Here is a 69,173-nt window from a genome sequence, read left to right as displayed (position 1 = left end):
CCCTGAACATCAGCGTTTACCTCCATGTGCTGTTGTAAACTTACCTGGTGGCCGTTGGAGGATCGTTTTCATGCTCGCCCTGAAGAGACTTTGTGAGCATCTCAAAAATGGATGAGATGTGAGCCCAAAGATAGTGATGTTTGTGTGTTTACAGAGATTTCTGTCTGTGATTTGTGCCTGGTGGGAGAGTTAAACATCTGTTCTAGCAAGAGCTGTGATCAGCAAGCGCTTCGGTGCTTAAGAGCCCGTTTGTGGCTGTTTATGATGATGTGATAATGTATAACAGAGGCTGATAATCATTTATCTGGTGGAAAGAATTAGGCAGCAGCCCTCTGTGTATTTATAACCTGTGAATTTCCCGCTGCTCAGACGGTAAAGCGATCACGAGCGCGTTCGTTTTGTAGCAGGACGTCTGTTCTCGGCCAGTGGCAGCCGGGGGCCGGGGGTTTTACGCCTGTGAGTTGTCCGTCCATCCCATTCCTCTTAACGGGATCGTGGCGAATGTCTTCAAATTTGGCACAAGCGTCCACTGGGAGCCTGTCGGTGGTCAGGGTCGCTGTGACAGGGTGACATCATGGAGAGATAAAACCACAATGGTGCATTTCCAGTTCTGGACGTATGAAAGGCTTGAAAAAAGAATGTTTTTGAGAAAAACATTTTTGCTGTAACAGCCAATACCTCTGAAAAATGAGAGCATGTTTCGTTGAGGTCAGGTATTTTACATGGAGAGATCAGGATTAAAGTCTTCGAGATGTATGGATCCTGGTCTGGAACGGTGAGCTGGAAATGCGAACATTGGTGGGTGGGATGAAAACTTATGATTCAGTTTTGATGATAAGATATTACTGCTCCCTACCCTCAGAGCCTCCTTGGTGGAGGTGTGAGCTCTCCAAGGGCCTTCCAGTTATTGGTGTGTTCGGAAGAGTGAGGATGGATGGATGGATGGATGGATGGATGGAAGGCTTGTCATCATGTTCCTCCCCTTTCATTTATTTTTCCTCTGTTGGCTCTATCGCACCCTCAACTCACTGTGGAACTTCAATGGACATTTAAGCAAAATTTTTCCAACAAAGAGAACAAATCCTGCCAAGTGCAGACTCATCAACACCTACACACCTGGCCTACCTGGACTCATGCGTGCACAAGCCACACACACACACACACACACACACACACGCACACGCACACGCACTGGGTCAAATGGTGCTTTGCAGTAAAGCTGGTGAGCCAAGTGGTGAGAATGCTCTGCACTCAGCAGCACTGCATTTTACTGACTGCCAGTCAACAGCTCAGCACTTCTCTCTCTCTCTCTCTCTCTCGTGTGTGTGTGTTCATTTCATTGAACATCTGTCATGGTAAACATTATATACGATATGAGTGAGCTGACAGCTCAACATCTGTGTGCATGTATTATTCATTATGCCACATGTGCAGTTTTATGGCACACGTGAGAAGCTGCATGAAGTTTGTACCTATCGTTCATTTCCTCAACAGTTTGGAGGTGATAGGCCAGCTCTGGCAGACCGTTCCCTCCTCTGTTGCTGTCCTCTTTCACTTCCGCACCCTCCACCTTCAGTCACATCCGGGCCAACGGTCTGGTGAGATAAAAAGAACACTTACAAGTTCAAAGCCTTTGTTTTTTGGTCACCGCACGACTGCCATCTCCTGGATGCTATCCTGTTAGCGACCTGCCTAGCGAGGAGCTGATTGTCGTGTACACATGCTGGTGTTCACTGACCCCAAGCCTCCTGGAGGTCATCCAGCTTTCCAGGCTGATAACATGATGTTTTCCTTTCTACCCTTACGACCTGTAGGTCGCCTATCGATCGCCAATTAGAGTATTTTGATGGCAGCTACCTTGAACATGGGATCATCGACAGGAGCTTCCTCACGCAGCTTTAAAGTTGATTCTCATGCTGACGCGGGCCGGCCCGTCTCTCGTCTCCGCTCAACGCTGTCGCTCAAAGGCAAATCTGTCACCTTGATCCAAAAAACGACTCCAGAATAGAGATGGAATCCTTTCTGAAATGAGATTCACACCACTTCTCTCCCTCTCTCACTTGTTTTCAAGAACTCAAATAAACTAAACTTTTGCAGCCTGCCCCCCCCCCCCCCCCCCAAGCTCACAGTTCTTCTAATCTACTCTAACCTTTTACTCTCTTTCTGCCAGCTTCCTCGCTCTCGCCGGTCTCTCGCTTCTATAAATGAGCTGACAAAGAGCCAGAAGGGATGGGACTGAGCTCCAAGCACCAATCTGGTCTCAGCTCAAATGTCAGCCATTGGAACACTCACGCAAACACGCTGTCCTCTTGTCCTCCATTCTTCTACTTTTCCCATCATATTCTTCTACTTTCCTCCATTGTTTTCTCGTGATTCCATCATCACGCTTCTGATTTTAACAGTCTGCATTTGTAGGCAAGGCAAGGCAAGGCAATTTTATTTGTAGAGCCCGTTTTCACCACCAGTTTGTCTCAAAGGGCTTCACATGGCATCATAACAACATCCTCTGCCCTTAGACCCTCACATCGACTGAGGAAAAACTCCATAGAAAACCTTTAACAGGGAAAAATCTGAGAAACCTCAGGGTGAGGAGGGGAGGAGGATCCCTCACCAGGAGGGACAGACGTGCAGGAGATGTTGTTACAGACAAGAAAACAGTTTATAACACAGAATGGAGGAAACATGGAAATGTTAATAACAGCTGAAGAAGGAAGCTTCTGGAAGGGGAGGCAGGGAGAGCAAGCCAGCTTGATGGGGGACTGGATGGCAGACTGGTTCATGGAAGGGGAGCGCAGGCCGGTGTGACAGTAGGGAATAAGAGGGGGGGGCGGCGATGCAGGCGGCGGTTGGGGCTCTGGTGGATCTGTGGAAACACAGAGAGACTGCGAGACACCAAGGCCAAACTACAAAGTGCAACAAGTAGTGGTAGTGACAGTTCCAAAAATGTGCAGGGAGGAGAGGAGGAGAGAGGGGGAGAGGAGAGGAGAGGAGGAGAGAGGGGGAGAGGAGAGGAGAGGAGGGAAGGGCTCCATGTAACCTGATGTGTCCCCCAGCAGTCTAAGCCTGTAGCAGCATAGCTATCAATGGTTCAGAGCTACCTGAACCAGTCCTAACTGAAGGCTCTGTCATAAAGGAAGGTCTTCAGCCTGGACTTAAACGTAGTTAAAGTGTCTGCCTCGCTGACCCATGGAGAGATGCTGGTTCCACAGTAGAGGAGCCCGGTAACTAAAGGCTCTACCTCCCAGTCTGTTTTTATTGATACTGGGAGTCACTAACAGACCTGCATTCTGGGAGCGGAGTGCTCTGGTCGGACAGTAGGGACTAATGAGCTCTTTCAAATAGGATGGGGCTTTATCATTGAGAGCCTTATAAGTCAGCAGAAGGACTTTGAAGTCGATTCTAGATCCTACAGGAAGCCAGTGGAGAGAAGCTAAAGTGGGAGAGATGTGTTCTCTCTTCTTAACTCCCATCAAAACCCTGGCTGCAGAGTTCTGGACCAGCTGGAGACTCTTTAGGGAGTATTTAGGACATCCTGACAAGAGAGAGTTGCAGTAGTCCAGCCGAGAAGTGATAAATGCATGCACCAGTTTCTCAGCATCACTCTGGGAAAGGATATTCCTAATCTTAGCGATACTTCGCAGGTGGAAGAAGGCGGTCCTGGTCACATGGTTTATGTGGGAGCTGAAGGAAAGGTCCTGGTCAAAAATGACCCCAAGGTTCCTTGCAGTTGTACTCGAAGTTAGGGTGATGCCATCTAGAGTAGAGATCCGATTCAAGAGTGTGTCCCTGAGGTGTTTAGGTCCAAAAATGATTACCTCAGTTTTATCTGAATTGAGCATTAAGAAGTTAGAAGACATCCAGGATTTAATGTCTTTCAGGCAGTCTTGCAGATGAGTAAACTGGCTTGTGTCGTCTGGCTCCATCGACAAGTAAAGTTGTGTGTCGTCCTCATAACAGTGGAAGTTGATCGAGTGCTTCCGGATTATGTCACCTAATGGGAGCATGTAAAGAGTGAAGAGAATCGGTCCTAAAACTGAACCCTGTGGTCCACCATATGTAACTCTGCTATACTCAGAATGGTCATTATTAACATGAACAAACTGAAACCTGTCAGATAAGTAGGACTTAAACCATTTTAGGGCAGTTCCTTTAATCCCAGTTTCATGGTCTAGTCTCTGTAGCAGGATGCTGTGGTCGATGGTGTCAAATGCAGCACTGAGGTCCAAAAGGACAAGCACAGAGACAAGACCTCTGTCTGAAGCTATAAGGAGATCATTAGAGACTCTGACCAGTGCTGGTTCAGTGCTATGGTGTTCCCTGAATCCAGACTGGAAGGCTTCAAAGAGCTCGTTGCTGTGCAGATGTTCATGTAGCTGCTCCAGGACAACCTTCTCAAGGATCTTGGAGATGTAGGGGAGGTTGGATATCGGCCTATAGTTGGCTAATACATCTGGGTCAAGAGAAGGTTTTTAAGTAAAGGGTTGATGACAGCCACCTTAAAGGCCTGTGGCACACAACCTGTGACTAAGGAAAGATTAATTTGATTTAATATAGAAGTGTTGACTAGAGGGAAGGCATCCTTAAGTAGTCTTCCAGATCCAGCAGACAAGTGGCTGACTTGGAGGAACCGACTGCAGAAGTTAATTCTGACAGGTCGATGGGGGAGAAGCTGTCCAAGTATTCACCAAGTCTGGGAGGTGCTTCTGTGGGGACTGTAGTCTGTCCTCCATTACTGGCAATCTTTGTTCTGATGTTCACAATCTTTTCAGTAAAGAAAGAAAGGAAGTCGTTACTGCTGAGAGTTGGGGGATGCATGGCTCAACAGCACTATGGTTCTTGGTGAGCCTGCCCACGGTGCTGAAGAGGAACCTGGGGTTGTTCTTACTCTTTTCTATCAGGGACGAGTAGTAAGCGCTTCTGGCATTACGGAGTTCTTTTTATATATTAATAAACTCTCCTTCCAGGCTTGGCGGACTTCCTCGTGCTGGCTGGAATGTGTCTTCCTTTCCAGTTGTCTGGTCTTCTGTTTTAAGGCACGCAGCTCTGGGCTGTACCAGGGAACTATTCTTTTCTGGTTGATAACCTTCTTCTTCAGGGGAGCTACGGCATCAAGTGTCCCAAGGAGTGCTGCTGCAGTGCTGTCCACAAGATAGTCTACCTGGGTGGGGGTGGAATCAGCATAACTGCCCATTATATCACTACAAGGTGTGGCAGCAAGTTCTGCTGGAATAAGCTCCTAAATCTAGAAACAGCAGTGTCAGATAGACATCTACTGAAGCGGGACTTTTCCCAGGTAGGATATAATTTGTTAAAGTAAATTCAAATGTAATTAAGGAGTGATCAGACAAGACAGGGTTCTGAGGAAGAACTATGATGCGGTCAGCTTCTATTCCATAAGTGAGCACTAAATCAAGGATGTGATTAAAAGAGTGAGTGGGTTTGTTTACCCTCTGACAGAAGCCAACAGAATCAAGAAGCGACTTAAACGCAGTGGCCAGAGAATCATCATTGACGTCCACATGGATGTTAAAGTCACCCACTAGAATGACTTTGTCTGAGTTCAATGCCAAGTTAGACAGAAAGTCAGGGAGTTCTTCTAAGAACTCAGAATAAGGTGCAGGAGGACGGTACACCCCAGCAAGTAAGAGTGGTTTCTCTGCTTTCCAGTCTGGGAGGGAGAAGCTGACAGTCAGGCTCTCAAATGAGTTAAATGAACTGTTAGGTCGAGGGTTCAGCACCAAATTTGACTGATAGATTGCAGCTCCTCCTCCTCTGCCAGTGGTACGAGGTACATGGTAGCGAATGTAACCAGGAAGGGAAGATTCATTTAAACTAACATACTCATCTTGCTGCACCCAGGTTTCAGTGAGTGCTAATACACCAATCTGATAATTAGTAATTAAATCGTTCACTAGGAGAGACTTGGATGCAAGAGATCCAGTATTAAGCAAACCACATTTAATAGTTTTACTGGGTTGATTTGCTGGAGCAGTGGTTTTAATTTGAACTAAGTTGCTATAAATTACTCCTCCAGATTTGGGTGCAGGCTTATACAGCCTCGGGGCAGACACAGTTTCTATAGGCTGGGTGGGTGACAACACCAAGGAACCAGCAGAGGGCGTGCTAACCTGCAGCTCTGCCTGCTGGTCTGAACTCTGGGTGCTTGTCAGGGATTAGTATTGCTAATAAACTGGCCTCTGTTCCTAGATTAGAGAGATGCACCATCCAAAGTAGGATGGACGCCATCTCTCCCAATCAGACCAGGCTTTCCCCAGAAGGAGCTCCAATTGTCTATGTAAGCCACGTTGTTATCTAAGCACCACCTGGACATCCAGCGATGGAATGAACGCATGCGGCTAAACATGTCGTCACTCGCTAAATTGGGCCAGAGAAAACTACGGAGTCCGACATTGTTTTTGCGTGGCTGCACACCGAAGCCATGTTAACTTTAGTTAATTCCGACTGGCGAAGCCGGGTGTCATTAGCGCCGACATGTATCACAATCTTACTGTATTTAACCTCACGTTTTGCCAGCAGCTTTAGATTTGCCTCAACGTCGCCCGCTCTGGCCCCTGGGCTGCACTTCATGCTCGCTGGAGTCTCCACCTTCACGTTGCGAAGAACAGAACTGCCAATAACTAATGTCGGCTTCACAGCGGGGCTGCGAGCAACAGAGCCGACATGAAGAGTTTCACTCTCAGCGGGTGTGTCGCTGAGTGGGGAAACGGTTGGAAACATGAAGGGGTTGATGGGCAAACACGGGCTTACTGCGTCTAGGTTTCCCTCGTGATGTCACCCAGCGGGACTGGCTAGTTCCCGGCTGCTCGGGAGCTGCGGGGGAGCTGCTAGCGGTGGCTAGGCTAGGTGGCTCCGCACCCGCTCAGGTGGACTGAGCAGCTCCTGAAGGTAGAGGACTAGCGCTAGCTTCCATGGTGCGGAGCCGAGTCTCCAACTCACTAAGCCTCGCCTCCAGGACTACTAACAAACTACACTTATTACACGTACCATTATCACTAAAGGAGGCAGAGGAGTAACTAAACATCTGGCACAGGGAGCAGGAGAGGGAGGGAGAGGTGGGGGGAGAGGCGGAAAGAGAGAGGGCGGCCATAGCGAGTATGCTAAGGTGAGCTAGCGGACCTGTGGCAAATAGAACGAGGAATTTCAGAGCAAAGTCCTGCTAAAGACTTAAGTGACAGAAACCTCTGTATGACACCAAAACGTCGTATACAGTGGTGCTGAAAGCGATTAAGTTAGCAGTACACCTGAGGGAGGATTGAGAGAGTCGAACAACACAGCGACAGGATTACAGGCAGGAAATGACGTAACACGCTCACCGGTATCGGGTCAGCAGGTCTACAAAGCTGATACTTATGTGTAGCTTCAGTAATTTCTCGTCATCTGCAACAATTCCAGCGATGCAAAGGACGAGAGTCAGAGAGACAGATGGAGGTCGAGGCCGGTGACATTGACATTTGCTGGCGTCTTCACAGCTGCTGCGGCGGTCGTAAATGCACAGAATCACTTGATGGAGCTCAGCAGTTCCTGTGCAAGAGCACTTTGAAAGAGATGCCACGCCACCTCTGCACGTGCAGGGCGAAGCGCTGGGATGACCCGTCGGGAAAATATTAAATGGCTGTTTAAGTGTGTAAAGGCTTCTGATGGGGAAGTACATTCCTCTCCGCTGAAGCCGCCTCCTCCTCGCGTGTATCGATGCTACAGTATCGTCATTAAATTACTATGAAAGAATATAATGTTTTTTTTCGATTATAGCCCTATTTTATTTTTAAGACGTGTTGGGGAAATGGTGAAAACCTAAAAAGCTAATCCAGTCTTTCATGTTTCAACTGAAACAATAATATTTTAATGACTGAAATACACTAAAGCACCGAGCCAGTGTCACAAATCAAACTCCTACCAGAGGATTTAATTTGCTAACTGAGAAGCTTTTAGCTAAATGGATAAAAAGTAAAGGTCAATATGAATCCAAAGAGATAAAAATATAATTAAATAGTTTTATCTGGATATTCTTCTTGCAATATTTGATCCTCTAATTCTGCTGCTTGGCTTTTATTGCAATTCTTTCATGACAGTAGTGAAAACAGCATGGCTAACGTGTATAAAACACTTGTACGTCTCCATAGTAATTCATTAGTCCAGTCTGAGGTGCGCAGTGGGTATCAGGGTGGGTGCTGTATAGCCGGGGTAGGAAGACCCGTGGGCAGGCCGCTTCCTGTGGATGGGCCATCTGGTGCCTCTGGCACACAAGGGCAGGCGTATGACCCGGAGAGGACAGGCCAACATAGGAAACAGGCCGAAGACATGGAGAGGAAGGGGATGTGGTTGCATGTAGTCTGCTGAAGTCAGCGGTGTGTCGACGAAACTGTGGCGCTTTTCTGAGGAGTTGTTAAAATGTCGTCTGAGGTGGTAAAACCTGACCTCTTACAGAGAAACTGAATCAAACCCTGATTGTGTTGCATGATGGACGCTCATCTGCTCGCTCCGCTGTCAGCTACGTAGTCGCTAATAGACTGATAGTTTTAGCCCAGTGAAACCTCTCACTGGTGGTGTCAACCCAGAATCCACTGAGAGCCTTCATTGACAAAAGTGTGTGTGTGTGTGTGTGTGTGTGTGTGTGTCAGTCAAAGTATGTGTGTTTGACACATACACCGTCAAGGCTGGTGGCTGTCAGGTGCCGAGCAGCCGCAATGTGACATCATGACTCTGTTAAGGATGTCTGATGGACAGGCCGACCGCTGTCAGAGGAGATCAAGACTCTTTCCTTCTACTCGTCTTCTCCGCTCAGTTTCAGCAGTTCCACCATCATCAGACTGCAGCGCTCTCCTGCCCCCTGCTGGTCAGATGCAGTACTAGTAGCACTTCTGTCCTGCTGAATTATTCCTGGTCCTAGTGTGTGTGTGTGTGTGTGTGTGTGCGCGCGCGCGCGTGTGTCCACCTCATACATTCCTCCAACCCTTTAGCTGTTCATCCCTCCATCCTCTCTCTCTTTAACTTCCACCTGCTCCGACTCAACCCTCATCTAAGTCGCCTGGATGTGATGTGAATGTTCGTGCCTTTGAAACCAGCATCGTTCCTTCAATGTTTCCAAGACAAAAAGACACTAAGAATGAGAAGTTTGGTGCTCCCTGACGGCAAGTTACAGCAGGTAAACTCTGTCCACTTGATGGACGTCACCTCTCAGGTGCAACCACTGATTTCGCCACCATTTCTGGAGGAGACGGGCAGGTGAGACGTGGACATACTGACGGAGACAGACTGGTGCATATCCATCTTTCGAGGAAGGCCATGACACTGAATAGCAAGAGACAACACGGACAATCCATTTTATGGGTTCATGTTTCAAAATCCTCGTTTCATTCAGGCCCATTGCACAAGGGGGTCAAGGTCGGTCAGAGAGTCAGATGTCAGAGAGGCACGGGGACACTGAGACACTAACTGATGTAATATATAAATAGCTTCTGTTGCCACCTTGTGGCTAGTGGTGCAACTACAACAGCAGAATGCAAGGTTGCCCATCATGAACAGATTCTTTAGATCTTAACTCACTGACAAATAGAAATTTTGACCCTTTTTTTCCCCTCAATTTTGACTTTTGGAGTTTCCTGGCAGCCAAAACATGAAAACTTGTCACAGCAGTTTTCATCTGTGAACTGAAGCCTTTGCCAATTTCCCCACCGAGGGACGATTAAAGGTTTATCTTATCTTCCAGCCGTGCGTCCAAAACATGCTTTTAACCGTGACTTTGACATGATGTTCAAAAACTGTAGACCAAATAGTAAAGAATGTTTTCAATCTGTCCCGACAAACGAGTTCCTGGTGTCCCCTCAAGGTTGGTCTCCCTGTTTCCTGGGCAGCTCTGACAGCCTCCCAGTCTCCTGCAGCGCCCAGCGTGCCTGCAACGTGCTTGTGTTCTAATCCTCTGTTCTGCATTCCTCTGTAGAAGTGCGTGCAGCTGCAGTGTGTCACCGCGTGCATGGCGAGGAACACAACACATCTGCATCTTCTTTGATAACAGATTGTCATTCTGAATGATGCTTTGTTAGCCTGCTGTTTTCTCAACTGTCAATACAGATTTTTCTCTGGAAGCCCAACAGTTGCAGCTCGTAATAACTTATTGATTTCCTCTGTCAAATTAGATCTCTGCATGTGTGCGCCAGGAATATTGAGGCTAAATGTTGGCGCATGTGGACTGGAAGTCGGAAATTGAGGATATGACAGAACACTTTGACACGGAATATTTTATCATCTGTCTGCTACTTTCAAATATGTGACTTCCAAGGATACACTGAATGCAGATTAAAATTTCCACTGCAACCTATTGTAGTGCACGTGAATATAATTGGCACACGCGAGTCGTGTCAAATAATCTCAGGAATTCAGAGTCGCACCAACTGACCTCCAGGAGCAGCACAACAGCTGGTGCTCCCTCCACGTCCCTCAAGGTTCGAGTGTTGGTTCACTCGATTTATTTCTGTAGTTCTGTTTGATTTTTGTCTTATAATTGGACACCGGTGTTTTGTCCCTTCCCTCTTTCCCTTCCTCAAGGATGCTGTAGCAACATCGTCTCTAATATCTGAGCGGCCAACACTCTCCAAGCTGTTCTTATCTGCTCTTATTTACATTCTCTCTTCTGCTCGGCTGCTGTACGTTCAAGGACGAAAGATTCGCAGTCACAGTAGAACCCTTCAGATGAATTCAAATAAAGGCCACATGATGTGGTGCCTGTACTCTGGCGCTAAGGAGAAGCTGTGGACGGTCCCAACAGCTTATTTGCAGCTTCCTCCATCATCAGACAGAAACAAAAATAGAAACACACATCATTCAATGGGAAATGGGCCACACGGTGACTCGTGGAAAGAATCCTCTTTACATTTACAGAACATGCAGCAGCACTTCCAAGCTCTGCAGGGCAGCAGAGGGCAGTGTTCTCAGCTGAAGGAGGGACTGAAGACCTCACACGCAAGTTCAAGCGTCTCAGTACGAGGAGGAGCAAAAGATTCAGACCTGGAGAAGCTGACTGACTCCCCCGATACGCTCACTGTAGCACATCATAGAGAAGCAGGACTCCCTCACACACACACACACACACACACACACACACACACACACACACACACACACACACACACACACACACACACACACACAGGACCAATGAAACAAGGCGGCCCATAGGTACAGAATCAGTGAGTAACAAAATGCTATTGAAGCTGTTAACTTGTCGTCACAAAAACAAGCCATCTGGAGCAAATTAGGTTGACAATCAAAAACAACAAAAAAGTATTACAGATGTTGTAAAAAATAATAACATATAAACAGAAAATAGTTAACCTGAAATGAAAAAATCAGTCTTAAATAGATAAACCACAAAAGGTTATCAATTCAAAATCAAACTTCTCAACAAAATATGTTGTCCTAAAAACATCTCCACAACGTTAAACGGGTCACACCACTGCACTGTTTCGATTTTTTAATGTTTATTCACTGCGTGGTTGAAGCGCTCAGTCAGGGATTTTTGATCAAACTATAAAGAAGCAGGAGTTATCAGGAGAGGGGACGTTGGGAGGCTCGGGCGAGGGACAAACTGCCGCCTGTTCCCTCCCAGCGACGTCACGGTTAAGAGCCAAGCTCAACCCTGGCGATTTCACCGCCCGCAAAATGTCACCTGACAATGAAGACTAACTTGCTGGTTAGACGCACACGTGCAGGATGTCAGGTACCACCACGGAGAGCGTGGAGAACGACCATGATGACTGACATGAATCCTCACGGCCGTGCAGCTCCAAATTCCCCGTAGTTAACCTGCGCGAGACTCTGGGCGCTTTGGATCCTGTTTGATATGACGTGAACTAATATACAGGTTATTACTGCGACAAGATGAAGAAATCCACAAATACCACATCACTGTTGTAGGAGTAAAAAGCTGTGCCTATGACCTTTGACCTCCACAATGACGTCATCCTCTGGAGGTGTCCCTGAGATGTCACGTTAAAAAATAAAATCTGTTTGCACAAGAAAAATCAAGAGAAATATTTGACATTAGCCAGCATACATTTAACTAAGATTGAATGATAATCTGATGGGTTTGACACATGAATTTGTGTTAAAGTAAATAAAAAACAACCGAAAGAGATTTCTCTTAATCTTCTGAACCACAAACTCGACTGTGCAGATGTGTGAGAAGCACATTCACATGGTGACTTTTCCAAAAGGATTTCGAGCTCAAACTATTTTTCAAAAACTTTTCCAGACCTGGAAATTGCGATTTTCAAATTCTTTGACTTTTCCAGGGAGTTCCTGACTGTAAGAACCCAGGAAAAAGGAGAAGAAGAAAAAAGCCCTCAGTGACAAGAGTCTGCTGGTGGAAAACAGCACAAAGTTACAATAACCGTGAAAATATTAATCAAAGCACTTCAGTCACTAAAAATCTGACAAAATTCCAAATGCTGCTCCTCCACAAACGGGAATTTCACGAAAGCACGTGACACGTCCTGCTCTTTGCTCTGTTTATGGGGTTTGGATCAACAAAAGTGAAAGTATCTTTGTCATTTAAACGATTTGCTGCTTTCAGGTTCCAACTGAGAACTTGTTTTTCTGAGAGGTTGTGTGTTGTGTGTTGTTGTGTGTCCGGAGTGTAAAGATACGTGACGTGATCTTTAATTAAAACTTTGTTTTTTTAAGCGTGAAGTGAATGAATCATCAGGTTTGACTCAAGACTGATTGAAGAACCCTTGTTGCAGTTGAGTGCTGTTTTTTTCTTACTGTCCTTGAAGGCAGCATGGTGGTTTCCTCCCCCCGCCTCCTCCCCCCCCCGGTTCAACAGGTAAGAGAACTTTCCCAGTAGTTGGACGTGTCAGTCACGTCACTCTCCAGGTAGGACACGGCAGGTACCGCTGGATGAGAGAGAGCAGCAGCCATGGCCGAGTCCCAGCTCGTGTGCATGGAGGACGGACGCATCGGAACCAAAGTCCCGGAGACCAGACCGGAGTTCTACTACAGCGAGGAGCAGCGCGTCGCCATCGAGGAGCTGCTCAAGAACGGGGACGGTGCCTTCAAGACACGCCTCAAAGAAGACAAAATGAAAGACTTCCTGTCAGCCCGAGAGGTGAAACTCTTAATGAACACCTTTAAAGCGTATGACTCCGGGGATGACGTCAGCGGCGACAGCAACAACGCGTCATCCAGGTCCGAGCTGGGGGCGACCGGCACCGCCGCGGATTCCGGGGTTCATTCCACCTACTGGCCGCAGATGTCCGACACCGAGGTGCCGTCGTTGGACATCGGCTGGCCCAGCGGGGTGTTCTTCCGAGGGGTGACCCGGGTGTCAGTTCACACTCACCCGCCCAAAGACAACGGACCCCACATCAAGGAGGTGGTGCGCAGACTCATCCAGGAGGCCACCAAGGTGAGCGTGGATAAATCCTGACAAACTGAAATCTCCTGGACAAAAAACCACAGAGGAGGAAGTACACAGCTGATTTACTTAAAATACCCCTGCAAAATAGTACTCCACCACAGTTTATGTAATTCCACTAGAGAAGTATTTGATGTTGAGTTTACTTAGGGATCAGAGTAACAGTTACCCATGATGTTTGTGTATTCCACTAATCGGGTGTGAGTTCACCCCTGGAACCTTTGACCTCTGAAGGTCACGCTCCACTGATGTGTCCCCAGTCGTTCTACTCTTTGCCCTTGTGAAGTTGTCAGGTTTCACTTTTTGAAAGTGCTTCATGTCCATCGGGTCTCTCTCCTCCGTGGAGTAGAAGTACAATGTCCCCAAAAATACAAATCCTGAAGTAAAGGTACTTCAACATTTCACTGAAGCACTCTAAATATTAAGTTGCTTTCCACCTCTAGAAAAAAGCCCCTCACAATGTAAGTATAAAGGAGAGATTTTGTAGACTTTGAGTTGCAAAGATGTGTTAGAGAATTATTGAACGAGTGGATGAGTTGACAGTTGATAAAGAAACGGTAAGGAAAAAAATGAGGTTAAAGGCACTGTATGTGAGTTTGTTAGCTAGTTAGAGCCTCGTCACTCTCAAGGCTACGCTGACGCACTGTAGCGTGAAGGCGTGTCCTGTTGCCTGAGGTCACCACGCTGTCACAGGTCTGTCTGAAATACGCTGGGTCCATCCATCGTGATGTCAGCTGGGTGGAGCTGACCTCTTCTGTTGGTTCTGCACAGTCACAGCCAGGTTTGTGAGAGTTTGAGTTATTTTAAATACCGGGAGGACCTGTTGCCAAAGCAATATGGACCCATCCCACGGTCACATGGTCAGAATGATACCAGCAGCTGTTGCTAGGCAGAAAAGTGCAACGTGGTCAACTTTCAGAGAAATCGCCAGTGAGGAGCAGCAAACATCATCCAAGTGATGTCTGGCAGTGAAGACGATCCCGCAGAACAAAACAAGTCGGTCTCCTCAACTTTAATGGTCCACATAAAACCTTATGTTCTGTAATAATCTAAGAATCCAATGTAAAAATCTGATTGGGTTTGGGTTGAGAGGACCCACCAAGACGCTAACTTCCTGTTGGACTACAGAAATCTGTCATCCCTGTCGCATGTCGTTCTCAAACTCATCAAATCACTCAAGCCAGGAGAGGAAGGAGGGTTCGCCTGAAGAACGACCTCCTGGCGTTCACCCTTTTTCTCACTTGCTTTCACCACAATGCGCCCCGTTGTCATGGTGTTTCAGGCCCTGGCTGGCTGAGGGATTCACTCCTCCTCCCGCAGCTCCGGAGACCCTGAAGTCCTGAGCGTGTTTGAGTCGTCCGTCTCTGTGTTTACTCACAGAGCGCCACTGCTCAGCTGAGTCACCCCTTCCACCAGCTCACACTCAGACGACGCCAGCATGTGTCAGCTCCTCGCTCAGGCCTCTTAATCGGCTGTGCCTCGTGTCTGCTCCGTCAGTGTCCCGTCTGTGGGAGATCCCTACCCCATTCTGCCATTCTTCTGGTTTCAGGTCATTTCACACAAAAACTCAGGAGTTTTCAAAGTGATGACACAAGAGTACTTGCACTTTTCCTGTTGTATGTTCTTAATAATTCACTACAGGTTAATGTGTTTCATTTGAGTGTACTAAGCTACACCAAACCCCGCCCCACCAGTGTTGCATTCATCCGAGCTCCTCAGCTCCGTCACAGCTGCACCAGTGGTCTCGTCTGTTTTTAGGTCAAGTCAAAGTGTTTGTGGATTCCTGAGCTGTTGAATGAAGGCGAGGACTAAACCAGATGATTAGTTCAAGTTTGGAGATCAAGGTTTTGCTCTTGTTTGTCCTCAGTTTCCATGAGCTTCTAGATATTTGTGGCTGGTGTTTTCTGACTTTTGGTGTCACCAAGAGGTCGTGTTTGCGAGGTTAAGTCTCCTCATGCTGAGTCATTAACCGTGTCCTTATTAAGGGACTTAAATGTGCATTTTACTGTTCTGCGCAGTTTCCTTTTTAAGGAAACAGCATCATGAGCATAAACTACTTCAAATTTGCAAAAGATTTTCACTCAATTTCATTGGTTAGCAACCATAGTTTTCTTTTTCTACGTTGCCTATTACAGCCATCATAATGTCCCATATAGCGCCATCTTCTGACACAAATATGCGCTACGGAGTCATTTAAAGCCAAATGACACTTTCTGGGTGAAGTAATGCTCACAGTAACCCTCTCAGTAACGCTCTCATTAAACCTCTCAGTAATGCTCTCATTAAACCTCTCAGTAACCCACTCAGTAACGCTCTTAGTAACCTTCTCAGTAACGCTCGTAGTAACCTTCTCAGTAACGCTCTTCGTAGCCCTCTCAGTAACGCTCGTAGTAACCTTCTCAGTAACGCTCTTAGTAACCTTCTCAATAACGCTCTTCGTAGCCCTCTCAGTAACGCTCTTCGTAGCCCTCTCAGTAACGCTCTTAGTAACCTTCTCAGTAACGCTCTTCGTAGCCCTCTCAGTAACGCTCGTAGTAACCTTCTCAGTAACGCTCTTCGTAGCCCTCTCAGTAACCTCAGTAACGCTCGTAGTAACCTTCTCAGTAATGCTCGTAGTAACCTTCTCAGTAACGCTCGTAGTAACCTTCTCAGTAACGCTCGTAGTAACCTTCTCAGTAACGCTCTTCGTAGCCCTCTCAGTAACCTCAGTAACGCTCGTAGTAACCTTCTCAGTAACGCTCGTAGTAACCTTCTCAGTAACGCTCGTAGTAACCTTCTCAGTAACGCTCTTCGTAGCCCTCTCAGTAACGCTCTTCGTTACCTTCTCAGTAACGCTCTTCGTAGCCCTCTCAGTAACCTCAGTAACGCTCGTAGTAACCTTCTCAGTAACGCTCTTCGTAGCCCTCTCAGTAACGCTCTTCGTTACCTTCTCAGTAACGCTCTTCGTAGCCCTCTCAGTAACCTCAGTAACGCTCGTAGTAACCTTCTCAGTAACGCTCGTAGTAACCTTCTCAGTAACGCTCTGTAAATCTCAGCTGACTCAGGTTGGTTATCAGTGGAATTCAACAAACTCCCCTGCTTTGCTTCAGGAAAATACTAAACAGAGCAGATGCAGAGCAACCAGTTTTCCCAGCCCTGAACTTTTCATGTAGATGTATTACATCGCTCTTCACTTGTGTTTGTTTGAACACAGCAACATTCTGCAAGCCTCCACTTGTGTTTATGCGTGTGTGTGCGTGTGTATTGTTACCCTCCCAGGTCTGCTTAGCATTTCCCCTCATGACACAGGGGTTGCTAACAACTCTTCTTTTTTTCACTGACAGAGAAACATTTGTTATGAATTTTAAAAAAAACTACACACACACACACACACACACACACACACACACACACACACACACACACATTTCCATGACTTTACAGTGGAATAATGGCCCAATACACCCAAACCTCCTTCCACTGCCCCCACTGAACACGTTCCAACATCCCTCCATGCTTCAGAGTTTCCATCTCATTTCCATTTTCTGTGCTCCTTCGTCGTTCTTCGGGTTCAGTGTAACAAAGCCATGAAGAGAAATTGTTTTTATAAAGGTAATAAAGCACTATGTAATCTCAGGCCCCTCCCCCACGCCACTCCTTGGACAAACATCAGTGTTTACAGTGGTATGATTCACTTCACAGGTGGTTTAATTTTTTTTGCACCGACAGTTTTTGGCTCTGTGGAATTCCTTTATTTGATCAAAGCAAAGTGCAGATGTCTTCTAATCCCAATGTTCAGATGGAGGAAGAGGAGCGGGAGGAGGAAGTCATGGTGTGTTGGAGCAAGACAGAGACCCATTTAAGTTCTGAAACCCTCGCTGATGTCACGCCGTTGTTGTCCGGCTTGATCAAACACAGCAGAGACTATCCAACCGCTGCGGTGCCGGTTTGTGTCCTCGTGTGGCCCCACCTCCCTCCAAAGCACCCTCAGGGTTTTGGTGGCAAGAAGCTTCAGTTGGCAGATCAACTGTGTCAGCAGGGGCTTTTCTGCATAGATCGAGCTGAGATTCCTGCTGCCTTTGCCGGAAAATCTCTCTTTTTACATCAACTCTCTTTAAGATGCCAGTAAAAATTCACCAAGTTAAAGACTCAGTCAAACAATGTTAAAGATACCAGCCAATAGGTAACATCTGTTAGCATTTAGCTGAGGAACGGAGGAGTGTGTGTGTGTTGGTGTGTGTGAGGCGGTGATGAATAGAACTCACCTCCCATGGCGGTGATGGAAGGTTGCCAAGGCGAGTTCAGAGAAGGACGTGCGTCTCTGAAAGCCTGTTCACAGACCCAGATGTTGTCCTCTGTGAATGAAGGATTTATTGGCCGTCGTTGCATTCCGACGGAACGCTTCTACTTCAGCTGACGCAGATTTTCTACCTTTGGCGACAGCGGTTTAACTTCCCAGGTAACTGGGTGACCAGCTGCATGCTGGGTAAATCATTGAACGTGACGCTACTTAGCCAGTCAGGTTCCTCTGGAGCAGTTGTGGGAACACTTCAATATTTCAGTGGTAACGGATCCCTCCAACTATGAGAGATGTTACAGCTACGCTGAAGGATTGTGGGTAGTGTAGTAATTCTCTCTCAGATCATGAATACAACGTGTTCTTAAATCATGGTTGATGTCCTGGGAACGCGAGGCTGCTAACTCACCTGCTCACTGGTGGTGAGTCGACCTCCAACTGTGATCACATGACAGTCAATAATCCACTCCTCTAAGGACGCTATGACCAGGAATGTCTCTTCAGAATCAGACTGCATTCTATTCAAATGGTCATTCTCTGGAAATGATGTCATCACCTGTAGCTTCCTGCCAGCATTCAGAACCCCTTAGTTTCTCTGCTGTGACCTCCTGGAAGGACTCATCAACCTTTTCTCTCCAGGTGATCGCTATAGTGATGGACCTGCTCACTGACATCCAGATCCTGCAGGACCTGATGGACGCAGCCTGGCGTCGCTCTGTGCCTGTTTACATCTTGTTAGATAACCAAGGTGTGCCGCACTTCCTGGATATGTGTTCCAGACTGTCCATCGGGGCGCAGCACCTCCGGGTAAGATGACACCGCAGAGAAATATTGACAGAGATGTGATTTCCTTCAAGGGTTCCTGAAAGTGTTGTTAAAAGCTACGTTTCTGCTGGTTCCCCTGGAATGTCTCAAACCAACAGGCCGATGTGAGGCATCGATCAGGATTGTTTCTGTACTCGTACGATGGTTATGATTTGCTTTATTTGAGAGTAAAGCTGACTTGGTGCAGAGCTTGGTGGTGCAAATCAAAATGTAGCACATACATACAGACATGTGTTGACTGAGTTGCTATCATTCACAGGAGCAAGTACTTGAAAACTGTTTGCTTTTATCTCTCCAGGCCACTTAGCTTTCCTTCCTGCAGTAGGCAGCCTACAGGTCACACTGCTGACGCACGACTTCACCCCACACACGCGCGACCACGTCCAGTACCACAGAATTATTTTGAACTGATTCAGCTCTACTTCCTCTGATATCCAGTCCAGCTGTTTGAGTCGGCACCAGGCTGATATCCGGTCAGAGCATCGCGAGCTAAGATAGCGTTGGCACTGTGTTTCGCCAAGCTCTTCAGCTGTGTATCGTAAGTCTGGAAGTGCCATGTGACTGCTGACATATTCCACGAGCTGCTTCTCCTGCTGACCGCTTGCTCATGTGGGGTTGGAGAGCTCTGACACAGAGAGGTCTTCATGCTGATTGCTGTGCTCCAGAAGCTCCCCTGCCTGTGCGGGCGGCTTCACGTCCTGTAGCTGTTATCTCAGTCTTCCACGCAGTTACAGTCCCAGCACTCCACCGCTCCTCCCTCAGGAAAACAATGCAGTGAGTTCAGAGCGTTGTCACCCCTGGTCACGTGTGCGCAGCTTGACCCATGGTTCTGGTCTCTGCGAGTCATCTTCTAGTTTGAAAGTCAAATGAGCTGTTGTGTGCAGCTTCGGCGCACCGTCGCACTCACCACTGCTTTGTTGTGTCACCGTGTCTGCAGAACATCCGAGCCAGAGCACTGAAGGGAATCGGCTTCAGCCTGTCCTTCGGCAGGCTGCCTGGTTCGCTTTGTAACAAGTACATGCTGGTAGACGGGGACAAAGTGGTGTTTGGCTCCTACAGGTGAGGCATCACAGTGACCTTCTCCCTTCGGTCCGTCCCCCTGCGAACAGCCAGGAGCTGAGATGACCGTTATTCTGCACTGAAGCAAGAACAAGTAGTGATTAAAACCTCTGGATACTTCAGTTAAAATCTAGCAGGAGACGTGAGAGTCCAGCTTCAGTTGAACTTGAAAGATGAGAGCCCCGCTCCTCTCTCTGCTCTCAGCCACGCGTGATGTTGACTTTTTCCCTCCGTGTGTAGAATCTTAATATTTCTGACGTTGGTTAACCTCGCATAGATTTGACACATGGATTAACATGAATAGTCTCACTTTTTATTATAGACAATGATCGTTTGCATTGTTCTGTAATGACATCCATTCCAGACAAACCGGATCATAATATGCCGTCTGACCTGAAGTTGTCGTTGCTGTTCAGCTGAACGCTCTCGGCTCGATACCTTTAGTTGCTACTGATTGACAGGACTTGTACTACAACTTGGATCTGCTTTCCTGTGGCTGCTGTCCATCATTACTAGCTTGAGTTAGCAGCACAGGAATGAAGTTGTATCCTAAAAGTTGGCCTGTTCCTTTAAGCTTCAGAGAGGAAGAATACAACCTGAGGAACCTGACATCTGCTGTTGATCTCGTCTCTTCTCTGTCCCAGTTTCTCCTGGTGTACGTCTCGGTTGGATCGAAACATGATCACGGTGATGACGGGACCGGTGGTCGAGTTCTACGACCACGACTTCCGTGAGCTTTATGCAATCTCTGAGGAGCTCGATCTCTTCAAAGAGTTCCACGTCAAACCACCTGCCAAGGTGACCACCACGCTACGTTCCAAAGTTGGGCCCAAACGCCCGCCTCTACCTGCCACCACGTCCCGCTTCCAAGTTAGTTTGGGAGACTCACGGAAAGCCAACATCCAGGTGCCTGCACACAAGTACTACAATCCCAAATACTCCTTAGTATTTGGAGACGCCCTCCGTCCAACGGGATCTTTGCAGGAACCAGGACCTAAAAGAGGGTCCATTCTGGCTGAGGTCCAGGAGGAAATGGACCTTGGAAGGCCACAAGTGGCCAAGAGTGAGAAGATGGACTGGCTGAGATCGCAGCCCTCAGACACCCCAAGCGAAACCTTCAAGAGGCCTAACGGATTTGCGAAGGACAAAAAACAGCGAATCTCTTGGAGGCAAAAATTTTTCAAAAGAAAATCAACCAGTAAACTTTCCATTAATAGCCTGACAGCCAGCCCCTCCCCCACGGAACCCAGCCCGCCGGATGGAAGTGAGGACAACTTTGAGGTGATAGTGAAGACGACACAGAGGTTGAAGAACAACGCAGCACAAGACAATGAGAGTGAGTGGGTTTTTGTCTGAAGCCTGAATATCAATTATCTTAATTTTATTCTCTCTTGACTTCATCCCTGTGAATTACTCACCTGTCAAGTAAATAAAATATCTTTATTTCATTTTGACAAACCTGTTGTTATATGTTTATATAAGCTCATTTTCTAGAGGACGAGTTGTTTAAACTGTCTCTTTGGTTGGTGACGCTACGTCCTTCACGTCGTTCCAGGTTCCTCCCCTCACTTGTATTTCCTCTTTTATTCCCAGGTATGAAGAGTGGACGTCGACTGAAGGAGGGCTGCAGTGTGTCCTGAGGTCATCCGAGCCACGCATGGGAACGTTTCTTTAAAAAGGACCTCGTGAACGTTAAATTCACCTTTGATTGTGCAATATTGCTCGCGCTTTATCCAGCGCCGTAGGAGGAGACCCCGCGGGTGCACGTTCCTTCTGCAACTGACTCACGAAGGAGTTTTTATAGCTTTAGCGTCAAATTTTAAACCCCATCAATAATCTGTGATGGAGGGCAACGGTTTTCATTTTTCAGCAGTTTTTGTCTCCATGTTGTACATTGTCAGTTTCACCAAGCTCTCCTGGGGGTTGCTCCGCCCCCTCTCCAACGCCGTGGATGACCACGTGCTTCCTCTGTGACGTCTTTTCACATTTTCCCACTTGACAGCGATGGGTTACACACGGAAGATGTAGAGTGTCAGGCTCAGTCTTGTCCGACCAGGGGACAACAAGGGAACCAGGCCTGCAGCTCCGGTGTCCTGATGGACGCCGCTGTGACACGTGCTGGTGATCACGAGCGTCATGTTTGCTCAGACCATGAATGAATGTAAAGATGTTTACTGCACTTTCTTGCACCAGACATATGGGGTCACCATCTCTAGACTAAGTGTGACATCAGTGTTGATCGGGGGGTAGCAGCGCCGCATGGCTGGATTTGGCTCAGCGACAAAGATGATGACCCAAAACCTTTGTGTTGTTTTGCAGTGACGAATGAAGCGTGTGAATCAAGCCTGTTGTGAATTTGTTCTTTTTACGCTTTTATGAGGAGAAGTCCGCGTTTTACTGGAGAACTCAGCGGGACCGTGGCTGTGCTGAATTTCTCCTGGTGGCTCCACCCTGCGGCGATGAGGTGTGCAGGGTCGGGGGCCATTGTTAGTGTGGCATGCTGGACTGTCTTTCTTTATTCATTTATTACATGTTTTTGAACAAGGGTTGCCAAACGTGGCCCCTTAAGTTTTGGGATCTCGTGTTCATTGTGCCCAAAAAAATGTGTCATATTGAAAATGAGTAATTGGACTTGTAGAATTAGAGGACAGCTCCACCTAGTGGTGGGACACAGTGGTAGCCTACTGTGAGAACGGTGTGTGTCTCACAGGGGAACGTCAGGCCTGACGGGAACTGGAGGTTGAGCTGAGGCCCGTGGGTCTGAACGAGAGGGGGATGTGGTGCAACACTGAAAACAGGAAGTCATCGCTGCTGCAGGAAGAGGCATTTTCACGTGCGTGCAGCTTGACTTAGACATCAGAACGGCTCCGGCTCTGTCTCCACTCCCTCATTCATCTCTGTTTTAAGAAAATAAGGATGGAGCGATGAACCAAATCCAGTTGTAGGCTACGTTCAGGTTTCCTTCAAACGTCACCCAGGCGAACCTGCCCAGCCTCAGACTGTTAGCTGCTCGCGAGTGTAGCTGTGTGCTGTCACTGGCAACATAAACGACACTGTTAAAAGTATTGAACATGACTGTGGAATGTCTGAGAATCACAGGGAAACATCCAGTGTCATTTTGGATTTTGCCCTTGAGTACACGATGAAAACTGAATTTCTTCAGCTTTCAGGTTTCTTCATTTTCTTACAATTGAGTTTGAAAGTGTAACCACTTCCAGCGTCAGTGCAGACATTGGTTTGTTTGATCAAAATCAATCAAATCAATCCCGAACTGATAAAAATTTGGGTCCATGCAAAATGTTGTGATCAGATATGCTGAACGACAGGCTGGTGTTTGTTGCTTTCTCTGCTAAATTCATCCCGTTCAAGCTTTTCAGCGGTGGTCAGAAATTGTTCCAAAAAAAATGCAAAGCTCCACAGCAAATGTGCAGGGTGGATAAACCTGTTGAAAAAAAAGGTTTCTAGACCTCAAAATATAATAAAGTGAACCACAAAGGCGGGTCAGGTGCTTTCAGCCTTGAAGAAACGTGTGTAAGGATGTCAACCAACCACACACACACACACACACACACACACACACACACACACACACACACACACACACACACGGAAGTGTGTTTGCGAGTGCACTGAACTGAAACTCAGCTGGCTATCAGCTCTGTAGCAAAACAAACAGGCTCCAACCTTTTTTCATTTATTTAAAAAAAATGATTCTAAGAGAACCTCAGAACAATGGCGGCTACACACAACACGACATGGCCAAACTCTTTGTTTTTTTCCTTCAGGTTTGCAGAGCGATTGCACCGCGCTTTCAGTGGAAGATAAATTAAAGAAATGCAGGCTTGTCCAATCAGAGGGGGACAGTCCTGTGCATTTCTAGATTATAACACAGGTTTTGTAACAGAAACAAAGTGAACCCTAGCCAGCCGTAATCTGCTTCTCTTCTTCTGTGAGTCTATTTCTGACCCTCGTGAGAACGCTTCGGTCGCAGCAACACGTGACTGAAGTCCTCCTCGGCCAAGAAACCCTGTGAGGCCACAATAAGAAATCGTCCTCACGAGAAATGAAAAGAACAAGAAGGAACCACAGGAACTGACATGTACAACAATCCACTCGGGTGACAAAAGCTGATTTCCTCTTTTGTCGCAGTGTCTCTTGACATGTCGGCAGTAAAGGCAGCAGTGACTGAGTCACCTTTGACACTTGTTTTGTTCAGTCTGTAAAAATGAGAAGTGGAAAGAGAAGTCCCTCTTTTAGCCCCAACAGCTTCTGTCAGTGCTCTTCTGTCTGGGTCAGCTGTCACCCTTACAGGACGTTAGAGGAGGACAGTCCACCGTGGCACACAAACACACATCCAGGACCGGCCCGGGGCAGCTCAGTCCTGAGGGGCCTGGTTTATCACCTTCTTCTTACGGACTGAGACCAAGTCGTAGAACGGGTCCTTGGTGATGCTCGCCCTGTTTGAGGAGACGGAGATCGTCGTGATCGTGATGCAATGACAGTGTGTGTTCTTACCTCAGCAAATGACAGATTTCAATATCCAGTCAGCCTGGAAAAAGGAGTGGGTGTCCAAGGAGGTCCCCAATAATCACCTGGTGCCAGACCCTAACCCAACAGGTCCCTGGCCGCCTCCCCAGGAGACACTGGTCAGTCATAAACAAATTTAGGGCTGGACGTGGCTGTGTAGCAACCTACACACTTTAAATGTTTCACGACTGGTGACGACACACTCTGTTGCACAGTCCATCACTGTGGTCATGGACGTGGTTACATTTTCCCAAAAATACAGCAAAACCTACAGATCTTTTTTTTTTTTTCTCCAATAACAGATTAGATTCTGAAAGCCTGAAGTGTTCAGGAAACCAGCCGTATCCGCCAGGGGCCTCAGAAACAGGAACTGCACCTCCAACACAGGTTGGATTCTCTGAGTCATTTGCATGTTAAAGGACACCCGCACCTGCACAACAAGGCTAGATGGTGTGAAATCATCCAGAACGGGACTCAGATGAACCGGCATGTTCCTCACAGGTGACACCGGGCTGCACGCGTGTGTGTGTTCTGACCTGATGGCTTCGATCCAGGAGTCTCTCTCCTCTGCGCTGGCGGCACATATGGTGTAGGACTGGTGTTTGCCTTCCACCACCCTGCCGTCTGTCTCTGTTTTACAGGCTTTGATCCTCTGCCCTCGACTGTTGGGGTTGTAGAGCTCCAGACAATACTGAAGAACAGGGAAAATCATGATATATATATTATATATATATTTCAGTCTATCTGTATTTGTGTGGCAAAAGTAAGCACGGAAGCATCTTACAGGTTTGCGAGGGTACGGCACCTCTCTCACACACAGGTTCTCGAGGGGGATGATGCCTCTGGGCTCTTTATCCTGCAGAACAGAGGATCACCAGAGTCACTGGAGCGCTGCAGGCTTTACGGCAGTCGCCATGCTTTCCCTCCACCAAAAGTCAACAGAGTTTTTACCCTGGATTGTGAATTATTTGCCATGATTTGACTCGAGCTCCTACTACGATCTGAGGGAGAATCACAACGCGCCACAGGGATGATGAGTCCAACAGGAAGTTAGCATCTCCCTGTGTTCATGTGTGACCAGGAGCTAATGAGGTTTTACACTGGGCTTTAGTTAATTGCAGGAAGAAAAACAACTTTTGAAACTTGCAAGTTTTGTTCAGCAGGATCATTTTGACAAATGAAGACCACTTTGGAGATCTCTGAAGCCTCAGTTAAATCACCAGCTGACAGCTTCTTCCTTCTTGGCGTGACTTTGTTTAATGTCTCTGACAACTTCTATGTTGTTGTTCAGCCACATATTAGCAACAGCCGTTGCAATGTTCAAAACTCACGAGTGTGACATTTATTGATGTATTTAATCCTGCAGAACAGACTAAGCTGAAAGTGTGAAAACTCCCTCTGACTTTTAAATGGAACTCTGACTGCTTCTGGCTTCTGGGCTCATTCTGACGTCGCCCTACGGGATTCATGCTTTTGGCACAACGGATCAGTGCACCGTTCATGTTGATCCTCCTTGCAGACATCACGAGTCAGAGCCTTGAGCTAACTAACCAACACTCGACTCCAGACGCCGCAAACATGGCTACTCGGTAGAAGATCTGATGACTTTGAAGAAGTCAGACAGATGTTGAAGCGATGCGGTGGGAAACTTACGGTCGTGAACTCAAAGTAGTAGAGGCAGTTGTCAGTCAGGATGAACCATCGCCTCTTCCAGGTCTTCACTCGGCCTCCTGAATATGTCATCAAAGGTACCAAACCACATACAGATTTATATTTAAGCAGCACGTACAAAAACCATGGGAATGTGAACATCAAGCTTCAAGCTAAACAAAATAAAAATGGGTCGACAGCTTGGTTAGACTGCAGTTTCCTGTAAACTTCTCCTCTTCGTTACCTCATCTAGGTTCCTAGAAAAATGATTCACATTAATGAGACGCACATCTGCTGCCCGCCTCTTCAGGTTCCTCTTAACGAGGGCTTGTTTTACAAATAAATTGCGGAGGCGTTTTTACCAAGTTTGAGGAGCCAGCCCTCTCTGTCCGGGTTGAAGAAGGTGTGTGTCAGGTCGTTCCCATCGTCCTCCGGGATTTTGAAAGGTTCGTTTCGGATGCTCTCATAAAGTTTCTAGGCAGAGAACAGTTGAATCAAATAATCAGTGAACTAACGAACTTGCATATTCAAAGGTTGTTTATGGTTCGGAGGGCAGATGATCTCACTGAGAGCAGGTCATCTGGTAGATCCTCTCCGTTGTTGATGCCTCTGTTCATGGAGATGAAGCGGGCCAGGGTGGTCTTGTCCTTCACGTTGGGGTTGTGGAGGCTGGTGTTCAGCATGATGATGGCGAACGACAAGATGTAGCATGTATCTGGTGAATAAAGAGGAATACGTGTACATAAACACGCCAATGGCACAATAATATTCACCGTACAAATGCTGAGCAACGTTGTTCAAACGAGCTCAATTAGTGAAGAGACGGAAAGAAAGATGAGCCAAAATGAAAGATGGAGATCATGTGATCAGGTAAACAGATTCTTCTTAAAGCAACACGCCAACTTTTTGGGAAATACGCTGATATTCATCAACCAGACAAGGAGATAGAGAGCATCTTCTCCTCTGTGCTGCATTACAGGGCTGAGACCCAAGCTAGTTAGCTTAGCACAATCAACAGTGGCGGTGAAGAAGTGCTGGCAGAGCTCAGTCGAAAGTAACGAGTACAGTTTTCTCAAAACCAGCCTGCATTCATATTTCTAGGATTGTGAATAACATTTATTATTATCACAATATTGCAAGTTATTGCAATTTTCCAGTCAGATACATAGCCGGAACTACTTTCCTGACTCTGCGTGATTGAACACGTCACCTCAAAACTTGGGCGAACAAAAGAGGAGCAAACGCTGCCACTAATCACGGCGGGCCTCACACAAAGGAGGGTGACAGGTGTTGGAGGCTGAGCAGGTAAGATGGATGCATCCATAACCATTCACCGTGCTAAGCTAACTGACATCGCGTGAAGCGAAGCTCACCGGTCGACTGGAAGACGTGACCGTTACAGTCACAGTAGCGCGTGGCGAAGGCTTCCATCATGCGGTCGATCTTCTGGGCTTCACCAGGCAGACGGAAGCTCCACAGGAACTGTCTGTCAAATCCACCAGGAGAGTTCCAACATGTTAGAGATGTACTGTACCTTTGAGCATGTATGTTGACGGCAGGTGAAGTTTTAGGAAGTTCCTCAAATACTTTTACTGCTTAGATGTTTGATGTACTGATTGTGAGTCCCAACACGTGTATGTTAAGTTCCTGTTCTCCTCGATGAGATGCAGCAGCTGACCTGAGGGCCTGGACCAGGTTGAGATCGGAGAACTCGTGCAGCTCCACAAAGGCCTTCAGGGTCTGGAGGTGGAGCTCCTCTCTGAGTGACGGAGAAGGAAGAATACAATGTTGGAAGATCATCCCTTTCCAGTACTCCTGCTACTCTGTCCCTCTCCTGTCCTCTCATCATTTTCATTTCTTCTTCTCCAACGCTCCACCTCCACCACCTCCTGTCCTTCTCGTCATCCCTGCCACATTTATGTCCTCCACCTTTTGATCCCTGTCTTCTGCAGGCTGCATCCTCTTCTTCCTCACTGTCCTTGTGTCCATACCTCTCGACCTCCGTGTCGTCTTCCTCACCTTTCTCCAAGGAATTCTCCGATGGCTGTCTTGTTGAGTCCCTCCTCCTTGTAGAGGAACTCGGAGATGGACTGGGCACTTCCATTTAGCAGCCCATTCTCAACGAGGTAATTTACACCCTACACACACACACACACACACACACACACACACACACACACACACACACACACACACGTATTGCTTTCAGTTTAACACAATCAACCTTCAAAAAGACCCTTAAAAGTTGTGAAAACCTGACACAATGCCTTCTCACGTCATAAAAGGCCTCATCATGTCAGTATTTTGTCAAGGGTTTGTTCATGCAAGAAGAGAAAATTAGGAAAACACACGCACCCCCAAACCACTGAGTTTCATCATGATCTCATCTCCGGTTTGTAAAACCAAGCAAACCCGTAGCTTCCGTGATCGTGATCCTAATTCCCTAAAATCAATTTCTATTCTGCTTTCTTGTCCATGGGGGGGGGGGGGGGGGGGCGCTGGCGGAGGAGGAGGACGAGTACAAATAGATTTGATATGGAAGTTAAAACACAAATGCAGATCAACAGCTGCCGGCTAGACACCAACCACCCAGCCACCTCTACAATTGCATTGCAAAGTGGGGCTTGTCTGACACGCACCCTCAGGCTGTTTGGCAGGACTTGGCTTGACTTTAGTGGATGTGGACCAATGTGACCAGCTGGGCTCGGGGGCCCACTTCCTGCTCCACTGCAACGCCACTCACCCCGAGACAACAACCTAAGAGATGTATTTAACCTCAAATGCTAACGCTCAGGTCAGAGCAGATTCTGCGCTCTGCATTACAAAAAGTGTTTCACATCTGTGACAACATTGACCTTCCAAAGAAACCATAGGAAGTCTGCTGTGAGCCTGCCTGTGTCATTGCACGCAGGTTTGAGCGAGAAAGGAAGTCCTCACAGCGATAGCAAGAGCTGCTCGCCGGCGATGCTCAGCTATAAAAGGCTCAGAGGTGGTGAGCTCAACCCGTCAGTCCACGGTGCTGATCGAGATGCGGGGAATCTGGTCTTCTCTCTGAGCCACATCAGCTGACGCACAGGTCGCCCTCTTACTCACCTTCTTGGGGTCCATGTTGAATTTCTTCTTTCCATTTGAGAACCGTTTGCTCTTCTCCAGGGTCTTGCTGCAGGGAATACAGTTAAATACAGTTCAAGTGGACAGATGTTTTGAAGCAGAAAGGTTTTCAGGTCATTCTTCACATCTTGGCAGCCTCGCACGTCACTCTTCGGCTCTTTATTCCCAAGTTACAACTGAAGATATTTAGAGGTCTGACACACAGACTGATATACTAGACTATACTTGTTCACTACATACTTCTACATCATAGCCAACAGACCACTCACACTGAAGTATACAAACAAACCCTTTTCACACCTAAAAGGAGCAGAAGGCTATGAAACGACAGCACACACAGGTTTTGAGTGAGCCTGAGGCAGCTTGACTCCTCAGCCAGACTTTGACCTTAGCAAAACTTAACACAGAGTTTTTAATCGTACAGTTCCATAGGAAACATGAGCACTAGGTCAATGTTTGGATGGTAAGATTCCTGGGAGCTGTAGTCAGGTTTCTGATTGCTGGTCATTGTAAAAATGGCAGCCTACAGTATTTTAAAGCACTGTCATCCATTTTAGAATTGAAAGAAAAACCAACTCCAGTACAGATTTTGGGTGCTCAGAACCAGGATGTTGTGTACGTGATGTGTTGTGTATGGTGGGTGGGTGAGTTCCCAGACCAACTCTGACCTTTCCTCCGCCGACTCAAAGCTGAATATTTCTGCCATGACATTGTCTATCTCCATTTTCAGCTTCTGCACAGAAAAGAATGAGAGAGATCTTCTCAATGAGCGTTTGCTAAAACTCGTAATTGTGTGAACGTACACTATATTTAACGCAAACTTGTGCAGGACTGATACGTTTGGCATAAAAACTCAGGCCACAGATCATTGTCACTCAGTACGTAGAAGCTGTACCTGGATATCATCCAGAAGGTCTTTCTTGTACATCTTGATGCTCTCAATCTCCAACTTCTCATCTGCAGTGAAATCTGAGGAAACTAAAGGAGTCGGAACAAAAACCATTACACAGATTCTCCGTTCCCACACACAGAGAGGAGTTTGTTCCTCAGACACATCGGCCCACTGGGGTTTAATCACTTCAAACTGATGGTTTGTGTTCAGTGATTTAGTCATTAGTGACGTTAGAGTTTGGCTTTTGAGTGTAAAACAATGCTGATGTCAATTAGAATGCTTCTTAAGTTTAGATTTAATGTTATTACAACCGTTCAAGTGTATGGAAATAGATGGACAGATGATAGATGGATAGACACACAGCATTTCAGCATATATTCCTTGTCACAGTTTCCATTTTTTTTTAAATGGTATTTATTTTTGTATCAAAACCAAATGACGGTGAAAAGAGGGTTGTTGTTTTTTTGGAAGACAAGTGAGAGCTGCTGTGGATTGAAAGTAGGCTACAAAATACTTCTATGAATACATTTCTTTCAAAAAAAAAACAAAAAAACTACAGAGATCCTCATTAAAATGCAGAATCACATTTAAAAACTAGCTCTGTGGTGGCCCGCTAGACCACATTCCCACTCGGTCAACCTGCGTCCCACACTCCAGTCACAGAGGGCTGTATGAGTCATGTTGAGTCATTCTAAAACCACTCTCACCTCGGCATCGTGGTAGGAAAATGCATCTTAGAAACAGATAGTGTTTATCAGCAGTTACGTGTGCTTGAGCTGTTAAACCCCATGGATGAGAGCCAAAGGGGTGGAGAAAAACAGGATTAAAGTAAAAGCCCAGAGCACCTTAGGCGTCCGAGTCCGTCCTCCTGGTTGTCTTTGTCGAGTCCCTGTGCTTTGTTCTCGTCCAGGAGTGAATCTACAGTGGCGCCTCTGTGGCTGGGATCGTTGCTATCAAGGTGCTTCTTAATGTCTAATCTAAAGAAAAATGTAGGCGAGGTGAAAAAGGAACATTTGTCCTGTATTTCAGCACAAATGACTCAGCCATGGTAACAGTGACACAGTGAGATTATGGTCTGTGCTAGTCTTGGTTCATTTTGGGTCTGAACCTGTCCTGGACGAGACCTGGATCAACTGTGATAGGAATACTACAAAGCACATAGGTTCTCAAAACCTGTTGTGAGGATAGGACCAGGCGGTCACTTTGTTTGCTTTGTTCGATTTTCCAAAATGCTTTGGGTCTTAATTTCATACCATTTTTCTGGAGCCATGGGTGGGTTTATGAGGATGACTTTTCTCTCCTTAAAATGACCTCACATTTTCTGACATTAAATCAGAGGGGATAGCAAAGAGCATGAGAGGCGTCCGACACGACAAAAAGCAGAAGTAACACAAATGAGTATGTCATCGGCGTACAAGAGTTCTCAGTACAGGGAGCAGCGGTTTTGCTGTTGAATTCCAGCTGAAAGCATCTGGCTGTGTGGTGCCGGACGTCAGAGGGACGAGGGGAGCAGCTGTGTCTATCTCTCTACAATATATTGACAAGATGTCACCACCAGCACTTCCTCTAGAGATCTCCGATGTCAGAAGTCTGACAACAGCACTTCTCCACCCTTCCTTTGCATATCTTGTGCAACAAGCTGACAGAAATCTTTAACAAATGGATTCTGGTTACAGTATGAAGCACATCCAGTTGGGAGAAAGCTACAATATAGCCGTAACTTCTGGATTCATATTTTTATGTGGAATGATGACCGACTCTCCCCCGTTTCAGCTCAGACCTGCACTTGAGCCCGGTGCATCACTTCACCACGGCAGCCACAATCCAGCTGTTCACCAAATAAACTAAAACTTGTGCTTGTGATGCACCAATATGTCACACCAGCAGAGATTTCCTTTGTTTTCATATATTTTTCTGTTTCTAAATTAGACGGCTGTCAGTGAGACAGGACAGAAGCTGAGAGGAAGGTGCTCCTTCAGTCCTGATCGCCTGTTTACCTCCAATCAACATGTTCGTTTGCAATGAAGTCGGCAGCAGAACATCCATATCTTGGATGAACAATGACCAGGTTGTTAGTTAAACTTCCTTGTATGGAAGCAAAAGGAGAAGGCAACTGACTCGTGTGCTAAATTCATCAGCAACTTCATAAACACATTTCTAAGACTTTAAAGTAAAAATCGAACGGAGCTCCAGATCCTCAAATAAAAGACGTAGCGATAAAAAGAGAGAAGTTCATTCTTACCCATTTGGAAATCAGTCATGGGTGTCCAAGTCAAGTTAAAAAACAAAAGAAAAAAAAAGAAGATCAGAACTGAGGCAGATACAGACAACAAGTCAAGGTAAGGAGGCTGCCTCAGCTCATAGTGAAGGAAGAGGAATGAGGTTGATGCTCTCTTTCAACCCCGCCTCTTCCCTGTCCATCATGATGTCAGGCATCAGAAAGAAAAAAATAGTCTGTATTGACAGAATTGATAGGGAAACGAAGTTGAGGGGGGCCAGGCGGCCATTTCAAAGGCTGGAGGAAGCGTAGTTGACTTGTGCTGACCTGAAATACTACAAGTAACTACACTAGAGGTCAGCGGAGGCCTCCACGTACGCACACATGCACACTCAGTATGACTGCAGCCTCTGAGGCAGTTACCGTCTGTGGCTTAACTGTGACACTTTGCGTTTGCCGAAGCACATCGGTAACATCCTCTTCCATTGAGGTCGACACTGGGCGGAAGTGACTCGGCGTGTTTTGAAACGAGGGTTCAAAGCACATTACGAACCAGGAAGTGATGAAAGTTAAGAGCTGTCATTTTCTGTTAAGCTCTTCGCCAAATCTCAGTGTCCTGTTGCATCAACGACCCCCCATCAAACTTTCAGTTCCATGTTTGTTCTGAAGATGAGATTAATTTGTCAAATTTTGCCGGCTGATAAAACTGGCAGTTGAAAATCTTTGTCGTGGAAGCCGCCACTGAGGAGCAGGTGCCGCCGCTCGCAGCTTCCTGCGCAGTCACGCACAACAAGGCTCCTCTGACTGACGACAGCTTTCATGTGTTACTTTATCAAATGTAAATCAGGCTCACAAACACACGTACATGCAGTACTCAGTACGCTGATCAAAAGTCCTGATTTGAATCATTTTTATAACAGCATGATCGTGCTAGAATTTCTAAAATGTAAACTGAATGTAAAAAGTCATGCCGATGGACTTCATTTCAAATGGAAGACAAAACCTCTCTGCTGCATGTCCTCAGATTTGGGTGTGACAATAGTGGGGGAAAAAAGGTCCTAAAATGCCATCTAGTGGCCAGGAGGACATATTACACGTATTGCTCCCACTGCTGTTCATGTCACACGAACCCCAAATAAAGACTTCTGCTTGTTCCTCCTCTCAGACACGTGCACTCTCTCTTCTCAGCTGAAACTTCTTCCTTCTCTGACTGCAACCAGAAGGCCAGCACTCAGGAGAACATTGCTGTTTTGGAGTCTTTGTTCCGGTTCTTCTTTTGACTTTAAAATGATGTTTAGAAGCCAGCGCGTGTTCTCGCACCCGACAGGACGTGTGCAGCGCGGCACAAACACGCCGTCGTGAGTCACCTAATTATTTATAGGTGTGTTCCCAGTGTGACGTCACTCCAACCAGTCAGAGTTGCACTTTGCTTAAAGTAGGGCCTTCAGTCTTATTTCTCACAAATACCTTCGGTTTAGGAACCAGGGAGGTTCCTCTCATCCTCCGTGTGACTCTTCTGGGATTTAGTGACGATGCTTTCAGCCGTGAGCCTCCAGCGAGCTTCCGTGGGATCTGGAAAGACATGAAATTGCTATATTTTGGAGCAGAAGCTAGAATTCTCGATCTTGTCTCGCTGACGGCAGGACCCAAAACGCAGAGAACGGAGAGCAGGCGGGACTTGAGACAAACAAGGTTCATTAACAAAAACACTCAAAGAAACACAAAGGCAGGACAGCAAACTTGTGACGGGACATATGAGGCGACGAGAAGACGAGGGCAGGTGAGGGACACCAGGAGCAGGACTGAGACTGACAGGGACTGAGAACTGGACAAGGCACCGGGGAAGCACTACCAACGGCAGGAACCTGACAAACAGGAAGTTATCAAAATAAAACAGGAACTGAACAGAGTGAACTACACATGAACTACAGAAGTAAACAAGCACGAGTGCAAACTAAGGTCCCGAACTAGAAGTTCCCACTAGAACCGGTCCTGATGGGAGGCAGAGCACCTGCCAAGGAGTAAAAGTGATTTCCAGTATATTTGTGAGCAGGACGGATAGATTAGAATGGAGGGTCACACAATTGGGCACAGAGATTCAAGTTAACTTTTGGAGCTGGTGTGGATCCTGGTGGTCCTATTCAGTGTTCAGTTTTTCATCAGTCGCTGGTAAACCACTTTGATTCCATTTCCAGGGGCACAAATTTGAGACTTTAGGCCAGTAAATTGTGGAGGCCGTTTGCAGCTGTAGACAAAAGCTGATACCCAATTTTCAGAACGGTGATTTTGGGCTGCTATGGTGCTACCTTGTTCAAAGATAATTGTGTATATTGAAAATTATACAGGCCTATTAAAAAAAAAAAGTCTTTCTTTGCGGCCCGGCTGGCCTGGGCTGGACCGGCAGTTTAGGAATTGTCTCACTTTTCCCAGTGGCCAGCACGTCCCTGCAGATACATGGTCACCGTATCTACCATGCCACGCTACGTAAGCTAACACCACTTCCCCTGTGTCACCAGCCATGTTATGGTCAAGAACTGTACAGGCGTTTCCAGCAGTGCTACAAAATATGATAAATCGGTAAACTGTGTCACCTAAGAGAGCAGCGCCCGTTACATAGCGTTTAGTTCAAGCTCACAACCTACGCTGACAATAAATCACAGCAAATACAGCCTCTGCAGCTCGCTAGCAAAGTCAGCTAACGGGTTTCTTACCTGTCCAACAGAGAGGCTGCTACTCGCGCGTCCGTAGCTCAACCTTTAGGTTCTTGACGACTCCTCCAGCAAGAATCCCTGGACTGCACCGAGCCTTTCATCCTCCTCCTCTCACCTGTTGCTCGTTCTAGAAAAGATCTTTTTCTTTTTGCTGGGTTTTCTTCTGGATCCACGCTCGTCCTCCTGGATGCTGCTCACCCAACACCGATCCACGGCGTTTGACACCCGCTTTAGGCTTACCGGTCTCAGCCTTTTGACGGACAGCTAAGCTGCCCAGTCAGGTGCAGTCTGGTTTCAGCTGTTGATGGACAGCTGAACGGGCCAACCAATCTAACTGGTAGTGGTTTTTGATTGGGTGGAGGTAAATATTTGGCCCTGCATTCTTTATGTATTATGGACTTTGATGCCTCCTTTAATTAAACATCATAGTTTCTTGATTGCCATCCAGACATCATGACAAATTCAGGGATTAAAACAAAAAGTACATAGAAATCTAGGGACCTGCCCCTCCTTTAATAAATGAATGCAAGTCTGTGTAAATGCTTCATAAGTGTATGTGTGTGTGTGTGTGTGTGTGTGTGTGTGTGTGTGTGCACCCATGATTGCAAAATTAACAAAAGGGGACGTTTAAATAAGGCCCAGTGTCAACTGCAACGCCCCCCTCCAAACACCCCAGAGCTTCTATTCTTCCCTGCATCCACAGCTTGATACACTTGGCTTGCTTGCATCTGTTAAAGGTAAAAGAACAAACAGCAAAACAGGAAGGAGATAAGAACGCAAAGATGAAGGAAGAGAGACAGATAGAAAAAAGAGGCAGAAGAGGGGAGGGAAGGGAGGGGGGGAGGGAGGTGTAACAATTTCCTCTAGTTGCATGCTGATGTGCGTCTCACAACCTTCCCCTCTGGCTGCGAGTGTGTCAGTGAAGAGTGGCGCTGAGCGGAACAGGATGCAGGCTATCAAGTGTGTGGTCGTAGGAGATGGGTACGCTTTTACTTTACTTACTTTGGAAACAACTTGCTTCCTTTCTTGAATGTTGACGTTTGGGGGGGGGGACTTCTGTCTCACTCTTTATTGTTCTATAACCACATAACTAATATTCCTCAGGTGTTACTAACAGTCTGACCAGCTCCGCCGTCATGTGGCTCCATGAAATGATATCCAGCCAAAAAGAGCGTTCTGTTCTTGTAGCTGCGCTGTTTCCAAGGTTACATGTGCAGTCTTAGGTGTGTGTGTGTGTGTGTGTGTGTGTGTGTGTGTGTGTGTGTGTGTGTGACAGCGCTGATTGAGAGTGAGGGTGCTGGAGGACGCAGGCCACAACACGCAGGGAAATGCTGTCAGCTACACAGTCCTCCCTGCTGTCATCGGGCAGACAAAACCGAGGAGAAGTATGAAGATACACCTGTTTTACAGTTGCTGCTCACTTACAATTAAATTCTAGAAGAATTGAATGTTTGGGCGCTGTGCGCTACGTGCCACAGCTGAGTGCATACTTCTCATGCTAGAAGGTGGGGCAAGAGTCGTGAGTCAAGAGCTGTCAAGATGAAATTGTGAGGCGGAAGTGTGCGCTCTGATCAGTATACAGAGAATTAATCATTTACCAGCTACACGCAGCTTGTTTGTGTCGTGTGTGACTGTGCTTGTTCAAAGTAAAAGCTGAGCAGAAGAGGAGAGACAGCGGGTGTGAGGCTGATGGGCTGTGACGTGAACAGCCATCTTGGTCTTACTTATGTTCACTGGTCTTTTCTCCCGATGGAGCCCGCATACATGTCGTGTCACGTTGTGTACCATTTTACCACATCTTGTGTCAGGAGTTGATTTTATTTTACTGAGGAGGGCGATACCAACATGTGTTAATTTCATTTATTTGTCTTTATTTTTATTCATTCATTTTTTTGAAGAATAAATTTGGCATTTTGAGTTTAAAGTCTTATGAATTCCGGCTTTATTCTCACCGTTCTGACTTTCAGTCCCAAAAGTAGGAATTTATCATAATGCTGACTGTCAAAAATCAATGCCTTTTCAGAGCTGGAAGTCCTAAATTATGAATAATCCCCCCCCCCCCCCGAAAATAATTCACATTTGCTCCTGATATTATAAGCAAAGAACACAAATATACATAGTTTCATACTTGTGTTCATCTGGTACTATCTACTGCTATTAAACTGCACCAAATTGCAGTACTATTTGAAGTACCAACAAAGGCCGTGAAGGGTGTATTTTGGCCTCATGAGAGCCAGGAAGGCCGGTTCCTGTCGCGCACAAGCGAGTCCGCATCGTGCTTCGGCCTCTGCTAGCATGCTCTGCTATCAACAGTTGTGAAAAGTATTACTTTTTTACACAGGCATTGTACAACACGCACTTCAATATGAGGGCTGAATTGTGTACCTCTGATATCATAAAAGTCTTTGCAGCGCTGATGATTGACAGTTAAATGAAGAACATTTTACATGCAGACGTCAGGGGGAGAAAGTATAATTAGCCATCACATTTAGCCTGCAGTCAGAACGTTGAAGTGCTATGACCAGCCATGTTGCCTGAGAACAAATATGTACTTGAGAATGTTTCATGAATGAGGCCTAGTGTTCAAGTATCTGTACTTTAATCTGTGGTACTTGTACTCCACTGCATTTATCTGAACCCATCAGTTACTTTGAGGAGGAATATTTACCAGAGGAAAGCTAGAAAAACCTGACGACGAGGAAGTTCAAGAGCAGAGTGAGTAGTATTTAAAGCCAAAAATGTTGAACGTGCACTTTTACTTTTGATTCTTCAGCTCTAACTAAAGTAAGCATCATATAATCACTCTACTTTTACCTCAGCTGAGTTTAGAATTATTACCAAAGTACTGCAGCGCACCATCTGAGTATATCTCCATTTACTGTGGAGCAGCGTTGGGCCCGTCTACTGCTGGGTGAGGGGCTAAGCTAATTTTGTAACGGTGATTTCTGTGCTGGGGAACTTTGTCACCACAGTCTATAAAGAAACCGTGCAGCTGCACTCCTGGTGTGACGCGGGAGCATGGGTGTGTTGATCTCTCTGACTCAACCAGACGAAAGTTAGAGACATGAATCTTCCATGACAGCCAGAGGAGGAAGCTGGTCCAGGGATGGGAAGTCTGACATCTCTGAGCAAGTATCTGTGCACATACTAGCTAACGGGCTAGCCGGCGTGCCGTTAGCCTGGTAAACAGCAGGATGTGTGGTTAGTTACATTTGTGGCGGCCCACTGGTCGCCCAGTCAACACAGAGGAAGGTCGTTTAGTTCTAGGTTTCCAAAAATATTAAATATTAACATTTTAGTTAATTTTGTCACATGATGAAGCCTTAAACAGCTTATTGCACTTAGTTAGAATGTGTTGCTGTTGGAAAGTCGTGGAACAAACTGAAACTGAGACTCATGCTAGTTAGCTTAGCACAATGAATCGAAGCAGGTGGGAAGTGTTAGCATAACTCCATCAGGGGTCATTAAATGGGTTTTTCTCCAAAACCTTAGCTGCTACATTAATGTAGCTACGGTTGTGCAGAGGATTCACTATGAATAACGATTTCAAATTGTGAAACTGTGATTTTTGAATCGGATGGAACGACCTTCCCGACAAAAACTCTGGGCGCAGGGATTTCACACAGCACTTCAAAAGCTTCACTGGGTCAGGGTTTGTTGACAACTGGAGGAGAAGAGAGAACCTGAGCTAGCTGAAGCTAACACTTCCCAGTCTCTAGCATGCGTAGTGCTAAGCTAATTAGCCGTCATCTAGTCTCTGTGGGTCTCAGCTCCCTAATGCAGCACAGAGGGCCGATGGGTCTCTGTCCTCTTGATGGACATTAAGTGTATTTCTCCAAATGCTGCGTCCCAACCAGGCTGGTTCAGCTCAGAACTGGTGAGAGTGCGAACCAGATCGCTTGACAGAACCAAATTTTCTAAAGTCACGCAGGCACCAGTTCAGTTTGGTGGGAAAAGGGCTAACCTGGATCCTTGATGAAGAACCGTGTGTTGGGCCCAAGCTACAGCCTCCACTGTGTTTATACTCTCGGCCCAGGAGAAGGCAGAACGGAGCGAGAAGCCTCTTTGAAGAGCCGGCCAAGGAAACACCAGAGGAGTAGGACGGTGTCTGCGGGGACAGGACATTTGATGGAAAACCAGATAAGCACAAAGAGAGCGAGAAAGACGGGCGGTAGAAGTCTTGGTTCACGCTAGACAGTTCCTGTTTTCATCTCTGACTGATTCTTCTGAAACAGATCGCTTCCTGTTTGACTCACATGGAAACCACAACACACACAGATTTGGACTTAACACACTTGTGAGGGCTTTCCTCATAACGGGCTCTCCAAACGTAACAAGAAGACTGACTGTGTAAGAGGTGGGCGGGGCTTATGGCACCTGCCGCTTTGTGGACACAAATGCTGGATTATCCTTGCTTTTTGTAGATGGAGGTGAAGAGGAAGGAGGGATGAATCCGACTGCAACTACTGACAATTTCGACAGCACCCCACCACATAATTTTGCATGAATTTATGGCGTAACATAATTCAGGTGGATGAATTTTATAAAAATCCCCTCAGTGTAGTTGTCACAAAAGCCTGGAGCCTTTTTTTTAATGACTGTAAAGATTTTTATTTCTCCTGCAAGTTGTTTTTTTCAGACGGAGCAGCCCACTGACCCTTCAGCCCCTGAGGTCACGCTGGTCCTAAACTCCTAAATCGAAGTGTAACCATCAGAAATAGCAAACTAACCCTGCACCTGAAACTTGAAATCTTGAAAACCAGATTTAATACGATTAAACTGAGGCTGGAAAAGTCAAACAAGTCCTCAAAAAGACACAAGTACTCATGCACACATTCATAGTATTTATTACTTTCTGGGCTTCAAGTGGGACAAGCCACCATGTTACCAGGGATCATAGCAAGTTTCTAGTTACGGTTCATCTATTTTGTGTATTTTAGTACAGTAGAAAGTTCCTACACTTGTGAACGGATGCATCCACCTTCCCTTTGACAACTGACACACCTGCGGTGAACACAAGCTTTACATGTCTAGTATTTGTTCCACTGAATGACAACCGTGTGTAAATACTGTACTTCTACTGTACTGTACTCGTGCAATGGAACGTAAACCTCAACAAGGGACCTCTCTCTGAGCGTGCAAGCCGCTAAAACCGTTGATCCCGACTGAGCTCATTTCCCGCAGTCATCCAAAAGTCAATGTAACAATTCTGTTTGCTTTTGGTGGAGGAACTCGTGGAGACGCAAGCTAAATGCTAACTAATCACGAGCTAAATGCTAACTAAACTAACTTCCCCGTGAGCTCAAAAATTTGCCGTCGCACTTCATTTGAAAATTGGAAACTGAGATTTAAGTAACATCTCTATGACCTTCATAAATATGTAAACCATATAGCAACCATGATGAAGCCGCACCTGTACATGGTCTGAAGACAGACACGGCAGCCTGACCTCTGACCCCTGCTTAAACCCCCTTTATAGCCTGCGGATCTCTGAGGCCCAGCAAGTCACTGGAGACCGATTCCCTCTGAAGGCTCACAGCAAAGCTCAGGAACAAATGTAGACCAAGGCTAGTTGATACTTGTTCCTCCTGCTCCTGCGTGCAGCCATCACGCCGCCGAGCTCCTGCAGTGGTTCGACACGGTAAAATATGATATTAAAACGAACCGTGTAATAAAATGCTGGTTTTGATCGGTCTTCCAATAGTTTGGACGAAACCTGAATGAGTTGTGGGCTTATTTACGGCGACGAGATGACTCGATATATGAAAAAATATGGATTCCATGCACCAGAATGACTTGTCACGACTATGAAACCTCGGGGGTCTTAATGCTTAATCCTGATTGGTGAACGTCAGAGCAGGTAGCAGCAACTTCCTGGTAGCACCAAACAAGAATATATGGCATTTATATGTACTGAATCCCCTCATGTAGTGTTCAGGACGTCTCGCCGACCGTCCTCCACTTCCTGTCTTACAGCCTGAACCGTTATTGATGTCCTGATTTCATGTTCTGCTGTATGTGTTTTTACTTGCATGATTTAGAGCTGTGGGGAAAACATGTCTTCTCATCAGCTACACCACCAATGCCTTCCCCGGGGAGTACATTCCTACTGTGTGAGTACACACACACACACACACACACACACACACACACACACACACACACACAAAAATGTTACACATCAAGTTGCACATTTATGTATGAAAGCATTTTAACTTACAGTTCTGTGCAGGCATGGACAAGAAACTCCCCCCGCTCGCTAACACACCCACCCACCGACCAACACACACACACACACACACACACACACAAACACACACACACAGACAGGTTCAGGCTGGCAGCAGTCTAAAGGTTCAGAAAGCTCTTCTGCTTAAACTCATGTCTGTCACTCTCGTCTCTCTTTTAGCTATTCGAGCACATCTGTAACCCCCCCATTGTGCGTCCTCAGCCAATTTTCTGAATTATGGAAACATTAGAGTTACAAGGCTTCTCATACAGAATTATGAAAACATTTCACAACAATGCAGGTACAGCAGAAGGTGCTGGGTTTCATATGTGATTTCAAAGATCCTCTGGAGGCAGCGACCGCCTCGTTTGCCACCTTTACCTCCGTCAGCTAATATCAAGGCTTGGCTGCAGCCCGTCTGAGGCTGCACTTGTCCCAAGTAGCAGACATTTAGCACTTAAACAGGCTGCCAGGAGAAGGACGATGTGATAACGTCTCTTAGAATACTTCAAAAGCCTTTAATTGCATGAAGGCGAGGCAGGATGTTGCAACGACATCATAGCACGCACACATCAAAGTTGCAGTTAGAAAACCTCTAAAATGTAACCTAGACAATGTTCATCCATGAATTTATGTAAAACCGAGGTTACAGGGTTTTAGAAATATATTTCTAATGATGTTTTTATGCCAGCTAAGGATTTCGGACTATTTGTAATTCAGGCGTGTGGTTATTTTTGCTTTTATCCCACACGTTAGTGTTCGTACCAAAGGTCCTGGTGAAGGTTTGGAGGTCAAACACAGAGCTAATCAACACCCCTGTGGTGTTCACATAGACAACCACAGGGGGGCACTGCTGCTTAAATATTAAAACAGCACAGGTTGTAGTTTATTCCTTCAAATACGGAGACGTTTTACCAACAAAGACCCCAAGAGCCATCTTTCCTGTCGTCAACTAAAGTGGTTCCATGAAACGGGTAAAAAGTTAAGGGCATACAGGTTGAGAGCAAAGCACATCCTGTTTGTTTGGAGAGTGAAAATCCTGAGCGTCATGGATGTGAACGAGACTCTCGCAGCAGGAATCAGTGGAATACAGCGTTTCTTAAAGTATCCAGAATCCCAGAGACATCTTTACCGTTTCCATGGCAGCTAGGAATCAAGGGATTGATGTTTTGTAAACAATTAGTTCTTTAAACACACTGACTGACTGACTGATTGTTGACCTTTTGACCTCTCATCACAGATTCGACAATTACTCGGCTAATGTGATGGTGGACAGCAAACCAGTCAACCTGGGCCTCTGGGATACAGCTGGACAGGAAGACTACGACAGGCTCCGCCCCCTGTCCTACCCACAGACGGTACACACACACCCCCATTGTTTATTGACGTCACAATTTTATCCTTAAGACAGTTTTGCTGCTCTTCGTACAACTACATGATGTCATACGAATAGACTACAGTTCCAAGGGTTTACATTCATAACCCTAAAATTTTCTCTAAAGTTGAGATTTTGTCAATAAGCCTCACTAAAATCCAAGTATGAATTCACCTTTCCTCAAGGTTTAGGCTTCCACCTTTACAGTTCCTACACATCCATCAGTGAAAGAACACCCAGGTCACACTGGCGCTTCCGTCTGAAGCCACTAAGCGGTTTTATGGCGTTAAAATAGAAGTTTGAGCTGGCGACCTGCTGCTCGGTTAGACATCAGACTCTACCTTGCCCTTTTGGTTGTGGCAACTGCTTGTTTCTGCCGCCCTCAAGTGGCTGAAAGTGTTAGCGCAGGTGTAAGAAAAGCAGATCATTCCAGTCTGCCATGAACACACTCGGGTAGGTGCAAGTCCAGAATAACAACCACACCTTCAACACACCTCCACCACTGAGTCCGCCCCCATCGCCTGACCTCCACTCTCCTCTTTGTTCCTCAGGATGTGTTTCTGATTTGTTTCTCCCTGGTGAGTCCAGCATCGTATGAGAATGTCAGAGCTAAGGTGAGTCTCATAAAATGTTCATCGCTATCTCGACCTTTACAAAGGTTACCTGAATAATGAAGTCTGCACTGATGTGTGGTAACGGGGGGGGGGGGGGGGGGGCGGCTGGAAGCACCAGCGTGGGAGATCCCGGTGAAACTCCCAGAACTGAACACTTGTGTGTGCTCACGTCGTGCCCCGTCCCGAAGCGGAGTGTTAAGATGGTTACGGCGCATCGATTCCTGCTCGTGCACTGTCAGCTCCGTGTAGCGTCCATTTGGAGCGGCGCTCAACAATACTGATAACAGGGTAAACAAACCCACCAGAAGAAACGCCTGTGGCGACACCCGCGTAGCACAGGGCAAAGGTCAACTCTGCCTTTTCAGTAGCCATGCGCCAAGATGGAAGCGCACCTGACTTTTAAAGGTAACGGGAGTTGATTTAGTGACAGATATGAACTAATTTGCACCCACATCATGCATGATTCAACTGATTTGAATTGATTGGGCTCCTCCCCCTCCCCAGAGACACGAACACGTCCAACCATGTCCTGTTGACGGCGTAAACAGGGCTCCTGGCTGTGTGTTGGCTTTCCTTTATTCCCAACCACCTTTTCCATGTGATTGAATCCAGCGGAGCAAAAACTTAATAGAAACTGATCAAATTGTTTACATCTCGTCTGCAACACTCGTTCCAGGTCGGAGGCTCGCATGTCTGAGAAATAGATAAACAGCAAGAAATAATCCATTGCATTGCTGGCGTGAGATTGATTGTGTGTCTGTAATGATTTCCCTCAACACCGTCAGACGGGAGGGCGGTGAGGAGGCTGGAGGACCGTGTCACCATCACCTCCCTCTGGTTCCATCAGGAGGAGCAGACACACAATCAGTCGACCGCTGTGACCTCTGGCTGTGTATACGTTCATCCACAAGCCAGCAAACATCATGTGAAGTGGCCTTGACACCAACGTTTCAAGTTGAGCGAACACAAATATCAGCGTACAAAAGGCATTTTGCACAAATGTGAAATTAATCAAGATTCCTGTTGAACCTCCCCTCAGGATTTGAACTTTAACCTCCTCCAAACCGCTGCAGCTGCTATGCTGTTGTCTGTTCCTCGCTCTTTAAATACCCTCCATAGGAGCTGGAGCATCTATTCAGTAGCACACGAAATCACAACAGGTACGGAGGGTGGATTCATTCTCCTACCCTCCCCTTGTTGCCGTGCTGAAAGCCCCTGACTTCAAAGACGCTGGAGAGCTCCTCTAATGGCTTTTCTGATGGATTCATTAGCATGGAGGGAGATGAGACAGACAAACGTCCATGAAGCGAAGCTTCAAAGGAGGAGGACGGGGCTACAGTCAGCGACACGGCGGGAGACAAAGTTGCATTCAGCACCTGGCAACAGTGCCAGTCATGAGTGCGCCAACTGCACTGTCAAAATAAGATGAATTAAAGATGATTCACATTTAATCGCTGGCCTGCGAAAAACAGCCCATCTCCTAATCACTTCACCCAAGGACTTTTTTTATCCACCCAGCAAAAAAAACAGAACAGGTTTGACTTTTTCAATCGCTAATCGAGAGCAAGCTGAGAATTCACACCAGCATGTTTTTAACCCATAAGCACTGACAACTCAGAACTCTGCATTTCTTCTTCCTGATTGAAAATTTCAGGAGCCGCCAACCTGACTCTCTTGGCCCACAGTCACCTTGCTAGCCATTCACCGCTCCCTCCACCTCCCTAGACAGATTTGTTTCCCCCACTTTTGACGTCAATTCAATTTCCTTCTTTCCTGTTGTTGTGTTTGCTGTGACCACTAGGTGGCACCAGTCCTCTTATGTGATTAGAAGTCCTTTTCTCTTTACGTCTGCTTGTTTTCCTGGGAGGACGTGCTGGTGTTAGTGATGGCATCATTTACTCATACACGTCTTTAAACACTCCTCTGCTTCTTCCATGCTTCCCGACAGCTTTTTTTTTTTTAATCTCTTGAGAGGTGAACAGTCATTGACCGATGTGCACATGGTGGCGTATTGATTGAGCATCATCCTGTTCCCTCCGTCAGCATCCATCACCAATCTGATTGTTCTATTCACTGGGCGCTGCTCAACAAGACTCCCAATCACCGACAGTCAACTGTGGTTTCATGCAATTACACGGCAATTAGATCACCCATGTCATGAACCGGCGGCGAAGACAACGGCAGCTCAAGAATGACTTCCTGTCTCAGCCGCCGCGCCGGTGTGCAATCTAGGGCGCGCTAATTACGCCACATCATCAACTGTCACTTTTCATGTGTTCAGGTTACTCTTTGATACTAAGAAGAAATAACGATAAATTGACTCTGTCAAGATCTGACTTATTTTTTTATCTTAGTTGGGCGGGCAAACAACATCCATGAACCTGTACGGTTTTTTAGCCGACATTTAAATTGAATTCACTCTCAGCGGCAGCATTCATCAGGCGAAACCCTCAAGCCCCCCCCCCCAAAGGAGTTGTCTGACTTGTGAACTTCTTCACGAGGGCGGAAGTCGCTGGGCTGCCAGCAGAATCAACTTCATTTTTTTCTCAGCAGATAACATCTTTCATTTCCTCACTGTGGAAAATGGGTGATGAGGAGATTTCAAAAAGGGCAGAATGTGATTTGTCAGAGCGCTGGAGTAACGAGGGAGGCAGAAGCAAACCTCATATCAGAGGAGAGGTGAAGGAGTCGGGTGAGGGAGAACAAGACGGAACTCTCCTACTTGACTGCTTTCAAGTTGGGGTGTCATTTTGGTTCTTTTCCCACTTTTTCTTGCACTCCGGCTTCCAGCACGTTCATGTTCCAGCTCCCGGGCGCTCTCAGGCCTGGACATCCATGAAAATATATGCAACGGAATGTAGTGTTTTCAAGGTTTTCATGTGCTTGGGTTCGAGAAAATAGAGCTCTTCACTTCGATTATAGAAAGAAATGAGAGTCAGAGAGAACCGAGTCGTAAGGTCCTGGAAATGCTTGAAAATACACATTGAAAGTGCTTGAATTTGACTTTTGGAGAAGGTTGGTGTAGGAAGGCTGCTCTGTCCTCACTCCTTCCTTCTCTCTGACCCTCTCAGTGGTATCCAGAGGTCCGTCACCACTGCCCCTCCACCCCCATCATTCTGGTGGGCACAAAGCTGGATCTGAGGGACGAGAAGGAGACCATCGATAAGCTGAAGGAGAAGAAGCTGGCCCCCATCACCTACCCTCAGGGCTTGGCCCTGGCTAAGGAGATAGGTCAGTCCCTCTCCCTGGCTTCAGTCAGCAGGTTCAAGCTAAAGCACCGCTGAGGGAGATGATCCTGGTCATCAGGTGTCGGCGAGGATCCGTCCGCGCTCGCCAGCAAAAGGCATCTTGTAAATTCACAGCTCACTTGCCCTGAGCTGCTCTCTCAGCCAATGACAACCATGACAGAGTTGATGTGGTGAATCAACACACGTCCATCGAGATTTTCCATCCATCCATTTTCTTCCCTTTTATCCTGTTAAGGGTTGTGGGCGGGGGGGGGGGTGGAGCCTATCCCAGCAGCCTTCCCCCTGGACAGGTCACCAGTCCATGGCAGGGCCAACACATAGAGACAGACAACCATTGGCTCTCTCAGCCACGCCTACGGTCAATTTAGAGTCTGGATTAACCTGGTCCCTCTTGATGTCTTTGGACTGTGGAGGAAGCTGGAGTACCAGAGAGAACCCAGCAGGAACAGGGAGAACATGCAGACTCACACAGAAAGACCCCGTGCTGCAGCCGGGGCTCCACCCACAACCTTCTTGCTGGGGGCCACAGGGAGGACCACTGCTCCACCGTGCCGTCCTCCACCGAGATTTCCACGCTGTAATCTGTAGTTTTTATTTGACATCTGGCTGCTACGACAAAGTTCACCTCTTTTTCTGCTCCAGTAGCTTTCATAACACGTGACCCAGGGACTCCGGGTCAGCCCCAGATATTTGTAGGAGACAGGAAATATAGGACACGCCTCTTGTGACAGGGTTCTCCATGAACAATGTCGTCAATATTCAATGCAAAATTCATTGTCTTCACCTGTAAGTCAAGTCTGAACCGGTACTTAGTGGCACCCAACGGAACAAGTTGTTGTATTGATGCTTGTATTTCATTGACTGACTCCTACTTCAATATAAATGTTCATAGGGAGCATGAATGTTTCATGTTGTGTGTGTGTGTGTGTGTGTGTGTGTGTGTGTGTGTGTGTGTGTGTGTGTGTGTGTGTGTGTGCGCAGACTCAGTGAAGTACCTGGAGTGCTCAGCTTTGACCCAGCGCGGCCTGAAGACGGTGTTTGACGAGGCCATCCGCGCCGTGCTCTGCCCTCAGACCACCAAAGTGAAGAAGAAGAAGAACTGCTCTCTGCTCTGAGGTGAGCGCTTCCTCTGTCTCCGCCACGTCACTCACCGCGCGTGAAATAAAAGCTCCTCTTCCTCGCAACCCGGCAATTACTTTCAAGCCCTCAGAACAGATTTTCAATTTGCCTGGAGGAGAACAGACACATCATGGGCGAGCTCGAAAATGCAGCAGTAATTTGACAGATGAACCAAGTGCTTTCTCATTCGCCGCTGAAAAACCATCCAAAGAAAGAAGTTCATCTCATGTCGATCCCCGCCTCTCTAAGAGCCGCCATGATGGCGGAGCTGAGCGCGTCTGGCACTCCAACGCGCCACAGAAGCTGGTTTTACAAACCCTCATCTCGGGTCCTTGCTTTGACTTCCTGGAGTCCCGCCCCCTCCCGCGCGGTGCTGATGGAGGTGCCTCACCTGTCGTCTGCTTTTCTTCCAGGTTCCCGCGAGACTGAGGCAGACGGCTGGGTTCAAGGTTTTACCGAGGCTTCCACAAGAAAACTGCAACCGGATTCCCCACCGCTGCACGATCGTGATAACGATCTTATTCCCTTTTCTTCTTTTTTGCTGTTTTATTCAAATGTAGCGAATCTCTGTTTACAAGCGCAAACGGTCCACAGCTGGGCGGAGCTCCCTGTGCATGCACCTGCAAAGATTCACCAGACTACGTCATTACGCGCAGACGCCACACGCAGCCCCGCGGGACGCACCTGGACTGTCCAGCGCAGGACAGACGGAGGGCAGTCAGGCCTCAAACCACAGATACCACAAAGGTCTCTGGAGGAGCTGAACTAGAACCAAACCATTCCATCTGGCAAATAAGAGTGGATGTTCTGATTGCTTTGACAGTGTCAGAGAGGTATTCATTGTCGTGAAACAGTCACATGACATTGATTGTGCAGTTTTTCATGCCTGACTCACGCACTCACCGAGAGCTCTACACACAAGGCGAGTTGTTGTGTAGGCGCACCTACGAGGGGGGGAGAGCGCCGCGCTGCGGTGGACTAAATGAGGCGTTTCAGATATTTCCACAGGAACATCGTTCAGTGGGATTCACTGCGGTACAACCGGCGCCTCCGGCAACCTGGGCAGAAACAGAACATGAAGAAGAGCAGATACCTTTCTGACAGTGTCAACAAAGCGTGCATCCCTAGATTCCTGTTCAATTGGATTGTGTGCGTGTGGGCGTCCTGGAGAACGTGGCCAGTGAGAGGGAGGCTAAGTATAGACTGATGTCAGAGGTCAGGTCTGAAATCCCAGCAAAAAAAAATCGTCTGCTAATTCAGACGTTCAGCGGAACAGCTGCTGCGTTTCAGCCGGCGTCAGCGGCGAGGAGCCGTGCTAGTTAGGGAGCAGCTGTTTAAATGTAATATTTGTTGTGATATTAAAAAAAAAGCTATATTTGATCAGTTGTCATCAGAGCCGCAGTGACAGCCTGTGGGTCTTCCATCTCCTCCGCCATCGCTGTGAGCGCGGCGCTGCCAGCTGTTCCAGGCCTCATTCGTCTCCCTCTGCTCTCACAGAGGCAGGCCACAGACATCAATCTGTGTTATTGGATGTGCTTATGAAGTGTGGCTCATTAATCGTGTGAATTGGCGAGTTTATTGTCATTTCCTCACAAAGGGGGAAGGCTCGCTCATTATTTTCAATGTGTGTGTGTGTGTGTGTGTGTTTAGGACCAACTGCTCATTATTTCAGTGTGTGTGCGTCTTTGTTGGATAGCAAACGAACCGTCATAGCTCAGCACGTGCCGTAGTAAACGGCGCCTTCTCAGACTCAGTATGAACAAACCTTCTCTATTAAAGGCCGCCTTCATCACAGCTGCAGCTTGTGTGCAGTGCCTCCTCTGTCACGCCATTTTTGCCTTTGTGTTTGTCAAAACTGGTCCTGGTGAACAGTTTGTCATCCGCTCTGATGGAAAACACCATCAGGGCGAGGACGGCATGATAAACACCTGAGCTCAGAGGGATAATGAGTGCTCACACCAGGGCGTTGGAGACCTCCAGCTCCTCTCGGCCCTGTGCTGTGTTCAGGGTCAAAACCTGGACGTGCAGAAATCACGTCTTCACCAAAATAAAGCGCCAGATGGGAGGAAACGTCATCAGAGGAGATGCTGGTCATGATACAGATTAATGAGAGGCACCTGACAAGAACATAAACGCCAAACGCCATCTCATGCACGGAGCGAGTGTCCCAGAGTCGCTGTTCGTGAACCTCAGTGCTTCACTCCGCCACCGCGTCGCCACTTCAATCCATTTCCTCTGCTCCCTCAAGCCTCTTTTATTTTAGCTTCCAGTCTGCAGCAGCCTTTTCAAGCCAGATTATCCTCGACTGGATGATTACGGAGAAGTTGGGTCTGACACCTCAGGTTAAGATCGGCTGGGGGGTTGGGCGGTGGCGGGGGGGGGGGGGGTCACTTGCACCTGACACGTCATTAGCACGTTCCACTGTGACTGTATTTCAAAGCAACACCATGTTCTGAAGGAACAGAAGGGCACAAAGAGATGCGCACATCAGGCGTGAAACATGAATTTCATAACTAATTGCTTGTCAAACTTTGTTGTGTGATCACCCCCCCCCCCCCCCAACACACACATCCACTTGATGTCATCAGCCAGCAACACGACTGGAGTTGCTGGAAATGAAATTACTATCATTAGAAACCACAACTGCAGCTCTCATTAGTTTCTGATGTTGAGGTGAAACACGTCCGCTGAACTTTAGCCACCGTTTCTTCCCTCGAAACTGAAAAAAACCCACAAACTGCTCATTGGGTAATCAGTTACTAATCACCGTTAACGAGACCCAGCAGATTTTGTCCCTCCTTGATCAAATGATAAATATGAATGCTTTTGGTTGGCGAGTGAGTCATGAATCCATAATTCCTCAACGCCAACACTCTTATTCTCAAACGCAAACAAAAGTTTCACGCAGTTTAGTTTTGAAAGTCTAAACGACGCATCGGCAAATCAAATGTTCACAACTTAAATACCCTGAAAGCGTCTCCACTGCTTATAAAGGTCAAGAACGCCACATGAACGCTGCTCTATGACCCCTCCCACCGCCAGAGTTCAGACAGGAAGTCCAAGCGTTTGCCGCCTACATGGAGACTTCCTGTTATTGCCGGGGGACCGCTGCTCTCTGACTGGATGCGTCACACTGCCGTCGTCACACAAGAACCAATTATCTGTTATTACTTGTTATTTGTAAGGAAACAAATAAAATTAAAAATCAACTGCAAAGGAAGGTGTTGTATGTTGCCATGGTGACTGCAACATCACATTCATGGTAAAGAATGGGAAGGTAACTGCTGCCAGCAGAAAGCCTCAGATGGCCGGAAACACCCTCGTGTGACAATCTGGTCCCAGGTTTTGGCGGCATGCTGACGTGTGCCGTGCGCTGGCGGGTTCAGCTTCACCGTGTGTTGTTCTTTTTATCAACAAGTAAACAATCGGGATGTGACAAGAGGAAGTGATGTCAGTCTCATTTAGATGTGATGGTTGATCAGATCTTATTGCTGACTTGTGAAGCAGAAGCCTCTCCCTGTCCACCCTGTCCTCTATCTGTCCTCTATCTGTCCTCCCTCTCCTCTCCCTGTCCTCTCCCTGTCCTCCCTCTTCCCTCTCTGTCCTCCCTGTCCTCTCCCTGTCCACCCTGTCCTCTCTCTGTCCTCGCCCTGTCCTCCCTCTGCCCTCTCTGTCCTCCCTCTCCTCTCCCTGTCCTCCCTCTGCCCTCTCTGTCCTCCCTCTGTCCTCGCCCTGTCCTCCCTCTGCCCTCTCTGTCCTCTATCTGTCCTCTCCCTGTCCTCCCTCTGCCCTCTCTCTGTCCACTCTGTCCTCTCTGCCCTCTCTGTCCTCCCTCTGTCCACCCTGTCCTCCCTCTGCCCTCTCTGTCCTCCCTGTTCAAAGCTCTTGACTCGCTCCATCACACACAACTTGAGGACGTTGTCTGGAGGTTTGATGCAGCAGCTCTGAAGGACGGATCTCTCTGAGGACACCTGCCTCTCACATCACCTGTCCAACGACGAATGACTTCACCATCTTTCCTCCCAGTGAAGACGTCAGGAGACGCCTTGGACTCATTTTCACTTGTCATGCCAGTATTTCCTCTGTGACAGAAAAAAAACCCATTAAAGGAGCTGTCAGTCACTCCTGCAGGTCAGAGGCCTGAACCCCCGAAACGTGGAATCCATCTTGAGATGAACAAATGAGATGAACGCCAAACCGTGTCGCTGCAACTCTCAGTTTAAGATCAGATCAGATCAGATCAGATCAGATCAGATAAAATAAGATCAGATCAGATAAGATAAGATAAGATAAGATCAAATAAGATCAGATCAGATCAGATCAGATCAAATAAGATCAGATCAGATCAGATCAAATAAGATCAGATCAGATCAGATAAGATCAGATCAGATCAGATAAAATAAGATCAGATCAGATCAGATCAGATCAAATAAGATCAGATCAGATCAAATAAGATCAGATCAGATCAGATCAGATCAGATCAGATCAGATCAGATGTACTTTATTGTCCCACATGTGGGAAATTAGTCCTGGGCTGGAGGAGCGCCGCCACTCTCTCTCTCTCTCCACATCAACAGTCACACACATGAACTTACTTGACATCACAAACCTGATAACAGTACAACAGGACACAGCTGCCCGCTTACAACCTCCCACCCACCCAGAATCTAGAAAGCCAGGGTGTCAATAAATAGTTATAAAAATAATAAATACATTTCATTAAAAAAACTGTTGAAGAGGAGTTCAAGAAAGTGGTTACGGGGCTCGAACAAACCCGCCTCTGACCCAGAAACATCACCAGAACCCCCATGAGGATCCTGCAGGATCTCAGCGCTCTTTGGACCTCCGGCTCCGTCAGCAGCTGCTGCTTCTGCACGCAGATTCAAACACAGAGGATTCTGAACAACTGCATCCAGAATGAAACAACCACTGATGAGAACCCTGCAATATGAATCAACCTCATGTTTCCTGCCCTCTTTTGTCACGACGTCTCCTTATGAAAGCTTCTTTGGCTTTGAGGTAACGATTCCACGACGTGACCAGTGAGCGTCGCCGCATTTGGATGAAAGAAACGTCGTTCATGATTGGAATATGGATTGAGTCATAACTCCAGCTGCCAGGTTTATTTGCTGATGGAGACTTTCAGAACCGATTGACTTCTTCTAAGTGTCTGTCAATGTTAGGACCTGGAGACGGCTTTTTAAAAGTCTCTGTATTCTTCTTCTTTTCATTTTGTACAAATTTATCTCATCTATTCTTTTTCTAATCTCATTATTTAATTTATTTCATCTATCATTCGATGGTTTTTAAGGTTTTTTTGTGTGTGGGGGGGATGTCTTTGTGTACCTGAAGGTATGACGGCGGCTGTCATGTGACCTTTGTCCTTCTTAATTATTTTCTCCATTAAAGGTTCTTGAATTTTGTCATCTGCTGTAAGAAAGTAACAGCAGTCCTGAAGAGGTCGATATGTTGGAGTGTGTGTGCGCGTGCGTGTGTGTGTGTGTGCGCGTGTGTTCTGGGGGAGGAGGTTGTTCCTGCAGCTCTCTGTCATTCGGAGCTGTGAACCTTCACCAGCGCGGTTGGTTCCCGTCTGATCTGGACTGTTGGTTCTGGAACACAGCGCAGCCCGGAGACCACGGTGAGTGCGCCCCCCCTCCACACACACACACACGCACACACACGCACACACACACACGCACACACACACACACACACACACACACACGCACACACACACCACCGTCTATCTACCGCCCAACTACTGAGTTCATTGACTTGATTTCTGCAGGCAGCCTCGGATTCTGTCGCTGGTCACCGTTCACGCCTCTCAGCTTTAACTGACGACAAAAGTTAGTTTCCGGCGTGATGCTCACGTTCAGTCCCGCATTGGTAGACATTCATAACTGAGAACGCGTCCGTGTCGGTCTGCTCCACACCGGGGAGGATAAACAGAGAAGGTTCCCGCTCCTCCTCCTCCTCCTCCTCCTCTTCAGCTTTCATCCCTTCTTCATCCCCGCGGCTTCTCCTCTTTACTTTCGTAGCTGATGATTCGCAGCAGCTCGGCATCAAGGTGGGTGACGTCACATCTCAACTCGTGGCATGCGAGATCTCATGAAGATGTTTTAAATCATGACCAAGAACAGCTGGTAGCCTCAGCAGCGCAGTCGTAGAGTGTGTGTGTGTGGGGGGGGGGGGGGGGGGGGCGTGTGTGTGTGTGTGTGGGGGGGGGGGCGTGTGTCTTTGCGTGTTTGTGAGTGTTTGTGTGAGTGTGAGTGTGTTTCGTTGCGAGTGTTTCTTTGTGTGTCTGTGTGTGTTTGTACGTGTGTGTTTGTATGTGTGTGTCTTTGCGTGTTTGTGTCTGTGTGAGTGTGTTTCTTTGCGAGTATTTCTTTGTGTGTGTGTGTGTTTCTTTGTGTGTGTGTGTGTGTTTGTGTGTTTCTTTGTGTGTGTGTGTTTGTGTGTTTCTTTGTGTGTGTGTGTTTCTTTGTGTGTGTGTGTGTCTTTGTGTGTTTCTTTGTGTGTGTGTTTGTGTGTTTCTTTGTGTGTGTGTTTCTTTGTGTGTGTGTGTTTGTGTGTTTCTTTGTGTGTGTGTGTGTGTGTGTGCGTGTGCGTGTGCCATCATTGTGAATGTGGACCTCTCACCAGTAGCTGCTGGTTTTCGCTGGTGGTTCTCCGGCCTCTGTCTGCTTGTGTGGAAGCCTCGCTGGCAGAAACATAGAACAGAAGAAGCCTAGAAGTGTTTTTGTGGCTTTAAAACAAAATATAAAGAGAGGAGGCATCGCCGTGTCGTTGGGCTGAAGATGATCGCGCTCAACAAGTCTCTTTTTTCCTGCATGAATTCTAAATCCAGCGTCGCGCTCTCATTGGCTCGGAGGAGGCAGCAACTCCCTGTTGGACTACAAAACGCCTCATCTGGGCTGTAATTCTCTGGATTTGCAGCGACCGAGTGTGGTGAAGATTGGTTTGAGTGAAATCTTTATTGCTTTAGGAATGACTACAACGTTTTTGAGTGTATTGATATCATGAATATACACAGGAACAAAGAGAAAACTGCTTTCCTGTAAATCCGTGAAGGACCGACAACCCGTCTCCTCAGGACACGCAAAGTCATTTCTGTGTCTGATGCTGAACACACCTGTGAAGCACCTGTCTGTGTCTGTGTGTGTGTGTGTGTGTGTGTGTGTAAGCGTGCGTGCACATAAGTGGTGTGACACAGCCAAACGCACTGACAACAGTGTGCTGGCTGCAGTATTGATCAGGGCCGCAGCCACGTCGCAGGCCAATCTGTTCATTTAGCAGCAGGGAGGAAGTGGACTCCTGGGGAATGAGGCTGATGGATGGTCACTCAGCTGATTGTGAATCTCTTCTCCTATTATTACGTATGGCGCCCAGGTGGAGTCATAATGGGCCGTTCTGTCGTTGAACATCTGTCAGCTCAGTGGGGTCTTGTGGCCGTCGTGTGTTCCAAGTTCTAGAGCGAGAACGTTTGGATCAGACCCCATTGAGAGGCTCCACCTTTGTTATTCCACCTCTGTCATTTGTGTTCGCTTGTCTCAACCTGAGCACTGCATCAATGTGCTTGTATGATTACTGCCTAAAAGAAGAAGTTACGTCAAATATGTCAGCTTTCTTTTACCACCACTTTTCCACTGAAGGTGTTCCTCAAATTGACTTGAAGGTGAGAACAAGTTGATCGTCCTATGACTCCAGTCACAGAGCGAACAGAACCGCAGCCCGCAGGAACCACATGGATGAGCTGCACGACTGAACCGTTACAGAATTTAAGGCAAACTGGGTCCAAACCAGCGACTCAGTGTTGCTGGTTATGACCTTTGGTAACTCCAGTACGTTCAGTTAAACCCCATCAGTCAGAAAGCTGCGACTGGGGCCTTGGACATGATCGACGCTAGCACCACAAGCTAAGGTTAGCATGCTGCGCGAGAGCCAGCAACAGGCCGTCACTGTGCGTGCAGCTTGTCACAGCAATCAGAACTCTCATGAGAGGAGTTCACTCGTGTTCTCCAGGAGTGGCGAGGAGGCCACTGCGGAGGTGTCTCCACTGGATACGCGCGGGCTCCCCGTGCCGGGATGACGTCCTCCTGCATGTCTGGCGCTGATCATCATTGCAAATGGCAGCTTTTCCTTCTGCGTCCAAAACATAAAAACAACAGAAACACGTTTGACAGTGAAGGAAAGTAAAGAACTAAACTAGTTGTGCTGGCATTGAAGTCATGTGACTGCAGCGTTAGTTCCTTCATCGGCTAACATAAGCTTAGCACTGCTAACCATTGCATTCAGGCATGAAACGCGAGCAAGTTGGTGTTCATTAGTTAAGATGATCTTGAACAAATTTCATAAACGTCATCTCTGTCCAAGACGTGACTGTTTGGTGGCATCGGGGAACAAATAGCAAAGATACGAAGCGACGAACTGGTTTCTCCAAACATCTCCACAGGGAAACTGAGGGTGAAAGGCAGGTTTGGATGCTAATGGCTACTTGTGCACGATCATGAATTAATTTCCAGACAGACTTTTGCTTTAATCGTGACCTCCTGATCACATCTGCAGGTTGTTGGTGCGACGCTGTGGCTTGAACAATAACGCTTGTAATTACACAGACATCAGTGGTTTTCAGTGAACCAGCTTTTCACCTCCACTACCAACCGTGTAATTACGGCGAGGCCACTCACACCCAGCAGTGCTCGCTCTTGCTCGCAGTAAATGGACTCATTTTCGTATAGCGCCTTTCTACCCGAGCAGGTTTCAATGCACTTTACAAATTCATCTCATTCACACACACGCGCACACACACACACACACACACACACACACACACACACACACACACACACTGATGGACCAATCAGGGATTCAGAATCTTGCCCAAGGACACGTGGGCATGGTCATGGGGGGGCAGCGAGGATGGACGGCCGCACGACCTCCGAGCCATGCTGCTTTGTTTGTCACAGCAGTGCGAGAGTGTGTGTTTGGAGAATCAAAGATCGAGAGAGAAGTGGTGACATCATCATGCAGATGATGTCATGGCCTGTTGTTGAGTGTCGCTTCAGCTTCTGTCCCCTTTTACCTTAAAACATCAGCAAAGTCAAGAAAACGGAATCCTCTTGACCAGAGACCTGACTTTTCCGTGCGTCATGACCATAATGTGACGAAAGGAATGTTTGGGACGGGCTTCTCGTAAACGGCTTAAAATATCTTACACTGTATTTAATGAAAACAGTCAATTAACCACACAACTGGGCCTGAAAGGCTAAATAATACAGTTCAGAGTTTAAATGAAACGGTGGTGACGCCAATGTGAGTGAATAACAGTCGAACATGTGGTTGTAAGAGTCTGAAGAATAGAATTTATCAGTGAACGAAACCACACAGAATGGACTTCTCGGGAGGAAAAGAATATAAAACAGCCTCCGATCGTCACGCAGCTTCTCCTCCCCGTTGCTTCCATCTGGGGATGAAAAGGAATTCGAGCCAAAAGTTCCATTTCAGCTGCAGGTTAAAGATCTCGACCCAACAGGACGTCAGAACGCCAGAAGATCCCCAGGAGGAGCATCTGCTCCCTCAACTGAAGCGCTGAACGCTTGTTTGGAGTTTGGTTCCCGTGAGCAGCGCTTGAAGCTTGTTTTTGTCTTTGTGTGTGTGTGTGTGTGTGTGTGTGTGTGTGTGTGTGTGTGTGTGTGTGTGTGTGTGTGTGTTTAAAAGAACTCTGTCTCAAATTTCTATTATATTTTTAAAGGCAGGCGCAGGACCGAGCTGACATGTACGAGCACACAAAGACACATGAACACACATGCTCACTGAATGCAGGGCACCGCCTCCCCAATCAACGGGCATTCAGGGTCTTTATCTCTTACCTTTGCAACCTACACAGATCCCCTCAGGCCTTGTCTTGACCCTTTATCGCCATAGCAACTTCCCCCCGGAACTTTTTCTTGGAGCCAACAATGGAGGGGCAGACAAAGGAGGGGATGCCTTTTGAGAAGAGATATTGTCAGTCTGCTCATTGTGTGTGTCAGAGATTAGGATGGGAGGTTGTTGTGCTGCACATCCTGAAAATAAGGAGCTATAGGGATGTGTGTGTGTGTGTGTGTGTGTGTGTGTGTGTGTGTGTGTGTTAGCCTGATGTCATCAGTAGAACAATTTGTTTCTATACATTTTATTTGTCCCTAATGTCTCCTTAATCACAAACACTTCAGAGGCTGCAGTCAGACGCTCCACCTGCTGTGGCCGGCTCACCCAGGCAGCCGCCCATGACTCAATAATAAGGAAACTCTATTACCGCGCTGGCAAAACATCATTTGCTGTGGTGGAAACATTAGAATAGTTGACATTTTTAGACGTATCTTTTTTTCTGAGGTGTAATTTGTGTGATTACTTTTATTTTCACTGCAGCAGGAAGAGGTTTGGTGCAGTTACATGAGGTACTGGGACTGTTCAGAAGGGTACGGATGCAGTAACTAAAGACTAATTGCTCTTAGAGATCGTACTCCCTGTGCTCTGGAAGTACGCCTACATGTGGCATTTCTTCTCTTCACCATGTTTACACATAAAATAGCATCTTAAGAATCATACAAAATGTATAATGAGAGACCCAGACCATTTTCCAGAACTCACTCTGCTGGGCACAATTATACCAGCCCATTTGAGCTAATTACAGTGTTTCCCCTGAAGACTGCACACAACAATATGAGGGAGCCAGCGCGCTCGCCACCTTCCGCCGGCTCACATCTCTGTTTTTCAGCTCATGCAGAATTCTGCGAATCTGTTGAACTCCATTATGTCCATCACAATCAGCCCTTGAGCCACAGCAGTTTATCGTTCTTCTTCTCTGATAAAAAAATACCTTTTCAAACGGATTGATTGTTCAACAGCTGCCTGGACCTCTGACCGAATGTCATCATTTCCTCCACACAGGACTGTAGAACAGCCGCCATCATCCTCACGTTAATGTAGGTACATTATGGTTATTTTTCTCCATAGGTCAGTTTGTTTTGTTCCCAGCGGAGCATCAATTATCCGCCATCACAGCCGGGCCTGATGGTGTGCTTGCATGCAGCATCGTGGTGATTAAGACTCTGGGGAGGCTTCATAAACAAGTTGCGTTCTAATGGGGGTGCAGTGTGTCTGGTTCTGTTGCAGCTTTGTTTTTGTTGTGATGAACAGAGAATCACTGACTTGATCAGTAGTTTGTGTCCTGAGAGCCACTTCGTGTGAATTGGATTGTAACATTTTGGGTGTTGCCTTCTGCGGCAGCCATTTTGAACGTTTTTCATTTCCTTTATGTGTCAGAGAAAGGACGTCTTTGTCACTTGGATTGTAAGTTCTCTTAATTTCTCTCTCTGTGCGACGTGGTGACGTTAACCATTTTTGTCTGATGCTTCATTGCTCATTAAAAGCAACTGAGTGGAGCAGGAATGACAGTTGGAAGTCGGCGTTGTTGAACGCCGCTTCAGCCTCACTACAACTGGCTTCAGGCTTCCTCTGCTTTTGGCGTGATGATGTCAGACGGTATTTTAGCCATTTAACAACAACAACAAAAAACACCCAAAACAAAACCATTAACTTGGGAAATTGGGAAGTGGACTCTCAGCAGTGTGAACGTCTTTCCGGGTCTCAGGACCGACTAACTTGACTCTGTCATACGAGCAGATTTCACAAATGCATCACGTATTCATGAAATGTGCTGATGAAGCATCTGTCTTTGCTTCCAGGGATGCTGACGCTTGACTGATGGACCTCTGTAGATCCGCGTTGCCCCTCCTTCTGTGACGCCTTCATGGAGCTCATCCAGGCCACCCCGGTGTCCTTGCTTCCCCAGCAAACCCCCACAGCCACAGGGAGCGCTAACTCCGTTCCTCCCCTCCCGCAATTCTTGCTTCTCTCCACTCCTGCCGAGTCACTCCTCAGCTTCACGCCGACGGACGACACCTTCCTCGACAACAGCACCTGTCAGAACTGCACCAGGCCTGAACCGGGATCCCTCCCTGGTTTGGCTGGAATCTTCATCCCTCTTATTTACGGGATAGTATGCGTGGTTGGCCTGGTGGGAAACACGCTGGTCATTCACGTGGTTGTCAACTACACTAAAAATGAGTCCGTCACCAACATCTACATTCTTAATTTAGCCATTGCAGATGAGTTGTTTATGCTGGGTCTGCCCTTCCTGGCGGTGCAGAACGCTCTGCTCTCCTGGCCCTTTGGTTCTCTAATGTGCCGTGTGGTTATGACGGTGGATGCCATCAACCAGTTTACCAGCATCTTCTGCCTGACTGTGATGTCCGTTGACCGCTACCTGGCCGTGGTACACCCCATCCGCTCCACCTGGTGGCGGCGCCCCCGAGTGGCCAAAGCTATAAGTGCCACAATCTGGGCTGGGTCGTTTGTGGTGGTGCTGCCAGTGGTGGTGTTTGCAGACGTTTTGAAAGACGACGGGAACTGCAGCATTGTGTGGCCCGAGCCTGCAGAAGTGTGGAAGACGTCTTTCATCGTCTACACGTGCACTATGGGCTTCTTCTGCCCCCTGCTGGTCATCTGCTTGTGCTACCTGCTGATTGTGATCAAGGTAGAGAATTTACAAAGATTTCAAGAAGTGATAAAGCTGTAGAGTCTTGATATGAAGAGAAATCCCTCCGTATAAAGCTGCGCATATGAGCACTAATATCCTCGACAATTGGACTGTTCCACTGATGATGATGATGATGACGATGAAAGGCTTCAAAGCACATTATGGATGAGCTGACTGTGCCAGAGTGAGAAATGAGAGAAATTATCCTCAACAATAATGTTATTATCACTCCACAGTGAGGCAGCTTTCTATTCTCTGAATGATCTGAATCACTCACAGGAATATTGCCCCCTCAGTTTTGGTGTTAATGGTCCACTCTGCTGCATTATTCAGGGTTTCGAGTAGAAATCCATGTTGGGCCTGCTATTGTCGACCAGCCTCAAACTGTTTACCACGCAAAGCTGTGAAACCTACGGAACTCAACAGAATCCGAATGCTATTTCCTGTGAACCATGAATTTGAGTGCCTCAGAAGCTGTTTGTACAAGTGTCCATTCAGCATGAGAGCTAAAAGGTGTTTTTTTTTTCTTTTCTTTCAAAGGTACGCAGTGTTGGGAAACGGGCGCAGGCCACATCCTCCCGCCGTAAGAAATCAGAGCGTAAAATCACTCGGATGGTGGTTGTGGTGGTGGCGGTGTTTGTCCTGTGCTGGCTTCCCTTCTACGCCCTCAACATCATCAACCTCCTGGTGGTCCTGCCAGGAGACTTCAGGGGTCTTTACGTTTTTGTTGTTGTCCTGTCATACGCTAACAGCTGCGCGAACCCCATTTTGTACGGTTTCCTGTCTGACAACTTCAAGAGGGGCTTCAGGAAGGCCCTGTGCCGCACATCACGCAGGGTGAAGAACAACGACAAAGCCGGCACTGAAGTACCACGGCCCACTGAGGAGTGGGGCGGCATCGTGCTCCAGAGAAGCGAAGGAGCCTCCGATTTGCATAAAGAAGATTGTGGTGGTAATGAGGAAGCAGAGCAAATCAATGGAACGGAGGGGTGCATTCGGTTGAGTGAAATACACCAAATTTCACACAATGGAGACAGCAGAGGAGTGACAGAGGGCACGAGGATGCAGGTGGTGCAGAGGGCAAAGCCTGATCCGGATTACGCCGGCGCCAGTCATGGAGAACTGACCGGGAAAAATGTTGTTCCCCCCGCCGCCGCGTCCTCTTGCAAGTGTGCAAACAGCAGGTCACAACCTGAGACGTTTGAGGAGGAAAACTCGGCGCTTGAAATCAGCTACCTGTAACTGTTGGTGTTGTGGAAGTGGGTCTTTGGTGGAGGAGTCACCTATGAAGTTGAGGGTCATCATGTAATTGTCGGTCAGTTGCATGAGACTGTAACACCGATGGAGCACAAACGCGGGTGTGATGTTACTCATTTTGCGATGGAGGGATGTACCCCACCCAAGTTGAACTTTGAAGTTGGTTGTGATCGTTCCACTATTGCCTCCCCACCCAAAAAGAGAGAGAGGTATTCTCACTCTCTCTGAATAAATGTGATGTTGAATACAAACCATGCAGCTGTAAATACACGGGTCATCAGCAGTGAGCTAACGCTAGCAGTCTCCTTTAGCAACGCGCGCTGGAAAACGAAACATGGTGGATCTCGTGTTTGACCAGTACGGGAACATCTGAGCCGGGGGGGGTCTTTGTAGGATGTGGCGACATGGTGCCGTGGTCAACGGAGAACCATGGGTCCTGATGCGGCGAGCATGCCTCATCACTCGGCGTGCTAGCTTGGCCTCGCCACAACCCAGCAGTCAGCGCTGATGGTCCACAGCTGAGGACTGCCCTGTGAGCAAATCCAGTTGAGGTGTCCTGCTGGCACGAATGTCTCTGCTGTGGTCAATCACATCACGTGTCTCATGATGTGTTCTCAGAGGAGTGAGGTCCTGCGAGCGGGGGCGCATCTTAGCAGGCCAGGGCACTCACCAGCAGCCACGTTCACAGTCCATGGCTACATCAGCTCAGCCAGGCTTCACGAGGCTCAATAAACGACCACAGATGACATTTTCAAACTCCTACATTCTCAACTAAAGATGCACAAAACGAGCAGAGACAGCAGAGCAGTGAATAAATGCTGGACAGCCAGTGAATGCATCTCGGGTTGACCTGCAGACCTGGGGACCTGTCAATCATAAGGGAGCCGCGCTTTATCAACCCTTTCAAATTTCAGTCTTTTTAACTGTGTCAAACACCATCATTAACAACATTATACTAAATGGTAAAACGACTCCAAATGGGATCATAAATTACAAAAATGCTGCATAGACGATGCCTTGAAAGGAGCGCTTGACACCATGATGTCACGCTTGCTGCCACAGGGCTGTGTTCTCACTGGATGTTCTTCCAGCATTGCTGCAGACATTTAATTGTGCGACTCGGGTCGATGTCCCAGCACATGGAGAGAGAGCATCGATTTACCTTTGTGAGAGTTGCGCCTGTGATCTGAACAGAAGCTTCGTCCCTTCAATATACCGTCGACCATCTTGTCCTCGTGGGATGTGAAGCAAATGATTTTTTTTAATAAAAGTACAAATATCAGCTGTGTTTCCCGTCGTCTTGTTGATGTGGTCACTCTGCAGTGCAGCGCTGGAAGGCGAGTACAGCAGCACGATGACCCTCGGTGTAGATCCACTGTGCGCGCTGTGGTGCGCAAAGATGGAGACGAGGAGGAGTGGAGGCACTTCAGGCTGAAGTCTCCTCCCTGCCTGAGAGCCGGCATCCCAGTGTTGCTGAGCCAAACTCAACTGTGAAAGTTTGCTGGTTCGTTCCAGTGTTATTTTTCAGTATTTGTTAATCAAGTGTTAAAAGAAGTTGTTGTGGAAACTGCATGTTCTGATTAGGTAACTGGTGACTGCGTGTATTAATGGCTACTTAAGGCTCCTCGAACACATGGATTCTTTTCAAGTCATGAGAAATTATGAATAGTTGTGTTTCTGGTGAAAACTAAATGTATTTTTTTTTTTGGCCAAACATCCAAGAAGAGAAGACAGGATACATGAGCAGAAGTAAATATGGTGTCCCTTCAAAATCCCTACGCTTTCATTCACTCTGGGTCTGCTCTTAAAGCCACTGTTGCAGTGCACTCATTGCTGTTCACTGTAGGAGGGATTTATTGTTACTTTTTTTCCCCAAACGTCAGTGTGCAGAGGTGTAATTTGTATTTGTCTTATCTGAAATACGTGTCCACAGAGGACATTGGTGTGTAAGTTCTGTTACTGTAGCCTGTAACACGTGCATGACGTGCATAATTTACTGGAGTACACGTTGTACATTTAGGCTCCTATGAAAGGTCCTTATGTATGACGAGGTGCGCTGGCGAGGTTGCTGCTCACTGTGCTCTGCTCCTGAGTCCACCGCTGCTGTGTGAGCTGGTAGCATCTCGCCGCTGCAGGTCCAGAATCCTGCTTCAACCATCTCTGATGTCTCAGCGAGGTCACGTAGCTCCCCTCAGCGCCTCAGTGCCCGGCTGCCTCCACGCACACCGCTGGCTTCTGCACTGCTTCTTGGTCGTTGCCTGTAGACTCAGTATTCCATTTTTTTTTTATCTTAGGTTTTTTGTGTTTTTTTTAATGGTCTTGTTGGTAAAGCAATTTGGTCAACTGCTGGTTTGAAATGTGCTTCATAAATAAATGTAACTTGATCAAAGAAACTTCACACAAAGGAAAAGTCATCCTTCACTTTAGTTCAGAACAGTTATTCCACAAAAGAAATCAGAAATCTGAAAACTGCCGAGCTCTTCTGCTGCCCCTCAAGCTCAGCGCCGGGAACTTAACAAAGCTCAATACTGCCCTCTAGAGGCGAACACAGGAAACATCCAGCATTTAGAAGCCTTGCATGACTGCTGGAATTGAGCCCAAGAGGACGACATATTTTAGGAGACTTTAACTTGTTTTATCAGTGGACCCCTGATAAAATGAAGGAGCCACATGATCTTGTGTCATTTCACGAGTATGAATTTGGAATCGTAGTCAGCGTGTCTCTAATGGGTCCAGGTTTGACAACAAGGAAACAGAAAGGCTTATTTTACATTTTATACATATTCATACGTGCACCTCATCATCCACTCATCATCAGTGCATCCTTATTGAGGGACGACGTCTCCGATCCATTTGAGGTAAGGTGGGTTCCCCTGGTCAATCGGCAGGCTGATGACCTCGGCGACCTCGTACGGGTGGTTGGAACTGCAGAGGACACACAGCCCGCACGAACAACCCAAATTGAAGTCTGCCTGCGTGAGTCATGACGGCTAATGGAGATACTCGTCTACGCAGTTTTTCCGGGAAAAAACGGTTCCAGGTTTCTGTGTTTGATTTAAAAATAAACTTACCGGACATATTCAGCGAGCGCAGGCACCTTAGAACTTCTGGTTTTAATCATCTAAACGAGAAACAAACACCAAAGGATGCATCAGTTTGACCAGCATCAGCGCACGCTTCATGACTGGGGTCCGGTTTTAGCGTTTAGAAGCATCCACCTTCAGAGGAAGCACGGGGCGCTGCTCTGTCTTGCGTATTTAATAGGAACATTGAACATTGGGGAGTGAGGAATTTGAGCTGGAGACGGGTTTAATATGAAAAGAGGGCAAGTTGTTTAACCCTCTGAGGCCCAAACCAGCCAGGGGCTTTAAAAGACGTTTTTTCTTAACAACAAAGCCCACAAAGATCACGTCTGATGAGGTAGATGCTGAACACACAGCAGACGTTTCACTTCCGCGTATTTACAGGAATTGTGATATTCCATCAAAATTATTTCTTACCGTCTCACTTCGATTTTTACCAAAGTAAACTTTGCACAAACGCAATAAATGGACAACGACATCAACTTCTCCTCAGTGCAACTAGGAAGCCAAGCTAAGAGCATCGCTCACGTGACTCAGATTCAGGGAAATTTTATTAAACTTAGGCTGCATGATGTGAAAAACCTGTAAATATTGGATGAAGCCAAGTTTATAGAGGTTTTAAAAACATAAATAATTCAAGATGTATTTTCCAATGTCACTGGCAGTTATGGGTGGTGAAAAAAAAAAAGTTGCATACATTATTCAGTGTTTATCTAAAACAAAATGGTTTTAATTATCAGAAACTTTGGAATGCTCCCGTGCACCCATTTGTTGGTTTTTGTAGCCCTCAATTTAGTCTTACAGGCCAGGAACAGAGCCGCTCTCAACTCCTTGTGGTCACCTCGGGAAGCACTCAGGCTGGAGTGATTGACAGGCACGGTGGAACGCGCGTGTGTCATATCACGTACGACACGTGTGTCAGGAGCACAGATCCTGCCCTGAAGACTCAACTGTGCACTAAAAACTCCTTCGGTGCACAAGATCAAATCTGTGTGTGAAACCGTTCCATGAATGAAGCCTCTCAGACTGAGAACAGAAGCACGAGATATCAGATTATTAGAACAGGGGCTCTCACCAGCAGCACCTCGCTGTCCTCCTCGATCTTCCCCTGCCACTCGTACCTGAGAGGAACCACAAACTCAGGTCAACATTTGTCTTCTCATCAAATCATCTCTATCTTTTAGGTAATGAATCACATGGAAAGTCTTGATTAATGTGCGGGGTACATGCAGAGAACTCGCCCTGAACCTACACAGACGTGATTGTTGGGATGATGTTGACGCAGGCGGCCAGCTTCTTCTGCACGATCCCCCTGAGACCCCCCCCCCCACACACACACACACACACACACACACACACACACACACAAGAACACCTTATTCTGGATTACAGCCATGAAAGTCTTTGTCTGTGATGCAGAATGATGCAAATATACAGGTGCATAGAATGAGGTGGACTGTACCACCTGGCCAGGTCTTTAGCCACACTGTCATTGGGACAGGTGACGAAGGCGGCGGAGTGTGTGCCTGACATGTACGTCTCAGATGCCATGGAGAACGCCCTCAGTCCAACCGTCCTCAGCAACTGGAACATAAACCCGCTCAGCAGCACCGTCTGTGGGAGAGGACGCAGAGGAGGACAGGGATGAAACCCTCCAGTGTGGCCACATACGTTGAGGTTTCAACAAACCGCTGATGTGATGTAACCGACCCGGTGCTGCCGGGGCACACTCACCAGAACCAAAGCTGTCACTGATCCACCTGGGAGCCCAAAGTGCATCGCCTGGTTACATCTAGAGGTTCCCCTACAGCTGCACAACGGTGAAAATATATCAAAGTTCAATAATTTAGACTGACACTGCAACAGTTCCATGACTGCCATTAATCCATTTCACTTCGAACACATTAAAGTAACGAGGGTTTGCTGCTCTGTACCAAGCAAAGCTGCTTTTTCAGTCTGAACACCATCTGCATGCCGTGAAAACTCCGCAGTTTTCTGGAGATCGACTCACATTTGGCCTGAAGCAAATACTGCACCTCCCACTGGGATTTTCAAGAACCATTTCAATGAACTGGTCAGCCCTAGTATGAAAAGGGGCACTTGCTTTGCAAGTTTGGAATTGCAGTAATAATGTATCACGTAGGACCTTCGAATGGACATTCGTTGCACGTAGTTCCAATGCAGTAAAAATACATAATATTTGATTGCAGGCCTTAAAAAGCAAATAAAACCTGTGCTGCTGTCTACTTCAACGGCTTCTTTCCTAGCTCACCGGTGGTGTTTTCAGCACCGTTAGCATCTAGCTAAAGCTAGCCGCGGTGGGCAGAAGCTTTACGACTCTGAGAGATAAAAACAGAGAGACTGAATGCTGAGAAAACCGGACTCTTAACGACGTTCAAGCAGGGCAAAGCGGCCGCTTATCTCACGAGTGTCCGGCAGCCTACCTTCGCTGGGCTGGGACGGTGCTCTGCTAGCGTGGTGACGTCAGCTACTGCTGTAAATTGTGGCTGACGTATTCATTCACTGTCGTAGATCAGCAACTGGTACTGAACGTCTTCTACACATTCTTGAAGCGACAAACCTACAATTAAATTGGCCCTGAATGAAAGAAGAAAAACAAATAGAAGAACTACGAATCAGAGATGTTCTAGAGGAGGCGATACCGAGCTTTAGGTGAACACAGGGGACATAAGGAGATTTTACCACAGAGGGAACCCATTTACGGCATTATTAAAAAATTACATTAACTACATTTATATATATATATATATATATATATATATATATATATATATATATATATTACAAAATATATAAACATGTTCAATATAAGACAACATTAGCAAGACAAATTTATACATTCAATAAAAAAACAAGTGACGAGAAGACTGAAAAATAACATTTTCCACTCAGTGAACACACAATCACTTCAGCAAGCATTATCCAGTTTATTTTAATTGCTTTTATGCTTGTAATTCCAAAAATAGTACAGTCAGATGCTATTATTATTAAAACAAACAAGAATGGTTTCTTCATTCATAAATTGAAACTGTAATTTACTCTGATGTACGTGAATTTATGCTCATAAAAATTACAAGATTTGACTATATCCGTGCCAGTTTAACCAAACAAAACATATTCCTGGAGCCTTCCCTGGAACATATTAATTATATCACTAACCACAGCTGAAATGTCTACTGCTACATGTTCAAAGCCTAAATTCTAGACTTACATCTTTAGAGGAATAACTTTTTTTGGGGGGGGGGGGGGTAAGTTTGAGACATACAATCATTTTCAAACAAAGCGTAAATATACAACTTTACAAAAACCCAGATCTGTTGAACTTCATCAGCAATGAAGACATTAAAGAAAATAGTAACAAATTTAGGGCTGCACGGTGGTGCAGTGGTCAGCACTGTGGCCTCACAGCAAGAAGGTTCCGGGTTCCAGTCCCGGCTCGGGCACGGGATCTTTCTGTGTGAGTCTCCATGTTCTCCCTGTTCCTGCTGGGTTCTCTCTGGTACTCCAGCTTCCTCCACAGTCCAAAGACATCAATTTGGGGACGAGGCTGATTGATTCTCTAAATTGACCGTAGGTATGAATGTGAGTGTGAATGGTTGTTTGTCTCTCTATGTTGGTCCTGTGATGGACTGGCGACCTGTCCAGGGTGAACCCCGCCTCTCGCCTGTTGATGCTGGGATAGGCTCCACCCTTAATGTAGGAATACGATGGATGGATTAACAAATTTATATATTCTTATTTTTTTCTTTAGACCATGTGATCATTTGGTTTTTCTTTGGATTCCTTTCAGTCCAATAACATCTTTTTTTTAATTTGAAATAGGAGGTTCAGCATAAACAGTTTGAATTTTATCATAAAACTATGACTTCTAGCTTTTTCTTTATCATAATCTAATACCAGTGATCGTTTAACCGCCCGTTTAACCCTGTGTGGGATACATGTCCTTGAATTTGTCAATTAAACAAGACAGACTCCACATCCACAAACACCCTGGACTGAACTCATGCAGTGAGCGCAAACAACCAGGTGGTGGCAGCTTTTGTACAGCAGACGGGACCAGGATGTTCTTCATGATCAGCTCTGAAAGTTCTAACACACGTGTAATAAATCAGTTCTTGTCAACAGGAACCAGTAAGACCCATGACTGTTTGTTTGTTTGTTTGTTTGTTCGTGTGTGTGTGTGTGTGTATGTGTGTGTGTGTTTCTTTGCTCAAGACAGAAAGCCACTCTGTTTGATAACATCCAGCACCTCCCTCACACTCCTCTTTTCCTTCGTCTTTGATTAAAGAATGAGACAAGCGTGCCACACACACACACACACACACACACACTCACACACACACACACACACACACACACACACACACACACACTACTTAGGGCCTGTATCACTCACGCTCTCAGAACAACGAGCGCTGTGGTTGATGCCAGAGCTCGAGGAATGCATGGACACACATAAAGACACAGCAAGACGTATTAGCAGAGCTTGTCAAGCTTTTGCAAGAGCAATGAGGAGCGATGGAAGGAGGAGGGATGATGGGGAAGGAGGGGGGCTTGTTCCCATGGAAACTGTGCAGTCAGCACATCTGTACACGTTATGTCCTCTCTCATCGGCATCCCATGGCCTCTCCCTACCACAGCTGGACATGACAGCATGTACTCACACATAAAACTAACACACACATGCACGCACTGCCCTGACTCCCATCACCATAGCGACCATAGAGCCCTCAACCTATGGGATGTTGATGCATGTGTGTGTGTGTGTGTGTGTGTGTGTGGCTGAGACCAGACATCCACACAAGTTGCTCTAATGGCACTAGGCAGTAGTTGCCCTCTCTGATTTTATCCTCCCCCCCTCTCTCTTTCCACTCTGTCTTTCTTGTTCTCTCCCTCCAAGCATGAGGAGAATCAATATGTTTTCAATTTGCAGCAGAGCCTTC

The 69,173-nt window shown here is 46.9% G+C and overlaps 5 protein-coding genes and 1 long non-coding RNA gene across 8 annotated transcripts; 3 read left to right on the top strand and 3 right to left on the bottom strand.

The window, feature by feature from the left end:
• Positions 1-989: 989 nt before the first annotated feature.
• Positions 990-1,987, bottom strand: LOC147258003 (uncharacterized). The gene is made up of 3 exons (XR_015117661.1): positions 1,858-1,987; positions 1,473-1,595; positions 990-1,036 (listed from the first exon to the last, which is right to left on the bottom strand). It is a non-coding gene; the product is annotated as an uncharacterized LOC147258003 (long non-coding RNA).
• Positions 1,988-12,851: 10,864 nt separating this feature from the next.
• On the top strand, positions 12,852-23,071 carry sack1fb (scaffolding CK1 anchoring protein Fb). The gene is made up of 5 exons (XM_086210299.1): positions 12,852-13,423; positions 18,348-18,515; positions 19,471-19,592; positions 20,237-20,928; positions 21,186-23,071. Exons 1-5 carry the CDS (start codon positions 12,935-12,937, stop codon positions 21,230-21,232), a joined length of 1,518 nt encoding a protein of 505 aa, XP_086066425.1. The 5' UTR covers positions 12,852-12,934; the 3' UTR covers positions 21,233-23,071.
• Positions 23,072-23,277: 206 nt separating this feature from the next.
• On the bottom strand, positions 23,278-32,424 carry cyth4b (cytohesin 4b). Of its 2 annotated transcripts, XM_086212305.1 has the most exons (13): positions 32,015-32,424; positions 29,776-29,858; positions 29,549-29,613; positions 28,863-28,929; positions 27,789-27,907; positions 27,448-27,528; positions 27,143-27,255; positions 26,336-26,484; positions 26,132-26,243; positions 25,773-25,849; positions 24,904-24,975; positions 24,656-24,810; positions 23,278-24,049 (listed from the first exon to the last, which is right to left on the bottom strand). In XM_086212305.1, the coding sequence occupies exons 1-13, from the start codon at positions 32,031-32,033 to the stop codon at positions 23,968-23,970; spliced, it is 1,194 nt and encodes a 397-aa protein (XP_086068431.1). In that variant the 5' UTR covers positions 32,034-32,424; the 3' UTR covers positions 23,278-23,967. The 2 variants fall into 2 exon arrangements, with proteins under 2 accessions (XP_086068431.1, XP_086068432.1); XM_086212306.1 differs by lacking the exons at positions 27,789-27,907; positions 28,863-28,929; positions 29,549-29,613; positions 29,776-29,858; positions 32,015-32,424 and having other exon boundaries at positions 27,357-27,465.
• A 3,156-nt stretch (positions 32,425-35,580) lies between these two features.
• On the top strand, positions 35,581-49,086 carry rac2 (Rac family small GTPase 2). The gene is made up of 7 exons (XM_086212307.1): positions 35,581-35,682; positions 40,743-40,814; positions 42,171-42,288; positions 42,857-42,919; positions 45,991-46,150; positions 47,149-47,283; positions 47,700-49,086. The coding sequence occupies exons 1-6, from the start codon at positions 35,648-35,650 to the stop codon at positions 47,280-47,282; spliced, it is 582 nt and encodes a 193-aa protein (XP_086068433.1). The 5' UTR covers positions 35,581-35,647; the 3' UTR covers position 47,283; positions 47,700-49,086.
• Positions 49,087-52,850: 3,764 nt separating this feature from the next.
• sstr3b (somatostatin receptor 3b) lies at positions 52,851-61,522 on the top strand. The gene is made up of 3 exons (XM_086212304.1): positions 52,851-52,924; positions 59,016-59,866; positions 60,410-61,522. Exons 2-3 carry the CDS (start codon positions 59,081-59,083, stop codon positions 61,109-61,111), a joined length of 1,488 nt encoding a protein of 495 aa, XP_086068430.1. The 5' UTR covers positions 52,851-52,924; positions 59,016-59,080; the 3' UTR covers positions 61,112-61,522.
• Positions 61,523-63,533: 2,011 nt separating this feature from the next.
• Positions 63,534-66,727, bottom strand: LOC147257998 (protein CutA homolog). Of its 2 annotated transcripts, none has more exons than XM_086212308.1 (7): positions 66,654-66,727; positions 65,944-66,019; positions 65,675-65,823; positions 65,462-65,521; positions 65,285-65,330; positions 64,198-64,247; positions 63,534-64,051 (listed from the first exon to the last, which is right to left on the bottom strand). In XM_086212308.1, exons 2-7 carry the CDS (start codon positions 65,986-65,988, stop codon positions 63,952-63,954), a joined length of 450 nt encoding a protein of 149 aa, XP_086068434.1. In that variant the 5' UTR covers positions 65,989-66,019; positions 66,654-66,727; the 3' UTR covers positions 63,534-63,951. The 2 variants fall into 2 exon arrangements, with proteins under 2 accessions (XP_086068434.1, XP_086068435.1); XM_086212309.1 differs by lacking the exon at positions 66,654-66,727 and adding an exon at positions 66,482-66,624.
• Between the last annotated feature and the right edge of the window lie 2,446 nt (positions 66,728-69,173).

The sequence above is a fragment of the Aulostomus chinensis genome, chromosome 8, assembly GCF_037954235.1.
Source record: "Aulostomus chinensis isolate RoL2024-O1b breed Wild chromosome 8, RoL_Achi_v1.0, whole genome shotgun sequence".
NCBI lineage: Eukaryota > Metazoa > Chordata > Actinopteri > Syngnathiformes > Aulostomidae > Aulostomus > Aulostomus chinensis.
This window is presented reverse-complemented; position numbering and strand designations above follow the sequence as displayed.

Excerpts from the sequence above, each read along its gene's own strand:
- rac2 (XM_086212307.1), top strand. The coding sequence starts at position 35,648 with ATGCAGGCTATCAAGTGTGTGGTCGTAGGAGATGG. Across the intron at positions 42,920-45,990 it reads ATGAGAATGTCAGAGCTAAG|TGGTATCCAGAGGTCCGTCA; the intron begins GTGAGTCTCATA and ends TGACCCTCTCAG. Across the intron at positions 46,151-47,148 it reads GGCCCTGGCTAAGGAGATAG|ACTCAGTGAAGTACCTGGAG; the intron begins GTCAGTCCCTCT and ends GTGTGTGCGCAG.
- cyth4b (XM_086212305.1), bottom strand. Across the intron at positions 25,850-26,131 it reads GGGCTGGCTCCTCAAACTTG|GAGGCCGAGTGAAGACCTGG; the intron begins GTAAAAACGCCT and ends TGACATATTCAG. Across the intron at positions 24,976-25,772 it reads ACTACTTTGAGTTCACGACC|GATAAAGAGCCCAGAGGCAT; the intron begins GTAAGTTTCCCA and ends TCTGTTCTGCAG.
- sack1fb (XM_086210299.1), top strand. The coding sequence starts at position 12,935 with ATGGCCGAGTCCCAGCTCGTGTGCATGGAGGACGGACGCATCGGAACC. Across the intron at positions 13,424-18,347 it reads TCATCCAGGAGGCCACCAAG|GTGATCGCTATAGTGATGGA; the intron begins GTGAGCGTGGAT and ends TTTTCTCTCCAG. Across the intron at positions 20,929-21,185 it reads CGCAGCACAAGACAATGAGA|GTATGAAGAGTGGACGTCGA; the intron begins GTGAGTGGGTTT and ends TTTTATTCCCAG.
- sstr3b (XM_086212304.1), top strand. The coding sequence starts at position 59,081 with ATGGAGCTCATCCAGGCCACCCCGGTGTCCTTGCTTCCCCAGCAAACC. Across the intron at positions 59,867-60,409 it reads ACCTGCTGATTGTGATCAAG|GTACGCAGTGTTGGGAAACG; the intron begins GTAGAGAATTTA and ends TTTCTTTCAAAG.
- LOC147257998 (XM_086212308.1), bottom strand. The coding sequence starts at position 65,988 with ATGCACTTTGGGCTCCCAGGTGGATCAGTGACAGCTTTGGTTCTG. Across the intron at positions 65,331-65,461 it reads ATCCCAACAATCACGTCTGT|GTACGAGTGGCAGGGGAAGA; the intron begins GTAGGTTCAGGG and ends GGTTCCTCTCAG. Across the intron at positions 64,052-64,197 it reads GCGCTCGCTGAATATGTCCG|TTCCAACCACCCGTACGAGG; the intron begins GTAAGTTTATTT and ends TGTCCTCTGCAG.